Source organism: Lepus europaeus, unplaced genomic scaffold (assembly GCF_033115175.1).
Source record: "Lepus europaeus isolate LE1 unplaced genomic scaffold, mLepTim1.pri SCAFFOLD_49, whole genome shotgun sequence".
In the NCBI taxonomy this organism is placed as follows: Eukaryota; Metazoa; Chordata; class Mammalia; order Lagomorpha; family Leporidae; genus Lepus; species Lepus europaeus.
The window spans coordinates 1,389,991-1,462,079 of record NW_026909365.1 but is presented as its reverse complement, the minus strand read 5'-3'; positions in this window follow the sequence as shown (position 1 = coordinate 1,462,079).

Here is a 72,089-nt window from a genome sequence, read left to right as displayed (position 1 = left end):
AAAGCATTTGTCCTGTGATTTTTTCGGTCCATTACATACGAATTCCACACCAGTTTGTCCGGATATGACTGGATGAAACCAGAAATATCCGGTTTTGTTTTCACTACCTGAATCCGAAATATTGTGAAAGCCTCTGTGTTTGTGTTTTCTGGATATTATCTATGGAGTTTATGGTTTTGAATATTTTTTATCAGGGAACATTTAATTTCGTACCATTGAAACACTAATTGGTTCATCATGGGAACACCAGCTCTACACATTCTTATGTTATATGGAGAAAGCTAGAGGAACTTCGGCAAACATACATGATATTTCTGTTTGTATAGATGACATTTTATGCACTTGACTGACGAAAACACTTTGCTTTTCTCCAAAACCATTTTTACTGTGATTTTCTCAGTCCATTGCATACGAATTCCACACCATTTGTCCGGATATGACTGGATGAAATCAGAAATATCTGGTTGTGTTTCGGTTAACTCAATCCGAAATATTGTCAAAGTCTCTGAGTTTGTGTTTTCTGGATATTATCGATGGACTTTATTCTTTTGAATTTTTTTATCAGGGAAGATTTAATGTTGTCCCGTTGAAACACTAATTACTTCATCATGAGGACACCAACTCTACATATTCGTATTTTCTAGGGAAATGCTAGAGGATCTGCGGCAAACAAACATGATATTTCCGTTTGTATAGATGGCATTTTATGCAGTTGCCTAACGAAAACACTTAGCTTTTCTCCAAAACCATTTTTACTGTGATTTTCTCGGTCCATAGCATACGAATTCCACACCAGTTTGTCCGGATATGACTGGATGAAACCATAAATATCCGATTGTGTTTTGGCTAACTCAATCCAAAATTTTGCTACAGCCCCTGTGTTTGTGTTTCTGGATATTATCGATGGACTTTATTGTTTTGAATATTTGTATCAGAGAACATTTATTTTTTTTAATTTTTTATTTATTTTGAGAGGCAGAGTGGACAGTGAGAGAGAGAGACAGAGAGAAAGGTCTTCCTTTGCCGTTGGTTCACCCTCCAATGGCCGCCACGGTAGGCGCGCTGTGGCCGGCAGCCCGCACCGATCCGATGGCAGATGCCAGGTGCTTCTCATGTTCTCCCATGGGGTGCAGGGCCCAAGGACTTGGGCCATCCTCCACTGCACTCCCTGGCCACAGCAGAGAGCTGGCCTGGAAGAGTGGCAACCGGGACAGGACCGGTGCACCGACCGGGACTAGAACCTGGTGTGCCGGCGCCGCAAGGCGGAGGATTAGCCTAGGGAGCCGCGGCGCCGGCAGAGAATATTTATTTTTCTACCATAGAAACACGAATTGGTTCATCATGTGGACACCAGCTCTACACATTCAAAATTTCTAGGGAGAAAGCTAGAGGAACTGCGGCAAACAAACATGATATTTCTGTTTGTATAGAAGACAGTTTATGCACATGCCTAACGAAAATATTTTGCTTTCCCGCAAAACCATTTTTACTGTGATTATCTCAGTCCATTGCATATGAATTGCACACCAGTTTGTCAGGATATGAATGGATGAAACCAGAAATATCCGGTTGTGTTTTGGCTAATTCAATCCCAGATATTGCTGCAGCCTCTGTGTTTGTGTATTCTGGATATTATCGATGGACTTTTTGTTTTCAATATTTGTATCAGAGAACATTTATTTTTGTACCATAGAAACACAAATTGGTTCATCAGGTGGACACAAGCACTACACATTCGTATTTTCTAGGGAGAAAGCTAGAGGATGTGCGGCAAACAAACATGATATTTCTGTTTGCATAGATGACATTTTACGCACTTGCGTAACGAAAAGACTTTGCTATTCTCCAAAACCATTTTACTGTGATTTTCTAGTCCATTGCATATGAAATCAACACCAGTTTGTCAGGATATGACTAGATGAAACCAGAAATATCCGGTTGTGTTTTGGCTAACATAATCCGAAATATTTTGAAAGCCTCTGTGTTTGTGTTTTCCGGATATTATCAATGGACTTTATTGTTTTGAATGTTTTAATCAGGGAACATTTAATTTTGTACCATTGAAACACTAATTGGTTCATCATGGGGACACCAGCTCTACACATTCATATTTTCTAGGGAGAAAGCTAGAGAAACTGCGGCCAAAAAACATGATACTTCTCTTTGTATATATGACATTTTATGCACTTGCCTAACAAAAAGACTTTGCTTTTCTCCAAAACCATTTTTAGTGTGATTTTCTCGGTCCATTACATACGAATTCCACACCAGTTTGTCCGGATATGACTGGATGAAACCTGAAATATCCAGTTGCGTTTTGGCTAACTCAATCCGAAATATTGTGAAAGCCTCTTGTTTGTGTTTTCTGGATATTATCGATGGATTGTATTGTTTTGAACGTTTTTATCAGGAAACATTTAATTTCCTACCATTGAAACACTAATTGGTTAATCATGGGGACACTAGGTCTACACATTCATATTTTCTAGGGAGAAAGCTAGAGGAACTGTGGCAAACAAAGATGATATTTCTATTTGTGTAGATGATATTTTATGCACTAGCCTAAAGAAAAACTTTGCTTTCTCCAAAACCATTTTTAACTGTGATTTTCTCGGTCCATTGCATAAGAATTCCAAACCAGTTTGTGCGGATATGACTGGATGAAAACAGAAATATCCGGTGGTGTTTTGGCAAACTCAATCCCAGATATTGCTACAGCCTCTGTGTTTGTACTTTCCTGATATTATCCACAGACTTTATTGTTTTGAATGTTTTTTATCGGGGAACGTTTTATTTTGAGCTTGGATACAGTAATTAGTGACACATGGAGACTCCAGCTCTACATATTCGTATTTTCCAGGGAGAAAGCTAGAGGAACTGAGGCAAAGAAACATGATATTTCTGTTTGTATAGATGACATTTTATGCACTTGCCTCAAGAAAAGACTTTGCTTTTCTCCAAAACCATTTTTACTGTGATTTTCTCGGTGCATTGCATACGAATTCCAAACCACTTTGTCCGGGTATAACTGGATGAAACCGGAAATATCCGGTTTTGTTTTAGATGACTCAATCCCAGATATTGCTACAGCCTCTGTGTTTGTGTTTTCCAGATATTCTACATGGACATATTGATTTGAATGTTTTTATCAGGGAACATTTAATTTTGTACCGTTGAAACACTAATTGGTTCCCCATGGGGACACCAGCTCTACACATTCATATTTTCTAAGCAGAAAGCTAGAGGAAATACCGCAAACATGATATTTCTGTTTGTATCGATGATATTTTATATATTTGGCTAATGAAAAGACTTTGCTTTTCTCCAAACCCATTTTTATTGTGATTTTCTCGGTCCATTGCATATGCATTCCACACCAGTTTGTCTGGATATGACTGGATGAAGCTGGAAATATCTGGTTGTGATTTGGCTAACTCAATCCCAGATATTGCTACAGCCTCTGTGTTTGTGTATTCCTGATTATCTACGGACTTCATTTTTTTTTTCAAATTCTTTTCTCAGGAAACATTTAATCTTGTGCTTGGAAACACTAATTTGTTCCACATGGATACACTAGCTCTACACATTCGTTTTTTCTAGGTAGAAACTTAGAGGAAATGCGGCAAACTAACATGATATTCATGTTTGTGTAGATGACATTTTATGCACTTGCCTAATGAAAAGACTTTGCTTTTCTCCAAAACCATTTTTACTATGATTTTCTCGGTCCATTGATACGAATTCCACACCACTTTGTCTGGAAATGACTGGCTGAAAGCAGAAATATCCAGTTGTGTTTTGGCTAACTCAATTCCAGATATTGCTACAGGCTCTGGGTTTGTGTATACCTGATATTATCCACAGCCTTTATTGTTTTGAATGTCTTTTATCGGGGAACATTTTATTTTGAGCTTGGATACAGTAACTGGTTCCACATGGAGACACCAGCTCTACATATTTGTATTTTCTAGGGAGAAAGCTCAAGGAACTGCGGCAAACAAACATGATATTTCAGATTGTCTAGATGACATTTTATTCACTCGCCTAACGCAAAGACTTTGCTTTTCACCAAACCAATTTTTACTGTGATTTTCTCAGTCTATTGCATATGAATTCCACACCATTTGTCCGGATATGACTGGATGAATCCAGAAATATCTGGTTGTGTTTTGGCTAACTCAATCCCAGATATTGCTACAGCCTCTGTGTTTGTGTATTCCTTACATTATCCACGGACTTTATTTTTTTGAATGTTTTTTTCAGGGAACATTTTTTTTTGTGCTTGGAAACACTAATTCGTTCCACATGGAGACACCAGCTCTACAGATTTGTATTTTCCAGGGAGAAAGCTAGAGGAACTGCGGCAAACAAACATGATATTTCTGTTTGTGTCGATGACAATTTATGCACTTGCCAAAGAAAAGACTTTGCTTTTCTCCAAAACCATTTTTACTTTGATTTTCTCAGTCCATTTCATACAAATTCCACACCACTTTGTCCAGATATGACTGGAAGAAACCAGAAATATCCGGTTGTGTTTTGGATAACTCAATCACAGATATTGCTACAGACTCTGTGTTTGTGTATTCCTGATATTATCCACAGACTTTATTATTTTGAATATTTTTATCGGGGAACATATTTTTTTTTGTGCTTGGAAACGCTAATTCGTTCCACATGGAGACACCAGCCCTACACATTCATATTTTCTAGGGAAAAAGCTAGAGTAACTGCGGCAAACAAACATGATATTTCTGTTTGTATAGATGATATTTTATGCACTTGCCTAATGAAAAGACTTAGCTTTTCTCCAAAGCATTTGTCCTGTGATTTTTTCGGTCCATTACATACGAATTCCACACCAGTTTGTCCGGATATGACTGGATGAAACCAGAAATATCCGGTTTTGTTTTCACTACCTGAATCCGAAATATTGTGAAAGCCTCTGTGTTTGTGTTTTCTGGATATTATCTATGGAGTTTATGGTTTTGAATATTTTTTATCAGGGAACATTTAATTTCGTACCATTGAAACACTAATTGGTTCATCATGGGAACACCAGCTCTACACATTCTTATGTTATATGGAGAAAGCTAGAGGAACTTCGGCAAACATACATGATATTTCTGTTTGTATAGATGACATTTTATGCACTTGACTGACGAAAACACTTTGCTTTTCTCCAAAACCATTTTTACTGTGATTTTCTCAGTCCATTGCATACGAATTCCACACCATTTGTCCGGATATGACTGGATGAAATCAGAAATATCTGGTTGTGTTTTGGCTAACTCAATCCGAAGTATTGCTACAGCCTCAGTGTTTGTGTATTCCTGATATTATCAGTGGACTTTATATTTTTCAATAATTTTTTTCAGGGAACATTTAATTTTGTGCTTTCAAACACTAATTGGTTCCACGTGGAGACACCAGCTGTACACATTCGTAAATTCTAGGGAGAAAGCTAGAGGAACTGCGGCAAACAAACATGATATTTCTGTTTGTATCGATGAAATTTTATGCACTTGCCTAACGAAAAGACTTGCTTTTCTCCAAAACTATTTGTGCTGTGATTTTCTCGGCCCATTGCATACGAATTCTAAACCACTTTGTCCGGATATGACTGGATGAAACCAGAAATATCTGGTTGTGTTTTGGCTAACTGAATCCCAGATATTGCTGTAATTTTTTCGGTGCATTGCATTGGATACGAATTCCACACCAGTTTGTCCGGGTATGACTTTATGAAACCGGAAATATCCGGTTTTGTTTTGGCTAATTCAATCCCAAATTTTGCTATACACTCTGTGTGTGTGTTTTCCGGATATTAACCATGGACTTTATTGTTTTGAATGTTTTTTATCAGGGAACATTTAATTCTTTTCTTGGAAAAACTAATTGTTTCCACATGGAGACACCTGCTCTACACATTCCTTATTTCTAGGGAGATAGCTAGAGGAACTGCGGTAAACAAACATGATATTTCTGTTTTTATGGATGATATTTTATCTACTTGCCTAATGAAAAGACTTTGCTTTTCTCCAAAACCCTTTTTACTGTGATTTTCTCCGTCCATTGCATAGGAATTCCAAACCACTTTGTCCGGTTATGACTGGAAGAAACCAGAAATATCCCGTTGTGTTTTAGCTAACTCAATCCGAAATACTGTGAAAGCCTCTGTGTTTGTGTTTTCTGGATATTATCGATGGACTTTATTGTTTTGAATATTTTTATCAGGGAACATTTATTTTTGTACCAAAGAAACAATAATTGGTTCATCATGGGGACACCAGCTCTACACATTCGTATTTTCTATGGAGAAAGCTAGAGGTACTGTGACACACATGATATTTATGTTTGTGCAGATGACATTTTATGCACTTGCTTAACGAAAAGATTTGTCTTTTCTCCAATAACATTTTTACTCTGATTTTCTCGGTCCATTGCATACGAATTCCACACCACTTTGTCCGGATATGACTGGATGAAACCGGAAGTATTCAGTTTTGTTTTGGCTAACTCAATCCCAGATATTGCTACAGCCTCTGTGTTTGTGTATTCCTGATATTATCAATGGACTTTACGTTTTAGAATGAATTCATATTTTCTAGGGAGAAAGCTAGAGGAACTGCGGCAAACTAACATGATATTTCTGTTTGTATGGATGACATTTTATGCACTTGCCTCAAGAAAAGACTTTGATTTTCTCCAAACCCATTTTTACTGTGATTTTCTCGGTCTATTGCATACGAATTCCAAACCACCTTGTCTGGATATGGCTGGATGAAACCAGAAATATCCGGTTGTGTTTTGGCTATCTCAATCCCAGATATTGCTACAGCCTCTTTGTTTGTGTTTTCTGGATATTATCAATGGACTTTAATATTTTGAAAATTTTTATTGGGGAACATTTTATTTTGAGCTTGGATACAGTAATTGGTTCCACATGGAAACACCAGCTCTGCACATTCGTAATTTCTAGGGAGAAAGCTAGAGGAACTGCGGCAAACAAACATGATATTTCTGTTTGTATAGATGACATTTTATGCACTTGCCAAATAAAAAGACATTTCTTTTCTCCAAAACCATTTTTACTGCGATTTTCTCGGTCCATTGCATATGATTTCCAAATCACTTTGTCCGGATATGACTGGATGAAACCAGAAATATCCGGCTCTGCTTTCGCTAACTGAATCCAAAATATTCTGAAAGCCCCTGTGTTTGTGTTTTCTGGATATTATCGATGGACTTTATTGTTTTGAATGTTTTTATCAGGGAACATTTAATTTTGTACCGTTGAAACACTAATTGGTTCATCATGGTTACACCAGCTCTACACATTCGTATTTTTTAGGGAGACAGCTAGAGGAACTGCGGCACACAAACATGATATTTCTGTGTGTAGAGATGACATTTCATGCACTTTCCTAAAGAAAAGACTTTGCTTTTCTCCAAAAACATTTTTACTGTGATTTTCTCGTACCATTGCATACGTATTCCACACCACTTTGTCCGGATGTGACTTGATAAAATTGGAAATATCCGGTTTTGTTTTTGCTAATTCTATCCTAGATATTGCTACAGCCTCTGTGTTTGTGTTTTCTGGATATTATCAATGGACTTTATTGTATTGGATGTTTTTTATCAGGGAACATTTTATTTTGAGCTTGGATACAGTAATTGGTTACACATGGGGACACCAGCTCTACATATTCATATTTTCTAGGGAGAAAGCTAGAGGAACTGCGGCAAACTAACATGATATTTCTGTTTGTATGGATGACATTTTATGCACTTGCCTCAAGAAAAGACTTTGATTTTCTCCAAACCCATTTTTACTGTGATTTTCTCGGTCTATTGCATACGAATTCCAAACCACCTTGTCTGGATATGGCTGGATGAAACCAGAAATAACTGGTTGTGTTTTGGCTATCTCAATCCCAGATATTGCTACAGCCTCTTTGTTTGTGTTTTCTGGATATTATCAATGGACTTTAATATTTTGAAAATTTTTATCGGGGAACATTTTATTTTGAGCTTGGATACAGTAATTGGTTCCACATGGAAACACCAGCTCTGCACATTCGTAATTTCTAGGGAGAAAGCTAGAGGAATTGCGGCAAACAAACATGATATTTCTGTTTGTCTAGATGACATTCTCTGCACTTGCCTAACGAAAAGACTTTGCTTTTCTCCAAAACCATTTTTACTGTGATTTTCTCGGTCCATTGCATACGAATTCCACACCAGTTTGTCCGGATATGACTGGATAAAGCCAGAAATATCCAGTTTTATTTTGGCTAAGTCAATCCCAGATATTGCTATAGACTCTGAGTTTGTTTTTTCTGGATATTATCGATGGGCTTTATTGTTTTGAATGGTTTTTATCGGGGAATATTTTATTTTGAGCTTGGATACAGTAATTGGATCCACCTGGATACACCAGCTCTAAATTTTGTATTTTCTAGGGAGAAAATTTGAGGAACTGCTGCAAACAAACATGATATTTCTGTTTGTATAGATGACATTTTATGCACTTGCCAAATAAAAAGACATTGCTTTTCTCCAAAACCATTTTTACTGCGATTTTCTCGGTCCATTGCATATGATTTCCAAATCACTTTGTCCGGATATGACTGGATGAAACCAGAAATATCCGGCTCTGCTTTCGCTAACTGAATCCAAAATATTCTGAAAGCCCCTGTGTTTGTGTTTTCTGGATATTATCGATGGACTTTATTGTTTTGAATGTTTTTATCAGGGAACATTTAATTTTGTACCGTTGAAACACTAATTGGTTCATCATGGTTACACCAGCTCTACACATTCGTATTTTTTAGGGAGACAGCTAGAGGAACTGCGGCACACAAACATGATATTTCTGTGTGTAGAGATGACATTTTATGCACTTTCCTAAAGAAAAGACTTTGCTTTTCTCCAAAACCATTTTTACTGTGATTTTTTCGGTCCATTGCATTCGAATTCCAAAGTACTTTTACCGGATATGACGGGCTAAACCCAGAAATATCTGGTTTTGTTTTGGCTAACTCAATCCCATATATTGCTACAGCCTCTGTGTTTGTGTTTTCTGGATATTATCAACGGTCTTTATTGTTTTGAATGTTTTTTATCGGGGGACATTTTATTTTTCTCTTGGATACAGTAATTGGTTCATCATGGGGACAGCAGCTCTACATATTCCTATTTTGTAGGGAGAAAGCTAGAGGAACTGTGGCAAAGAAACATGATATTTCTGTTTGTATAGTTGATCTTTAATGCACTTGCCTAAGGAAAAGATTTGCTTTTCTCCAAACCATTTTTACTGAGATTTTCTCGGTCCATTGCATATGAATTCCACACCACTTTTATTGGATATGACTGGAAGAAACCGGAAATATTCGGTTTTGTGTTGGCTAACTCAATCCCAGATATTGCTACAGCCTTTGTGTATGTGTATTCCTGATATAATCCACGGACTTTATTTTTTGAATGTTTTTTATCAGGGAACATTTAATTTTTGGTTGGAATCACTATTTGGTTTCACATAGAGACACCAGCTCTACACATTCGTATTTTCTAGGGAGAAAGCTAGAGGAACCACCGCAAAAAAACATGATATTTCTGTTTGTATCGATGATATTTTATGCACTTGCCTAACGAAAAGACTTTGCTTTTCTCCAAAACCATTTTTACTGTGATTTTCTCGGTCCGTTGCATACGAATTCCAGGCTACTTTGTCCCGATATGACTGGATGAAACCTGAAATATCCATTTTTTTTCTTGCCTACTAAATCCCAGATATTGCTACAGCCTCTGTGTTTGTTTATTCCTGATATTATCGATGGACTTTATTGTTTTGAATGTTTTTATCAGGGAACATTTAATTTGTGCTTGGAAACACTAATTGGTTCCACATGGAGACACCAGCTCTATATTCGAATTTTCCAGGGAGAAAGCTAGAGGAACTGCTGCAAACAAACATGATATTTCTGTTTGTATCAATGATATTTTACGCACTAACCTAACCAAAAGACTTTGCTTTTCTCCAAAACCTTTTTTACTGTGATTTTCTCAGTCCGTTTCATACGAATTCCACAGCAGTTTCTCCGGATATGACTGGATGAAACCGGATATATACGGTTGTGTTTTAGCTAACTCAATGCGAAATATTGTGAAAGCCTCTGGGTTTGTCTTTCTGGCTATTAACGATGGACTTTATGGTTTTGAATGTTGTTATCACGGAACATTTCATTCTGTAACGTTGAAACACTAATTAGTTCATCATGGGATCAGCAGCTGTACACATGCGTATTTTCTAGGGAGAAAGCTAGAGGAATTGCGGCAAACAAACATGATATTTCTGTGTGTATCGATGACATTTTATGCAAATGCCTAACGAAAAGACTTTCCTTTTTCCAAAACCATTTTTACTGTGATTTTCTCGGTCCATTGAATACGAATTCCACACCACATTGTCCGGATATGACTGGATGAAACCGGAAATATCCGCTTGTGTTTTGTCTAACTCAATCTGAAATATTGTGAAAGATTCTGTGTTTGTGTTTCCAAGATATTATCAATGGACTTTATTGTTTTGAAAGTTTTCATCGGGGAACATTTAATTTTGTAACGTTGACACACTAATTGGTTCATCATTGGGACACCAGCTCTACAAATTCGTATTTTCTAGGGAGAAAGCTAGAGGAACTGCGGCAAACAAACATGATATTTTTGTTTGTATCAATGACATTTTATGCACTTGCCTAACGAAAAGACTTTGCTTTTCCCCAAAACCATTTTTACTGTGATTTTCTTGGTCCATTGCATACGAATTCCACACCAGATAGTCCGGATATGACTGGATGAAAATAGAAATATATGATTGTGTTTTGGCTAACTCACCAAAATATTGTGAAAGCCTCTGTGTTTGTTTGTTCTGGATATTATCGATGGTCTTATTGTTTTTAATGTTCTTATAAGGCAACATTTAATTTTGTGCTTGGAATCACTAAATGGTACGGCATGGAGACAGCAGCTCTACACATTCGTACTTTCTAGGGAGAAAGCTGGAGGAACTGCGGCAAACAAACATGATATTTCTGTTTGTCTAGATGACATTTTGTGCACTTGCCTAACGAAAAGACTTTGCTTTTCTCCAAAACCATTTTTACTGTGATTTTCTCGGTCCATTGCATAGGAAGTCCACAACAGTTTGTCCGGATATGACTGGATGAAACCGGAAATATCCGGTTTTGTCTTGGCTAACTCAATCCCAGATAATGCTAAAGCCTCTGTGTATCTGTATTCCTGATATTATCCACGGAGTTTATTGTTTTGAATATTTTTTATCAGGGATTATTAAGTTTTGTGCTTCGAAACACTAATTGGTTCCACATGTAGACACCAGCTCTACATATTCGCATTTTCTACGGAGAAAGGTAGAGGAACTGCGGCAAACAAACAAGATATTTCTGTTTCTATCGATGACATTTTATGCAGTTGCCTAACGAAAAGGCTTTGCTGTTCTCCAAAACCATTTGTACTGTGATTTTCTTGGTCCATTGCATATGAACTCCACACCAGATTGTCCGGATATGACTGGATGAAAATAGAAATATCCGATTGTGTTTTGGCTAACTCAATCCGAAATATTGTGAAAGTCTCTGTGTTTGCTTGTTCTTGATATTATCGATGGTCTTTATTATTTTGAATGTTTTTATCAGGGAACATTTAATTTTGTGCTTGGAACACTAATTGGTTCCACATGGAGACAGCAGCTCTACACATTCGGACTTTCTAGGGAGAAAGCTAGAGGAACTGCGGCAAACAAACATTATATTTCTGTTTGTATAGATGACATTTTATGCACCTGCCTAACGAAAAGACTTTGCTTTACTCCAAAACCATTTTTACTGTGATTTTTTCGGTCCATTGCATTCGAAGTCCACACCAGTTTGTCTGGGTATGACTGGATGAATCCGGAAATATCCGGTTTTGTTTTGGCTAACTCAATCCCAGATATTACTACAGCATCTCAGTTTGTGTTTCTGGATATTATCAATGGACTTTATTGTTTTGAATGTTTTTTATTGGGGAACATTTTATTTTGAGCTTGCATACAGTAATTGGTTCCACATGGAGACACCAGCTGTGCACATTTGTATTTTCTATGGAGAGTGCTAGAGGAACTGTGGCAAACAAACATGATGTTTCTGTTTGTATCAATGACATTTTATGCACTTGCCTAACGAAAAGACTTTGCTTTTCTCCAAAACAATTTTTACAGTGATTTTCTCGGTCCATTGCATATGAATTCCAAATGACTTTCTCCGCATATGACTGGATGAAACCAGAAATATCCGGTTGTGTTTTGGCTAACTCAATGCAAAATATTGTGAAAGTTTCTGGGTTTGTGTTTTCTGGATACAATCGATGGACTTTACTGTTTTGAAATTTTTTATCAGGGAACATTTCATTTTGTACTATAGAAACTCTAATTGGTTCATCCTGGGGACACCAGCTCTACACAGTCGTATTTTCTAGGGAGAAACTAGAGGAACTGCGGCAAACAAACATGATATTTCTGTTTGTATAGATCACATTTTATGCACTTGCCTAACGAAAAGACTTTGATTTTCTCCAAACCATTTTTACTGTGATTTTCTCGGCCCATTGCATATGAATTCCACACCAGTTTCTGCGGATATGACTGGAAGAAACCAAAAATAGCTGGGTTTTTTTTGGCTAACTCAATCCCAGATATTGCTACAGCCTCTGTGTTTGTGCATTCCTGATATTATCCACGGACTTTATTGCTTTGAATTTTTTTACCAGGGAACATTAAGTTTTGTTCTTGGAAACACTAATTGGTTCCACATGGAGACACCAGCTCTACACATTCTTATTTGCTAGGGAGAAAGCTAGAGGAACTTCGACAAACAACCATGATATTTCTGTTTGTATCGATGATATATTATCTACTTGCCTAATGAAAAGACTTTGATTTTCTTCAAAAAAAATTTTTATGCGATTTTCTCGGTCCATTGCATACGAATTCCACACCAGTTTGTCCGGATATGACAGGAGGAAACCAGAAATATCCGGTTGTGTTTTGTCTAACTCAATCCCAGATATTGCTACATACTCTGTGTTTGTGTATTCCTGATCTTTTCCTCAGACTTTATTGTTTTGAATGTTTATTATCAGGGAACGTTTAATTTTGTACCATTGAAACACTAATTGGTTCCACATGGAGACACCAACTCTACACATTAATATTTTCTACGGAGAAAGCAAGAGGAACTACGGCAAACAAACATGATATTTATGTTTGTGTAGATGACACTTTATGCAGTTGCCTAACAAAAAGTCTTTGCTTTTCTCCAAAACCATTTTTCCTGTGATTTTCTCGGTCTATTGCATACGATTTCGACACCATTGTTCATATATGTCTGGATGAAACCAGAAATATCGGGTTTCGGCTTGGCTAACCCAATCACAGATATTGCTACAGCCTCTGTGTTTGTGTATTCCTGATATTATCTACGGACTTTATTGCTTTGAATTTATTTTATCAGGGAACATTTAATTTTGTGCTTGGAAACACTAATTGGTTCCACATTGAGACACCGGCTCTACAGATTCGTATTTTCTAGGGAGAATGCTAGAGGAACAGCGGCAAACAAACATTATATTTCTGTTTGTATAGATGACATTTTATGCACTTACGTAACGAAAAGACTTTGCTTTTCTGCAAATCCATTTTCACTCTGATTATCTCGGTCCATTGCATACGAATTCCACTCCCGTTTTCCGGATATGACTGGATGAAACCAGAAATATCCGGTTTTGTTTAGGCTAAGTCAATGCGAAATATTGCTACAGCCTCTGTGTTTGTGTTTTCCGGATTTTATCCATGGACTTTATTGTTTTGAATGTTTTTATCAGTGAACGTTTATTGTAGTACCGTAGAAACATAATTTGGTTCATCATGGGGACACAAGCTCTACACATTCGTATTTTCTGGGGAGAAAGCTAGAGGAACTGTGGCAAACATGATGTTTACATTTGTGTAGATGACATTTAATGCACTTGCCTAACAAAAAGACTTTGCTTTTCTCCAAAACCATTTTTACTGTGATTTTTCTCGGTACATTGCATATGAATTCCACAACAGTTTGTCCGGATATGACTGGATGAAACCTGAAATATGCGGTTTTGTTTTGGCTAACTCAATCCCAGATATTGCTATAGCCTCTGTGTTTGTGTTTTCCAGATATTCTACATGGACATATTGATTTGAATGTTTTTTATCAGGGAACATTTAATTTTTTATTTGGAAAATCTAATTGGTTCCAAATGCAGTCACCAGCTCTACACATTCGTAGTTTCTAGGGAGATAGCTAGAGGAACTGCTGCAAGCAAACATGATATTTCTGTTTGTATTGATGATAATTTATCAACTAGCCTAATGAAAAGACCTTGCTTTTCTCCAAAAGCATTTTTACTGTGATTTTCGCAGTCCATTGCATACGAATTCCACTCCAGTTTGACTAGATATGACTGGATGAAACCGGAAATACCCGGTTTTGTTTTCTCTAACAAATTCCCAGATATTGCTACAGCCTCTGTGTTTGTGTTTTGTGGATATTATCGATGGAATTATTGTTTTGAATGTTTTTATCAGGGAACATTTCATTTTGTACCGTTGAAACACTAATTGGTTCATATTGGGAACATCAGCACTACACATTCGTATTTTCTAGGATAAAAACTAGAGGAACTGCGGCAAACAAAACTATTATTTCTGTTTGTATCGATGATATTTTATCTACTTGCCTTATGAAAAATCTTTGCTTTTCTCCAAAACCATTTGTACTGTGATTTTCTCGGTCAATTGCATACAAATTCCACACCAGTTTCTCCGGGTAAGACTGGATGAAACCGGAAATATCCGGTTTTGTTTTGGCTAACTCAATCCCAGATATTGCTACAGCCTCTGTGTTTGTGTTTTCTGCATATTATCAATGGACTTTAAAGTTTTGAATATATTTTTTCAGGGAACATTTCATTTTGTACCGTTGAAACACTAATTGGTTCATCATGGGGACACCAGCTCTACACATTCATATTTTCTAGGGAGAAAGCTGGAGGAACTGCGGCAAACAAACATGATATTTCTGTTTGTATCGATGACATTTTATGCACTTGTCTAACGAAAAGACTTTACTTTTCCCCAAAACCATTTTTACGGTGATTTTCTCGGTCCATTGCATACGAATTCCACACCACATTGTCTGGATATGACTGGGTGAAACCAGAAATATCCGGTTGTGTTTTGGCTAACTCAATCTGAAATATTGCTACAGCCTCTGTGTTTGTGTTTTCAGGATATTATCCATGGACTTTATTGTTTTGAATGTTTTTATCAGGGAACGTTTATTTTAGTACCGTTGAAACACTAATTGGTTCATCATGGGGACACCAGCTCTACACATTCGTATTTACTGGGGAGAAAGCTAGGGGAACTGCGGCAAACAAACATGATATTTCTGTTTGTGTTGATGACATTTTATGCACTTGCCTAACGAAAAGACTTTGCTTTTCTCCAAAACCATTTATACTGTGAATTCCTCGATCCATTTCATACGAATTCCACACCACTTTGTCCGGATATGATTGGATGAAACCAGAAATATCTGGTTTTGTTTTGGCTAACTCAATGTGAACATTGCTACAGCCTCTGTGTTTGTATTTTCTGGATATTATCCACGGACTTTAATGTTTTGAATGTTTTTTTTCAGGGAACATTTAATTTTCTGCTTGGAAACACTAATTGGTTCCACATAGAGACACCAGCTCTACACATTCGTATTTTCTAGGGAGAAAGCTAGAGAAACTACGACACACAAACATGATATTTCTGTTTGTATCGATGACATTTTATGCACTTGCCTAACAAAAAGAATTTGCTGTTCTCCAAAACCATTTTTACTGTGATTTTCTTGGTCCATTGCATACGAATTCCACACCACTTTACCGGATATGACGGGATGAAACCGGAAATATCCGTTTTTTTTTTTTGTTGTTGTTAACTCAATCACAGATATTGCTGCAGCCTCTCTGTTTCTGTATTCCTGATATTATCCCTGGACTTTATTGTTTTTAAAGCTTTTTTCAGGGAACATTTAATTTGTACTTGGAATCACTAAGTGGGTCCTAATAGAGACACTAGCTCTACACATTTGTGTTTTCCAGGGAGAAAGCTGGAGGAACAGTGAAAAACACACATGATATTTCTGTTTGTATAGATGACATTTTATGCACTTGCCTAACGAAAAGACTTTGCTTTTATCCAAAACCATTTTTACTGTGATTTTCTCGTTCCATTGCGTACGAATTCCACACCACTTTGTCCGAATATGACTGGATGAAACCAGAAATAACCGGTTTTATTTTGGCTAACTCAATCCCAGGTATTGCTACAGCCTCTGTGTTTGTGTATTCCTGATATTATCCACGGACTTTCTTTTTTTGAATGTTTTTTTTTTCTGGGAACATTTATTTTTGTACTTAGAAACACTAATTGGTTCCACATGGAGACACCAGCTCTACACATTCGTATTTTCTTCAGAGAATGCTAGAGGAACTGCGGCAAACAAACGTAATATTTCTGTTTGTATAGATGACATTTTATGCACTTGCGTAACGAAAAGACTTTGCTTTTCTCCAAAATCATATTCACTGTGATTTTCTTGGTCCATTCCATACGAATGCCACACCACATTGTCCGGATATGACTGGATGAAACCAGAAATATCTGGTTGTGTTTTGGCTAACTCAATCCGAAATCTGTGAAAGCCTCTATGTTTGTTTTTTATGGATATTATGATGGACTTTATTGTTTTTAATGTTTTTAACAGGGAATATTCAATTTTGTACCGTAGAAATACTAATTGGTTCATATTGGGAACACCAACTCTACACATTCGTATTTTCTAGGGAGAAAGCTAGCAGAACTGTGGCAAACAAACATGATATTTCTGTTTGTATAGATGACATTTTATGCAGTTGCCTAACGAAAAGACTTTGCTTTTCTCCAAAACCATTTTTTTCTGATTTTCTCGGTCTCTTGCATACGAATTCTAAACCACTTTGTCCGGATATGACTGGATGAAACCAGAAATATCCAGTTGTGTTTTGGCAAACTCAAACCGAAATATTGTGTTAGCCTCTGTGTTTGTTTTTTCTGGATATTGTCGATGGACTTTATTGTTTTGAATGTTTTTATCAGGGAACATTTAACTTTGTACCGTTGAAACACTAATTGGTTCATCATGGGGACACCAGCTCTACACATTCGTATTTTCTAGAGAGAAAGCTAGAGGAACTGCAGCAAACAAACATGATATTTCTGGTTTCTAGATGAAGTTTTATGCACTTTCCTAACAAAAAGACTTTCCTTGACTCCAAAACAATGTTTAATGTTATTTAATCGGTCCATTGAATATGAATTCCACACCAGCTTTTCTGGATATGACTGGATGAATACGGAAATATCCATTATGTTTTTGCTAACTCAATCCCAGATATTGCTACAGCCTCTGCGTATGTGTATTGCTCATATTAACCACGGACTTTATTTTTTGGAATTTTTTTTTCGGGGAACATTTTTATTGTTTTTGGAAACACTAATTGTTTACACATTGAGACAGAAGCTCTACATATTCGTATTTTCCAGGGAGAAAGCTAGAGAAACTACGACAAACAAACATGATATTTCTGTTTGTATAGATGACATTTTATCTACCTGCCTAATGAAAAGAATTTGCTTTTCTCCAAAACCATTTTTACTGTGATTTTCTCGGTCCATTGCGTACGAATTCCACACCACTTTGTCTGGCTATGACTGGATGAAACCAGAAATATCTGGGTGTGTTTTGGATAACTCAATCCGAAATATTGTGAAAGCATCTGTGTTTGTGTATTCCTGATATTATCCATGGACTTTAATTTTTTGAATGTTTCTTTTTCAGGGAACATTTAATTTTGTACTTGGAAACATTAATTGTTTCCACATGGGGACACCAGCTCTACACATTCGTATTTTCTACGGAGAAAGCTAGAGGAACTGCGGCAAACAAACATGATATTTCTGTTTGTATCGATGATATTTTATCTACTTACCTAATGAAAAGACTTTGCTTTTCTCCAAAACGATTTGTACTGTGATTTTCTCGAACCATTACATGCGAATTCCACACCAGTTTGTCTGGATATGACTGGAAGAAAAGAGAAATATCTGGCTGTGTTTAGGCTAACTCAATCCCAGATTTTGCTACTGCCTCTGTGTTTGTGTATTCCTGATATTATCCACAGACTTTATTTTTTTGAATGTTTTTTATCAGGAAATATTTAAATTTCTACCGTTGAAACACTAAAAGGTTCCACATGGAGACACCAGCTCTACGCATTCGTATTTTCTAGGGAGAAAGCTAGAGGAACTGCGGCAAACAAACATGATATTTCTGTTTGTATAGATGACATTTTATAAACTTGCCTAACGAAAAGGCTTTGCTTTTCTCCAAAACCATTTTTACTGTGATTTTCTCAGTCTATTGCATACGAATTCCACACCAGTTTGTCCGGATATGACTGGATGAAACCAGAAATATCTGGTTGTGTTTTGGCTAACTCAATCCGAAATATTGCAACACCCTCTGAGTTTGTGTTTTCTGGATATTATCGATGGACTTATCTTTTTTTATGTTTGTCAGGGAACATTTAATTTTGTACCATTGAAACACGAATTGCTTCATAATGGGAACACCAGCTCTACATATTCATATTTTCTAGGGAGAAAGCTGGAGGAACTGCGGCAAACAAACATGATATTTCTGTTTCTATAGATGACATTTTATGTACTTGCCTAACGAAAAGACATTTTCTTTTCTCAAACACCATTTTAACTGTGATTTTCTCGGCCCATTGCATATGAATTCCACACCCGTTTGTCCGGATATGACTGGATAAACCAGAACTATCCGGTTTTGTTTGGGCTAACTCAATCCCAAATATTGTGAAAGCATCTGTGTTTGTTTTTCTGGATATTATCAATGGACTTTATTGTTTTGAATGTTTTTTATCGGGGAATAATTTATTTTGAGCTTGGATACAGTTTTGGTTCCACTTATAGACACCAGCTCTACATATTCGAATTTTCTAGGGAGAAAGCTAGAGGAACTACGACAAACAAACATGATATTTCTGTTTGTATAGATGACATTTTATCTACCTGCCTAATGAAAAGAATTTGCTTTTCTCCAAAACCAATTTTACTGTGATTTTCTCGGTCCATTGCGTACAAATTCCACACCACTTTGTCCGGCTATGACTGGATGAAACCAGAAATATCTGGGTGTGTTTTGGATAACTCAATCCGAAATATTGTGAAAGCATCTGTGTTTGTGTATTCCTGATATTATCCATGGACTTTAATTTTTTGAATGTTTCTTTTTCAGGGAACATTTAATTTTGTACTTGGAAACATTAATTGTTTCCACATGGGGACACCAGCTCTACACATTCGTATGTTCTACGGAGAAAGCTAGAGGAGCTGCAGCAAACAAACATGATATTTCTGTTTGTATCGATGATATTTTATCTACTTACCTAATAAAAAGACTTTGCTTTTCTCCAAAACAATTCGTACTGTGATTTTCTCGGTCCATTACATGCGAATTCCACACCAGTTTGTCTGGATATGACTGGATGAAAAGAGAAATATCTGGCTGTGTTTAGGCTAACTCAATCCCAGATTTTGCTACTGCCTCTGTGTTTGTGTATTCCTGATATTATCCACAGACTTTATTTTTTTGAATGTTTTTTATCAGGAAATATTTAAATTTCTACCGTTGAAACACTAAAAGGTTCCACATGGAGACACCAGCTCTACGCATTCGTATTTTCTAGGGAGAAAGCTAGAGGAACTGCGGCAAACAAACATGATATTTCTGTTTGTATAGATGACATTTTATACACTTGCCTAATGAAAAGACTTTGCTTTTCTCCAAAACCTTTTTTACTGTGATTTTCTCAGTCTATTGCATACGAATTCCACACCAGTTTGTCTGGATATGACTGGATGAAACCAGAAATATCTGGTTGTGTTTTGGCTAACTCAATCCGAAATATTGCAACACCCTCTGTGATTGTGTTTTCTGGATATTATCGATGGACTTATTTTTTTTTATGTTTGTAGGGAACATTTAATATTGTACCATTGAAACACGAATTGCTTCATAATGGGAACACCAGCTCTACACATTCATATTTTCTAGGGAGAAAGCTGGAGGAACTGCGGCAAACAAACATGATATTTCTGTTTGGCTAGAGGACATTTTATGTACTTGCCTAACGAAATGACTTTGCTTTTCTCAAACACCATTTTAACTGTGATTTTTCTCGGCCCACTGCAAACGAATTCCACACCCGTTTGTCCGGATATGACTGGATGAAACCAGAAATATCCGGTTTGTTTGGGCTAACTCAATCCCAAATATTGTGAAAGCATCTGTGTTTTTTTTTTTTCTGGATATTATCAATGGACTTTATTGTTTTGAATGTTTTTTATCGGGGAATAATTTATTTTGAGCTTGGATACAGTTTTGGTTCCACTTATAGACACCAGCTCTACACATTCGTATTTTCTAGGGAGAAAGCTAGAGGAACTGCGGCTAACAAACATGATATTTCTGTTTGTATAGATGACATTTTATCTATTTGCCTAGTGAAAAGACTTTTCTTTTCTCCAAAACCATTTTTACTGTGATTTTTTCGGTCCATTGCATACGAATTCCACACCAGTTTGTACGGATATGACTGGATGAAACCAGAAATATCCGGTTGTGTTTGGATAACTCAATCCGAAATATTGTGAATGCCTCTGTGTTTATGATTTCTGGATATTATCGATGGACTTTATTGATTTGAGTATTTTTATCAGGGAACATTTATTTTTGTACCGTAGAAGCACTAATTGGTTCATCATGGGGACACCAGCTCTACACATTCGTATTTTCAGGACGAAAGGTAGAGGAACTGCGGCAAACAAACATGATATTTCTGTTTGTATAGATGACATTTTATGCACTTCCTAATGAAAAGATTTTGCTTTTCTCCAAAATCATTTTTACTGTGATTTTCTCGGTCCATTGCATATGAATTCCACACCAGTTTACCGGATATGACTGGATGAAAGCAGAATTATTCAGTTTTGTTTCGGCTAACTCAATCCTAGATATTGCTACAGACTCTGTGTTTGTGTATTCCTGATATTATCCACAGATTTTATTGTTTTGAATATTTTTAATTAGGGAATATTTAATTTTGTGCTGTGAAACACTAATTGTTTCCACATGAGACACCGTCTCTCCACATTCATATTTCCTAGGGAGAAAGCTCGAGGAACTGTGGCAAACAAAACTCATAATTCTGTTTGTATAGATGACATTTTATGCACTTGCCTAACGAAAAGACTTTGGTTTTCTCCAAAACCATTTTTACTGTGATTCTCTCGTTCCATTGCCTAGGAATCCCACAGTAGTTTGTCGGATATGACTGGATGAATCCGAAAATATCCGATTGTGCTTTGGCTAACTCAATCTGAAATATTGTGAAAGCCTCTGTGTTTTGTTTTCTGGATATTATCGATGGACTTTATTGTTTTGAATGTTTTTATCAGGGAACATTTCATTTTGTACTGTTGAAGCACTAATGGTTCATCATGGGGACACCAGCTCTACACATTCGTATTTTCTAGGGAGAAAGCTAGAGGAACTGCGGCAAACAAACATGATATTTCTGTTTGTATAGATGACATTTTATGCACTTGTCTAATGAAAAGACTTTGCTTTTCTCCAAAACCATTTGTACTGTGATTTTCTCAGTCCATTGCATAGGAATCCCACACCAGTTTGTCTGGATTTGACTAGATGAAACCATAAATATCCTTTTTTTTGTTGTTAACAAAATCAAAGATATTGCTACAGCCTCTGTGTTTGAGATTTCTGGATATTATCAATGGACTTTATTGTTTTAAATGTTATTTTATCGAAAACATTTTATTTTGAGCTTGGATAGAGTAATTGGTTCCACATGGAGACACCAGCTCTACACATTCGTATTTTCTAAGGAGAAAGCTAGAGGAACTGCAGCAAACAAACATGATATTTCTGTTTCTACAGATGACATTTTATGCACTTTCCTAACAAAAATACTGTTTTTCTTCCAAACCATTTGTACTGTGATTTTCTCGGTTCATTGCATACGAATTCCACACCAGTTTGTCCAGATGTGACTGGATGAATCCGGAAATATCAGGTTTTTTTTTACTAACTCAATCCCAGATATTGCTACAGCCTCTGAATTTGTTTATTCCTGATATTATCCACAGACTTTATTGTTTTGAGTGTTTATTATCAGGAAACATTTAATTTTGTTCTGTGATACACTAATTGTTTCTACATGGAGACACCAGCTCTACACATTTGTATTTTCTAGGGAAAAAGCTAGAGGAACTGCCGCAAAGAAACATGATATTTCTTTATGTATAGATGACATTTTATGCACTTGCCTAACGAAAAGACAGGTTTTCTCCCAAAGCATTTTTTATGTGATTTCCTCGGTGCATTTCATATGAATTCCACACCAGTTTGTGTGGATATGACTTGATGAAACCGGAAACACCCGGTTCTGTTTTGGCTAACTCAATCTGAAATATTGCTACATCCTCTGTGTATGTGTATTCCTGATATTATCCACGGACTTTATTTTTTTGAATATTTTTATAAGGGAATATTTAATTTTGTGGTTGAAAATACTAGGTGGTTCCACATGGAGACACCAGTTCCACACATTCGTATTTTCTAGGGAGAATGCTAGAGGAACTGCGAAAAACATACATGATATTTCTGTTTGTCTAGATGACATTTTATGAACTTGCCTAACGAAAAGACTTTGCTTTTCTCCAAAACCATTTTTACTGTGATTTTCTCGGTCCATTGCAAACGAATTCCACACCAGTTTATCCGGATATGACTGGATGAAACTGGAAATATCCGGTTGTGTTTTGGCTAACTCAACCCGAAATATTCCACAGCCTCTGTTTGTGTATTCCTGACATTATCCACGGACTTTATTTTTTTGAATTTTTTATCAGGGAACATTTAATTTTCTGCTTGGAGAAAGTAATTGGTTCGTCAGGGGACACCAGCTCTACAAATTCGTATTTTCTAGGGAGAATGCTAGAGGAACTGCGGCAAAAAAACATGATATTTCTGTTTGTATTGATGACATTTTATGCACTTTCCTAACGAAAAAACTGCTTTTCTCCAAAACCATTATTACTGTGATTTACTCGTTCCACTGCGTACGAATTCTACACCAATTTGTCCGGATATGACTGGATGAAACCAGAAATACCCGGTTTTGTTTTGGCTAACTCAATCCCAGATATTGCTAATGCCTCTGTGTTTGTGTATTCCTGATATTATCCACGGACTTTATTTTTTGAAAATTTTTTTTCGGGGAACTTTTTTTTTTATGCTCAGAAACACTAATTCGTTCCACATGGAGACACCAGCTCCACACATTCATATTTTCCAGGGAGAAAGCTAGAGGAACTGTGGCAAACAAACATGATATTTCTGTATGTATCGATGACATTTGATGCACTTGCCTAACGAAAAGACTTTACTTTTCTCCAAAACCATTTTTACTGTGATTTTCTTCGTCCATTGCTTACGAATTCCACACCAGTTTGTCCGGATATGACTGGATGAAACCAGAAATATCCGGTTTTGTTTTGGCTAACCCAATCCCAGGTATTGCTACAGCCTCTGTGTTAGTTTATTCCTGATATTATCCACGGACTTTATTGTTTTGAATATTTTTATCAGGGAACATTAAATTTTGTACTGTTGAAACACTAATTGGATCATAATGGGAACACCTGCTCTACACATTTGTATTTTCTAAGGAGAAAGCTAGAGGAACTGCGGCAAACAAACATGATATTTCTGTTTGTATAGATGACATTTTATGCACTTGTCTAACGAAAAGACTTTGCTTTTCTCCAAAACCATTTTTACTGTGATTTTCTCGGTCCATTGCATACGAATTCCACAGCAGTTTTTCCGGATATGACTGCATGAAACAGGAAATATTCGGTTTTGTTTTGGCTAACTCAATCCCAGGTATTGCGACAGCCTCTGTGTTTGTGTATTCCTGATGTTATCCACGGATTTATTGTTTTGAATGTTTTTTATCAGGGAACATTTAATTTTGTGCTTGGAATCTCTAGTTGGTTCCACATGGAGACAGCAGCTCTACGTATTTGTATTTTCTAGGGAGAAAGCTAGAGGAACTCCACCAAACAAACATGATATTTCTGTTTGTATCGATGATATTTTATCTACTTGCGTAATGAAAAGACTTTGCTTTTCTCCAAAACCATTTTTACTGTGATTTTCTCGGTCCATTGCATACGAATTCCACACCAGTTTGTCCGGATATGACTGGATGAAACCAGAAATATATGGTTGTGTTTTGGCTAACTGAATCCGAAATATTGCTACAGCCTCTGTGTTTGTGTATTAATGATATTATCCATGGACGTTATATTTTTCAATGTTTTTTTTCAGGGAACATTTAATTTTGTGTTTTGAAACACTAATTGGTTCCACATGGAGACACCAGCTCTACACATTCGTATTTTCTAGGGAGAAAGCTGGATGAACTGTGGCAAACAAACATGATATTTCTGTTTGTATACATGTAATTTTATGCACTTGCCTATCGAAAAGAATTTGCTTTTCTCCATAACCATTTTTACTGTGATTTTCTCGGTCCAATGCAAACGAATTCCATACCACTTTGTCCAGATATCACTGGATGAAACCAGAAATATCCGGTTGTGTTTTGGCTAACGCAATCCGAAACACTGTGTAAGCCTCTGTGTTTGTGTTTTCTGGATATTATGATGGACTTTATTGTTTGGAATGTTTTTAGCAGGTAACATTTAATTTTGTACCGTAGAAACACTAATTGGTTCATATTGGGGACACCAGCTCTGCACATTCGTATATTCTAGGGAGAAATCTAGAGGAACTGAGGCAAACAAACATGATATTTCTGTTTGTATCGATGACATTTTATGCGCTTGCCTTATGAAAAGACTTTGCTTTTCTCCAAAGCCATTTGTACTGTGATTTTCTCGAACCATTGCATATGAATTCCACAGAACTTTGTCCGGATATGACTGGATGAAAATGGAAATATCCGGTTGTATTTTGGCTAACTCAATCCCAGATATTGTTACCGCCACTGTGTTTGTGTTTTCTGGATATTATCAATGGACTTTATTGTATTGAATGTTTTTTATCGGAGAACATTTTATTTTTAGCTCAGATACAGTAATAGGTTCCACATGGTTACACCAGCCCTACATATTCAATTTTCTAGGTAGAAAGCTAGAGGAAATGAGGCAAACAAACATGATATTTCTGTTTGTATAGATTACATTTTATGCGTTTGCCTAACGAAAAGATCTTGCTTTTCTCCAAAACCATTGTTACTCTGATTTCCTCAGTCCATTTCATACGAATTCCACACCAGTTTGTCCGGATATGACTGGATGAAACCAGAAATATCCGGTTGTGTTTTGGCTAACTCATTCCAAAATATTGTGAAAGCATCTGTGTTTTTGTTTTCTGGATATTATCCACGGACTTTTTTGTTGTGAATGTTTTATCAGGGAACATTTAATTTTGTACCCTTGAAACACTAATTGGTTCATCATGGAGACACCAGCTCTACACATTCGTATTTTCTAGGGAGAAAGCTAGAGGAATTGCGGCAAACAAACATGATATTTATGTTTGTAGATGACGTTTTATGCACTTGCTGAACGAAAAGACTTTGCTTTTCTCCAAAACCATTTTACTGTGATTTTTCTCGGTCCATTGCATATGAATTCCAAACAACTTTTTCCGGATATGACTGGATGAAACTTGAAATATCCGGTTGTTTTTTGGCTGACTCAATCCAAAATATTGCTACAGCCTCTGTGTTTGTGTATTCCTGATATTATACAATGGCGTTATTTTTTTCAATATTTCTTTTCAGGGAACATTTAATTTTGTGTTTGGAAACACTAATTGCTTCCACATGGAGACACCAGCTCTACACATTCGTAATTTCTAGGGAGATAGCTAGAGCAACTGCGGCAAACAAACATGATATTTCTGTTTCTCTAGATGACATTTTATGCAGTTGTCTAACGAAAAGACATTGCTTTTCTCCAAAACCCTTTGTACTGTGATTTTCTCAGTCCATTGCATACGAATTCCACAGGAGTTTGTCAAGATATAACTGGATGAAACAAGAAATATCCGGTTTTTTTTTGCTAACTCAATCCCAGATATTGCTACAGCCTCTGTGTTTGTGTTTTGTGGATATTATAAACGGAATTTATTGTTTTGAATGTTTTTTATCGTGGAATATTTTATTTTGAGCTTGGATACAGTCACTGGTTCCACATGGAGACACCAGCTCTACACATTCGTATTTTCTAGGGAGAAAGCTAGAGGAACAGTGGCAAACAAACATGATATTTCTGTTTGTTTAGATGACATTTTACGCACTTGCCTAACGAAAGGACTTTGCTTTTCTCCAAAATAATTTTATTGTGATTTTCTCGGTCCATTGCATAGGAATTCCACACCACTTTGTCCGGATATGACTGGATGAAGCCAGAAAAATGTTGTTGTGTTTTGGCTAACTCAATCCGAAATATTGCTACAGCCTCTGTGTTTTTTGTATTCCTGATATTATCCACGGACTTTATTTTTTTCAATGTTTTTTTTTTTCAGGGAACATTTAATTTTGTGCTTGGAAATAGTAATTGGTTCCACATGGAGACACAAGCTCTACACATTCCTTTTTTACGGAGAAAGCTAGAGGAGCTGCAGCAAACAAACATGATATTTCTGTTTGTCTACATGACATTTTATGCACTTGCCTAACGAAAATACTTTGCTTTTCTCCAAAACCATTTTTACTGGGATTTTCTCAGTCCATTGCATAGGAATTCCACAGGAGTTTGTCCATTTATGACTAGATAAAACCGGAAATATCTGTTTTTTTTTTTTTTTTTTGCTAACTCAATCCCAGATATTGCTACAGGCTCTGTATTTGTTTTTTCTGGATATTATAAATGCATTTTATTGTTTTGAAGGTTTTTTATTAGGGAACATTTTATTTTGAGCTTGGATACAGTAATTGGTTCCACATGGAGACGCCAGCTCTACATATTCTTATTTTCTAGTGTGAAAGGTAGAGGAAATTACAAACAAACATGATATTTCTGTTTGTATAGATGACATTTTATGCACTTGCCTAACGAAAAGACTTTGCTTTTCTCCAAAACCATTTTTACTGTGATTTTCTCGGTACATTGCATAGGAATTCCACAAAAGTTTGTCCAGATATAACTGGATGAAACCAGAAATATCCAGTTTTGTTTTGGTTAACTCAATCTCAGTTATTGCTAAAGCCTTTGTGTTTGTTTTTTCTGGATATTATCAATGGACTTTATTGTTTTGAATGTTTTTTTTCGGGGAACATTATATTTTGAGCTTGATACAGTAATTAGTTCCACATAGAAACAGCAGCTCTACATATTCCTATTTCCTAGTGAGAAAGGTAGAGGGACTGCGGCAAACAAACATGATATTTCTGTGTGTCTGGATGACATTTTATGCCCTTGCCTCACGAAAAGACTCTGCTTTTCTCCGAAACAATTTTTACTGTGATTTTCTTGGTCCATTGCATACAAATTCCATACAACTTTGTCCGGATATGACTGGATTAAACCAGAAACATCTGGTTGAGTTTTCACAAACTGAGTCAGAAATATTGCTACAGCCTCTGTGTTTATGTATTCCTGATATTATCCACGGACTTTATTTTTTTCAATGTTTTTTTTTTTCAGGGAACATTTAATTTTTTGCTCGGAAACACTAATTGGTTCCACATGGAGACACCAGCTCTACATATTTTTATTTTCTAGGGAGAAAGCTAGAGGAACTGTGGCGTACAAACATGATATTTCTGTTTCTATCGATGATATTTTATGCACTTGCTTAACGAAAACACTTTGTTTTTCTCCAAAACAATTTTTACTGTGATTTTCTCGATCCATTGCATACAAATTCCACACCACTTTGTCAGGATATGACTGGATGAAACCAGAAATTTCCGGTTGTGTTTTGGCTAACTCAATCCGAAATATTGTGAAAGCTTCTGTTTTTTTTTTTTTTTTTTTTTCTGGATAATATCGAGGTACTCATTGTTTTGAATGTTTTTAACAGGGAACATTTATTTTGTACCATAGAGACACTAATTGGTTCATCATTGGAACACCAGCTCTTCATATTCGTATTTTCTAGGGAGAAAGCTAGAGGAACTGCGGCAAACAAACATGATATTTCTGTTTGTATAGATGACATTTTATGCACTTGCTTAATGAAAAGACTTTGCTTTTCTGCAAAACCATTTTTACTGTGATTTTCTCGGTCCATTGCATACGAATTCCACAGCAGTTTCTCCGGATATGACTGCATGAAACCGGAAATATCCGGTTTTGTTTTGGCTATCTCAATCATAGATATTCCTACATCCTCTGTGTTTGTGTATTCCTGATATTATCCACAGACTTTATTGTTTTGAATGTTATATATCAGTGAATATTTAATTTTGTGCTACGAAACACTAATTGCTTCCACATGGAGACACCAGCTCTACACATTTGAATTTTCTACAGAAAAGCTAGTGGAACTGCGGCAAACAAACATGCTATTTCTTCCTGTGTAGATGACTTTTTAGGCACTTGCCTAACGAAAAGAATTTGCATTTCTCCAAATCCATTTTTATTGTTAATTTCTCGTTCCATTGCATATGAATTCCACACCAGTTTTTTCAGGTATGACTGGATAAAACCAGAAATATCCGGTTTTGTTTTGGCTAACTCAATCCGAAATATTGCTATAGCCTCTGTGTTTGTGTATTCCTGATATTATCCACAGACTTTATTTTTTTCAATGTTTTTTTTAATGGGAACATTTATTTTTTTTGCTTGGAAACACTAATTGGTTCCACATGGAGACACCAGCTCTGCACATTCGTATTTTCTAGGGAGAAAACTAGAGGAACTGCGGCAAACAAACATGGTAATTTTGTTTGTATAGATGACATTTTATGCACTTGTCTAATGAAAAGACTTTGCTTTTCTCCAAAACAATTTTTACTGTGATTTTCTCATACCATTGCATACGAATTGCACACCACTTTGTCCGGATATGACTGGATGAAACCAGAAATTTCCTGTTGTGTTTTCGCTAACTCAATCCGAAATATTTCTAAAGCCTCTGTGTTGGTGTTTTCTGGATATTATTAATGGAATTATTGTTTTCAATGTTTTTATAAGGGAACATTTCATTTCGTACTGTATAAACACTTATTAGTTCATAATGGGAACAGCAGCGCTACACATTCGTATTTTTTAGGGAGAAAGCTAGAGGAACTGCGGCAAACAAACATGATAATTCTGTTTGTATAGATGACATTTTATCCACTTGCCTAACATAAAGACTTTGCATTTCTCCAAATCCATTTTTATTGTTAATTTCTCGTTCCATTGCATATGAATTCCACACCAGTTTTTTCGGGTATGACTGGATGAAACCGGAAATATCCGGCTTTGTTTTGGCTATCTCAATCCCAGATATTGCTACAGCCTCTGTGATTGTTTTTTCTGGATATTATCAATGGACTTTATTGTTTTGAAGGTTTTTATCGGGTAAATATTATTTTGAGCTTGTATACATTACTTGGTTCCACATGGAGACACCAGCTCCACATATTCGTATTTTCTAGGAAGAAAGCTACAGGAACCGCGACAAACAAACATGATATTTCTCTTTGTTTAGGTGACATTTTATGCACTTGCCTAACGAAAATACTTTGTTTTTCTGCAAAACCATTTTGACTGTGATTTTCTCGGTCCATTGCATACGAATTACAAACCCTTTGTCTGGATATTACTGAATGAAACCAGAAATATCCGGTTGTGTTTTGGCTAATTCAATCCCAGATATTGCTGTAGCCTCAGTGTTTGTTTTCTGGATATTATCCATGGACTTTATTGTTTTGAAAGTTTTTCTTAGTGAACATTTAATTTTGTGCATTGAAACACTAATTAGTTCCACATGGAGAAACCAGCTCTACACATTCGTAATTTCTAGGGATATAGCTACAGGAACTGCTGCAAACAAACATGATATTTCTGTTTGTATAGATGACATTTTATGCACTTGCCTCAAGAAAAGACTTTGCTTTTCTCCAAAACCATTTTTACTGTGATTTTTTCGGTCCATTGCATATGAATTCCAAACCACTTTGTCTGGATATGACTGGATGAAACCAAAAATATCTGGTTGTGTTTTAGCTAACTCAATCCGAAATATTGCTACAGCCTCTGTGTTTGTGTTGTCTGGATATTACCGACGGGCTTTATTGTTTTCAATATTTTTATCAGGGAACATTTAATTTTGTATCGTAGAAACACTAATTGGTTCATCATGGGGACACAAGCTCTACACATTCATATTTTCTGGGGAGAAAGCTAGAGGAACTGTGGCAAACATGATATTTATGTTTGCTTAGATGACATTTAATGCACTTGCCTAATGAAAAGACTTTGCTTTTCTCCAAAACCATTTTTACTGTGATTTTCTCGGTATATTGCATATGAATTCCACACCAGTTTGTCCGGATATGACTGGATGATACCAGAAATATCCGGTTTTGTTTTGGCTAACTCAATCTCAGATATTGCTACAGCCTCTGTGTTTGTGTTTCCTGGATATTATTCATGGACTTTATTTTTTTGAATATTTTTATCAGGGAAAATTTAATTATTTGCTTGAAAACACTAATTGCTTCCACATGGAGACACCAGCTCTAAACATTCATATTTTCTAGGGAGAAAGCTAGAGGAACTCTGGCAAGCAAACATGATATTTCTGTTTGTCTAGATGACATTTTATGCACTTGCCTAACTTAAAGACTTTGCTTTTCCCCAAAACCATTTTTACTGTGATTTTCTCAGTCCATTGCATTCGAATTCCACACCAGTTTGTCCGGGTATGATTGGATTAAACCGGAAATATCCGGTTTTGGTTTGCCTAACTCAATCCCCGATATTGCTACAGCCTCTGTGTTACTGTTTTCTGGATATAATCAACGGACGTTATTGTTTTGAATGTTTTTTATCTGGGAACATTTTATTTTGAGCTTGGATACAATAATTGGTTCCACATGGAGACACCAGCTCTACACATTCGTATTTTCTAGGGAGAAAGCTAGAGGAACTGCGGCAAACAATGATGATATTTCTGTTTGTATAGATGACGTTTTATGCACTTGCCTAAAGAAAAGACTTTGCTGTTCTCCGAAACCATTTTTACTGTGATTTTCTCAGTGCATAGAATACGAACTCCACACCAGTTTGTCCGGATATGACTGGATGAAACCAGAAATATACAGTTTTGTTTTGGCTAACTCAATCCCAGATATTGCTACAGCCTCTGTGTTTGTGTTTTCTGGATATTATCAATGGACTTTATTGTTTTCAATGTTTTTTATCCGGGAACATTTAATTATGTGCTTGGAATCACTAATTGGTTCCACATGGAGACACAAGCTCTAGACATTCGTATTTTCTACATAGAAAGCTAGAGGATATGTGGCAAACAAACATGATATTTCTGTTGTCTAGATGACATTTTATGCACTTGCCTAACGAAAAGTCTTTGCTTTTCTCCAAAACCATTTTTACTCTGATTTTCTCGGTCCATTGCATACGAGTTCCAAACAATTTTCTCCGGATATGACTGGATGAAACCTGAAACATCCATTTGTGTTTTGGCTAACTCAATCCGAAATATTGCTACAGCCCCTGTGTTTGTGTTTTCTGGATATTATCGATGGACTTTATTGTTTTGAGTATTTTTATAAGGGAACATTTATTTTTGTACCGTAGAAACACAAGTTGGTTCATCATGGGGACTCCAGCTCTACACATTAGTATTTTCAAGAAGAAAGCTAGAGGAACTGCGGCAAACAAACATGATATTTATGTTTGTGTAGATGACATTTTATGTACTTGCCTAACAAAAAGACTTTGCTTTTCTCCAAAACCATTTTTACTGTCATTTTCTCGGTCCATTGCATACGAATTCCACACCAGTTTGTCCGGGTATGACAGGATGAAACCAGAAATATCCGGGTTTTTTTTTGGCTAACTCAATCCCAGATATTGCTACAGCCTCTGTGTTTGTGTATTCCTGATATTATCCACGGACTTAATTGCTTTGAATGTTTTTTATCAGGGAACATTTAATTTTGGGCTTGGAATCACTACTGGGTTCCACATGAGACACCAGCTCTACACATTCGTATTTTCTAGGGAGAAAGCTAGAGAAACTGTGACAAACAAACATGATATTTCTGTTTGTATCGAAGATATTTTATGCACTTGCCTTACGAAAAGACTTTGCTTTTCTCCAAAAGCATTTTTACTGTGAATTTCTCGATCCATTGCATACGAATTCCACAAGAGTTTGTCCTGATATGACTGGATGAAACCAGAAATATCTGGTAATGTTTTACTAACACAATCCCAGATATTGTGAAAGTCACTGTGTTTGTGTTTTCTGGATATTATCAACGCACGTTATTGTATTGAATGTTTTTATCAGTGAACATTTCATTTTGTACCCTTGAAACATTAATTGGTTCATCATGGTGACACCAGCTCTTCACATTCGTATTTTCTAGGGATTAAGCTAGAGGAACTGCGGCAAACAAACATGATATTTCTGTTTGTATCGATGACATTTTAGGCACTTGCCTAATGAAAAGATTTTGCTTTTCTCCAAAACCATTTTTACTTTGATTTTCTCTGTCCATTGCATACGAATTCCACACCAGTTTACCGGATGTGACTGGATGAAACCGGAAATATCCGGTTTTGTTTTGCCTAATTCAATCCCAGATATTGCTACAGCCTCTGTGTTTCTGTATTCCTGATATAATCCACAGACTTTATTGTTTTGAATGTTTTTTATAAGGAAACATTTAATTTGTGCTTGGAATCACTAAGTGGTTCCAAATTGCGACACCAGCTCTACAGATTCGTATTTTCTAGGGAGAAAGCTAGAGGAACTGCGGCAAACAAACATGATATTTCTGTTTGTATCGATGACATTTTGTGCACTTTCCTAAAGCGAAAACTTTGCTTTTCTCCAAAACCATTTTTACTGTGATTTTCTCAGTCCATTGCATATGAATTCCACCCCAGTTTGTCCGGATATGACTGGATGAAACCGAAAATATTCGGTGTTGTTTTTGGCTAACTCAATCCCAGATATGGCTACAGCCTCTGTGTTTGTGTATTCCTGATATTATCCACAGACTTTATTTTTTTGAATGTTTTTTTATCAGGGAACATTTAATTTTATAGCGTTGAAACACTAATTGTTTCCACATGGAGACACCAGCTCTACACATTCGTATTTTCTAGGGAGAAAGCTATAGGAACTGCGGCAAAAAAACATGACATTCATGTTTGTATCCATGACATTTTATACACTTGCCTAATGAAAAGACTTTGCTGTTCTCCAAAACCATTTTTACTGTGATTTTCTCGGTCCATTGCATACAAATTCCACACCAGTTTGTCCGTATATGACTCGATGAAACCAGAAATATCCGGTTCTGTTTTGGCTAACTCAATCCCAATATTGTGAAAGCCTCTGTGTTTGTGTTTTCCGTATAGTATCGATGGACTTTATTGTTTTGAATATTTTTTATTAGGGAACATTTAATTTTTGCTTGGAAACACTAATTGTTTCCACATGGAGACACCAGGTCTACATATTCGTATTTGCTAGGGAGAAATCTAGAGGAACTGCGGCAAACGAACATGATATTTCTGTTTGTATAGATGAGATTTTATGCACTTGCCTAACATAAAGACTTTGCTTTTCTCCAAAAACATTTTTACTCGGATTTTCTCAGTCCATTGCATACGAATTCCACACCAGTTTGTCCGGGTATGATTGGATTAAACCGGAAATATCCGGTTTTGGTTTGGTTAACTCAAACCCAGATATTGCTACAGCCTCTGTGTTTGTGTTTTATGGATATTATCAACAGACGTTATTGATTTGAATTTTTTTTATCGGGGAACATTTTATTTTGAGTTGGATACAATAATTGGTTCCACATGGAGACAGCAGCTCTACACATTCGTATTTTCTGGGGAGAAAGCTAGAGGAACTGCGGCAAACAAACATGATATTTCTGTTTGTATAGATGACGTTTTATGCACTTGCCTAAAGAAAAGACTTTGCTGTTCTCCAAAACCATTTTTACTGTGATTTTCTCAGTCCATTGCATACGAATTGCACACCAGTTTGTCTGCTAATGACTGGATGAAATCATAAATATACGGTTTTGTTTTGGCTAACTCAATCCCAGATATTGCTACAGCCTCTGTGTTTGTGTTTTCTGGATATTATCAATGGACTTTATTGTTTTCAATGTTTTTTATCGGGGAACATTTCATTATGTGCTTGGGATCACTAATTGGTTCTACATGGAGACATCAGCTGTAGACATTCGTATTTTCTACGTAGAAAACTAGAGGAAATGCGGCAAACAAACATGATATTTCTGTTTGTATCGATGACGTTTTATGCACTTGCATATCAAAAAGACTTTGCTTTTCTCCAAAACCATTTTTACTCTGATTTTCTCGGTCCATTGCATACGAATTCCACACAATTTTCTCCGGATATGACTGGATGAAACTGGAAATATCCGGTTGTTTTTTGGCTAACTCAATCCGAAATATTGCTACAGCCTCTGTGTTTGTGTTTTCTGGATATTATCGATGGACTTTATTGTTTTGAGTATTTTTATAAGGGAACATTTATTTTTGTACCGTAGAAACACTAGTTGGTTCATCATGGGGACTCCAGCTCTACACATTCGTATTTTCTAGGGAGAATGCTAGAGGAACTGCGGCAAACAAACATGATATTTCTGTTTGTTTCGATGATATTTTTTCTACTTGCCTTATGAAAAGACTTTGCTTTTCTCCAAAACCATTTGTACTGTGATTTTCTCGGTCCATTGCATACGAATTCCACACCAGTTTGTCCGGATATGACTGCATGAAACCGGAAATATCCGGTTTTGTTTCGCATAACTCAATCCCAGATATTGCTAAGCCTCTGTGTTTGTGTTTTCTGGATATTTTCAACGGACATTATTGTTTTGAATGTTTTTTATCAGGTAAATTTAATTTTGTGCTGGGAAACACTGGTTGACTCCACCTGGAGATAACAGCTCTACATATTCGTATGTTCAAGGAAGAAAGCTAAAGGACTGCGCCAAAAAACATGATATTTCGGTTTGAATAGATGACATTTTATACGCTTGCCTAAGGAAAAGACTTTGCTTTTCTCCAAAACTATTTGTACTGTGATTTTCTCGGTCCATTGCATACGAATTCCACACCACTTTCTCCGGATAAGATTGGATGAACCAGAAATATCCGGTTGTGTTTTGGCTAACTAAATCCCAAATATTGCTACAGCTTCTGTGTTTGTGTTTTCTGGATATTATCAACGGACTTTATTGTTTCTAATGTTTTTTATCAGGGAACATTTAATTTTGTGCTGGGGAACACTACTTGACTCCACATGGAGACACCAGTTCTACACATTCGTATTTTCTAGGGAGAAAGTTAGAGGAACTGCGCAAAAAATACATGGTATTTCGGTTTCAATAGATGACATTTTATACACTTGCCTAACGAAAAGACTTTGCTTTTCTCCAAAACCATTATTACTGTGATTTTCTTGGTTCATTTCATACGAATTCCACACCACTTTGTCTGGATAAGACTGGATGAAACCAAAAATATCCGGTTGTGTTTTGCCTAACTCAATCTGAAATATTGTGAAAGACTCTGTGTTTGTGTTTTCAGTATATTATCGATGGACCTAATTGTTTTGAATATTTTTATCAGGGAACATTTAATTTTGTACCTTAGAAACACTAGTTACTCCACATGGAGACACGAGCTCTGTATTTTCGTATTTTCAAGGAAAAAATCTAAATGAACTGCTGCAAAGAAACATAATATTTCTTTTTGTGTAGATGACATTTTATGCACTTCCCTAAAGAAAAGACTTTGTTGGTTTTCCACGCGGTGGGTTCCCTGTAAGTCCTCTGTGTTTCCTCCACAAGATCCGGAAGCGATTCCTCTGCAGTTTTTTTCTTGAGTTTTTTCCTGATGCTACAGTAATTCCGCTTTTATGAAAGTTTATTTTCCCAAACTAAGGCACACGTCCTCACTATCCGCCATCTTGGCTCCGCCAAGATCAAAGCAATATATGAAAAACCCACGGCCAACATCCTATTGAATGGGGAAAAGTTGGAAGCATTTCCACTGAAATCTGGTACCAGACAGGGATGCCCTCTCTCACCACTGCTATTCAATATAGTTCTGGAAGTTTTGGCCAGAGCTATTAGGCAAGAAAAAGAAATTAAAGGGATACAAATCGGGAAGGAAGAACTCAAACTATCCCTCTTTGCAGATGATATGATTCTTTATTTAGGGGACCCAAAGAACTCTACTAAGAGACTGCTGGAACTCATCGAAGAGTTTGGCAAAGTAGCAGGATATAAAATCAATCCACAAAAATCAACAGCCTTTGTATACACAGGCAATGCCACGGCTGAGGAAGAACTTCTAAAATCAATCCCATTCACAATAGCTACAAAAACAATCAAATACCTTGGAATAAACTTAACCAAAGACGTTAAAGATCTCTACGATGAAAACTACAAAACCTTAAAGAAAGAAATAGAAAAGGATACCAAAAAATGGAGAAATCTTCCATGCTCATGGATTGGAAGAATCAATATCATCAAAATGTCTATCCTCCCAAAAGCAATTTATACATTCAATGCAATACCCATCAAGATCCCGAAGACCTTCTTCTCAGATATAGAAAAAATGATGCTGAAATTCATATGGAGACACAGAAGACCTCGAATAGCCAAAGCAATCCTGTACAACAAAAACAAAGCTGGAGGAATCACAATACCTGATTTTAGGACATACTACAGGGCAGTTGTTATCAAAACAGCATGGTACTGGTACAGAAACAGATGGATAGACCAATGGAACAGAATAGAAACACCAGAAATCAATCCAAACACCTACAGCCAACTTATATTTGACCAAAGATCCAAATCTAATCCCTGGAATAAGGACAGTCTATTCAATAAATGGTGCTGGGAAAATTGGATTTCCACATGCAGAAGCTTGAAGCAAGACCCATACCTATCACCTTACACAAAAATTCACTCAACATGGATTAAAGACTTAAATCTATGACCCGAAACCATCAAATTATTAGAGAGCATTGGAGAAACCCTGCAAGATATAGGCACAGGCAAAGACTTCCTGGAAAATACTCCAACAGCAAAGGCAGTCAAAACCAAAATTAACATTTGGGATTGCATCAAATTGAGAAGTTTCTGTACTTCAAAAGAAACAGTCAGGAAAGTGAAGAGGCAACCAACAGAATGGGAAAAAATATTCGCAAACTATACTACAGATAAAGGATTGATAACCAGAATCTACAAAGAAATCAAGAAAATCCACAACAACAAAACAAACAACCCACTTAAGAAATGGGCCAAGGACCTCAATAGACATTTTTCGAAAGAGGAAACCCAAATGGCCAACAGACACATGAAAAAATGTTCAAGATCACTAGCAATCAGAGAAATGCAAATCAAAACCACAATGAGGTTCCATCTCACCCCGGTGAGAATAGCTCACATTCAGAAATCTACCAACAACAGATGCTGGAGAGGATGTGGGGAAAAAGGGACACTAACCCACTGTTGGTGGGAATGCAAACTGGTTAAGCCACTATGGAAGTCTGTCTGGAGATTCCTCAGAAACCTGAACATAACCCTACCATACAACCCAGCCATCCCACTCCTTGGAATTTACCCAAAGGAATTTAATTTGACAAATAAAAAAGCCATCTGCACATTAATGTTTATTGCAGCTCAATTCACAATAGCTAAGACCTGGAACCAACCCAAATGCCCATCAACAGTAGACTGGATAAAGAAATTATGGGACATGTACTCCATAGAATACTATACAGCAGTAAGAAACAACGAAACCCAGTCATTTGCAACAAGATGGAGCAATCTGGAAAACATCATGCTGAGTGAATTAAGCCAGTCCCAAAGAGAAAAATATCATTTGTTTTCCCTGATCGATGACAACTGAGCGCCAAAGAGGAAACCTGTTAAGTGAAATGGACACTATAAGCAACAATGAACTGATCAGCTCCTGTCCTGACTTTAGATGTACAATGTAATACTTTATCCTTTTTAGTATTTGTTGTTGTTGTTGTTGTTCTAGTACTATTGGTTGAACTCAGTAATTAACACACAATTATTCTTAGGTGTTTAAATTTTAACTGAAAAGTGATCCCTGTTAAATCTAAGAATGGAAAAAGAGAGGGAGGAGATGAACAATTTGGAACATGCTCAATCGGACTGGCCGCAAATGGTGGAGTTAGAAATGTGCAGGGGATTCCAACACAATTCCATCAAGATGGCATGTACCAATGCCATCGCACTAGTCCAAGTGATCAATTTCAGCTCACAATTGATAGCTCTGATAGCTCTAAGAGTCAAAGAGATCACACAAACAAGACAAGTATCTGCTAATACTAACTGATAGAATCAAAAAGGGAGAGAAAGATCCAACATGGGAAGTGGGATACACAGCAGACTCATAGGATGGCAGATGTCCTAAACAACACTCCGGCCTCAGAATCAGCCCTCAAGGCATTCAGATCTGGCTGAAGAGCCCATGAGAGTATAGCAGGCATGGAAAGCCAAGATATCATGGGAAAAAAAAAAAAGACCTAAATGAATGATCTCTGTGAGTGAGATCCCAGTGGAAAGAACGGGGCCATCAAAGAAGGAGATACCCTTCTCCGAAGGGAGGAGAGAACCTCCACTTTGACTATGACCCTATCTGAATAAGACCAAAGTCAGCGAACTCTAAAGGCTTCCATAGCCCTGGCAACTCATGACTAGAGCCTAGGGAGATTACTGACGCCATGAACAGGAGTGTCAAATTGTTAAGTCAGCAACAGGAGTCACTGTGTACTTACACCCCATGCGGGATCTGTCCCTAATGTGTCGTCTAAAGCCAAGTGATGCTATGACTGGTACTGAAACAGTATTTTTATACTTTGCGTTTCTGTGTGGGCGCAGACTGATGAGGTCTTTGCTAATTATATACTGAAGTGATCTTCTGTATATAAAGAGAATTGGAAATGAAAAAAAAAAAAAACAACCTGGTGTTAAAATGGAAATGGCATAGAAAATTAATTATTTTGAAAAAAAAAATTATGTAGGATCTCTGTCTTTAATGTGCTGTACATTGCTATTTAATGCTATAATTAGTAATCCAATGGTAGTTTTTTCACTCGATGTTGCTATATGGGCAAAATGTTGAAACCTTTACCTAATATATACTAAATTGATCTTCTGTATACAAAGAGAATTGAAAATGAATCTTTACATGAATGGAAGGGGAAAGGGAGCGGGAGGGGGGAGGGTTGCGGGCGGGAGGGAAGTTATGGGAGGGGGGAAGCCATTGTAACCCACAAGCTATACTTTGGAAATTTATATTCATTAAATAAAAGTTTAATAAAAAAAAAAAGAAAAGAAAAAAAAAAAAGAAAAGACTTTGGTTTCCTCCATATCCATTTTTATTGTCATTTTCTCAGTCCATTGCATATGAATTCCACACCCCTTTTTCCAGATATGATTGGATGAAACCAGAAATATCCGGTTGTGTTTTGGCTAACTCAATCCCAGGAAATGCTACTGCCTCTGTGTTTGTGATTTCCGGATATTAACCACGGACTTTATTATTTTGAATGTTTTTTTATTACAGAACATTTAATTTTGTGCTGGGAAACATTAGTTGACTCCAAGTGGAGACAACAGCTCTACACATTCGTATTTCCTACGGAGAAAGCTAGAGGAACTGCAGCAAACAAAAATGATATTTCTGTTGGTATCGATGACATTTTATGCACTTGCCTAACGAAAAGACTATGCTTTTCTCCAAAACCATTTTTACTGTTATTTTCTCGGTCCATTGCATACGAATTCCACACCACTTTGTCCGGATATGACTGGATGAAACCAGAAATATCCGGTTGTGTTTTGGCTAACTCAACCCGAAATATTGTGAAAGAGTCTGTGTTTGTGTTTTCAGGATTATCGATGTACTTTATTGTTTTGAATGTTTTTATCAGGGAACATTTAATTTTGTACCGTAGAAACACTAGGTACTCCACATGGAGACAGAAGATCTACACATTCGTATTTTCTAGGGAGAAAGCTAGAGGAACTGCGGCAAACAAACTTGATATTTCTGTGTGTATAGATGACATTTTGTGCATTTGCCTAATGAAAAGACTTTGCTTTTCTCCAAAACCATTTTTACAGTGATTGTCTCAATCCATTTTATATGAATTCAATATCACTTTGTCTGATATGCCTGAATGAAACCAGAAATATCCAGTTGTGTTTTGGCTAACTCAATTCCAGATATTGCTACAGCTTCTGTGTTTGTGTTTTCTGGATATTTTCGATGACTTTATTTTTTTGTATGTTTTTATCAGGGAACATTTATTTTTGTACCATACAAACACAAATTGGTTCCACATGGAGACACCAGCTCTGCAAATTCATATTTTCTAGGGAGAAGCTAGAGGAACTGCGGCAAACAAACATGACATTTCTCTTTGAATAGATGAAATTTTATACATTTTCCTAACGAAAAGACTTTGCTTTTTTTCAAAACCATTTATACTGTGATTGTCTCATTCCAATATATACGAATTCCACACCACTTTGTCTGGCTCTGCCTGGATGAAACCAGAATTATCCAGTTGTGTTTTGGCTAACTCAATCCCAGATATTGCTACAGGCTCTGTGATAATGTTTCTGGATATTATCGACAGGCTTTATTGTTTTGAATGATTTTTATCAGAGAACATTTAATTTTTACCGTTGAAAGACTAATTTTTTCCACATGGAGACACCAGCTCTACACATTCGTATTTTCTAGGGAGAAACTAGAGGAACTGCTGCAAACAAACATGATATTTCTGTTTGTATAGATGACATTTAAAGCACTTGCCTAACGAAAAGACTTTGCTTTTCTCCAAAACCATTTTTACTATGATGTTCTCGGTCCATTGCATACGAATTCCACACCACTTTGTCCGGATATGCCTGGATGAAACCGGAAATATCTGGTTGTGTTTTGGCTAACTATATCCAAAATACTGTGAAAGCCTCTGTGTTTGTGTTTTCTGGATGTTATCGATGGACTTTATTGTTTTGAGTGTTTTTATCAGGGAACATTTCATTTTGTACTGTATAAATACTAATTGGTTCCACATGGAGACACCAGCTCTGCACATTCGTATTTTCTAGGGAGAAAGCTAGAGGAACTGCGGCAAACAAACATGATATTTCTGTTTGAATAGATGACATTTTATACACTTGGCTAATGAAAAGATTTGCTTTTCTCCAAAGCAATTTTTACTGTGATTTTCTCGGTCAATTGCATACGAATTCCCCAACACTTTGACTGGATATGACTGGATGAAACCACAAATATCCTCTGTGTTATGGCTAACTCAATCCCAGATCTTGCTACAGGCTCTGCTTTGTGTTTTTTGATATTATCAATGGACTTTATGGTTTTGAATGAATTTAAGCAGGAAGTATTTTCTTTGGTGCTGGGAAGCACTAATTAGTTCCACATGGAGACACAAACTCAACACATTCGTGCTGTCTAGGCAGAAAACTACAGCAATTGCTGTAAAGAAACATGATATTTGTGTTGGTGTAGATGACATTGTATGCACTTGCCTTAGAAAATACTTTGCTATTCTCCAAAACCAGTTTGACTGTGATTATCTGAGTCCATTGCATACCAGTTCCATAGCACTTTGTCCGGATATGCCTGGATGAAACCAGAAATATCCTCTTGTGTTATGGCTAACTCAATCCCAGATTTTGCTACAACCTTTGTGTTTGTGTTTTCTGGATATTATCAATGGACTTTACGTTTTAGAATGAATTTCAATAGAGGAAACTTTGTTTTGTGCTGGAAATGCTAATTGGTTTCATATGCAGGCCAAACATGTTCACATTTGTGTTTTCTACGCAGAAAGCTAGAGCTATCATTGCAAAAAAAGAGGATATTTATATTCGTAAACATGACTTTTTAGGGAATTGGCCAAGAAAAAGAGTTTGCTTTTCTCCAAAACCAGTTTGCGGGTGATTTTCTGAGTCCATTGCATACCAGTTCCACAACACTTTGTCTGGAAATGACTGGATGAAACCAGAAATATCATCTTGTGTTATGGCTAACTCAATCCCAGATCTTGCTACAGGCTCTGCTTTGTTTTTTTTTTAATCTTTTTTTTAATTTTTTTTTAATTTTTTTTTATTTTGCTTTTATTTTATTTTTTTTTATTTTTATTTTTATTTTTTTTTATTTTTATTTTATTTTATTTTTTTATTTGCTTTTCTCCAAATCATTTTTACTGTGATTTTCTCGGTCCATTGCATCCGAGTTCCACACCAGTTTGTACGGCTATGACTAGATGAAACCAGAAATATCCAGTTGTGTTTTGGCTTACTCAATCAGAAATATTGTAAAAGCCTCTGTGTTTGTGTTTTCTGGATATTATCCACCAGTTTGTCTGAATATGACTGGATGAAACCGGAGATATCCGGTTTTGTTTTGGCTAACTCAATCCCAGATATTGCTACAGCCTCTGTGTTTGTGTTTTCTGGATATTATCAATTGACTTTATTGTTTTGAATGTTTTTTATCAGGGAACATTTCATTTCGTACCGTAGAAACACTAATTGGTGCATCCTGGGGACACCAGCTCTACACATTCGTATTTCTAGGGAGAAAGCTCGAGGAACTGCGGCAAACAAACATGATAACTCTGTTTGTATAGATGACATTTTAAACACTTGCCTAATGAAAAGACTTTGCTTTTCTCCAAAATCATTTTTATTGTGATTTTTTAAGCAACATTGCATACGAATTCCACACCACATTGTCTGGATATGACTGGATAAAACCGGAAATATCCGGTTGTGTTTTCGCTAACTCAGTCCGAAATATTGCTACAAACCCTGTGTTTGTGTATTCCTTATATTATCCACGGACTTTATTGTTTTGAATGTTTTTTATCAGGGAACATTAAATTTTGTGCTGCGAAAAACTAATTGGTTCCACATGGAGACAGCAGCTCTATATATTCATGATTTCTAGGGAGATAGCTAGAGGAAATGCAGTAAACAAACATGATATTTCTGTTTATATCAATGATATTTTATATCTACTTGCCTAATGCAAATACTTTGCTGTTTTCCAAAACATTTTTTACTGTGATTTTCATGGTCCATTGCATACGAATTAGGCAGGAGTTTGTCCGGATATGACTGGATGAAATCAGACATATCCGGTTGTGTTTACACTAACTCAATCCCAGATATTGCTACAGCCTATGTGTTCGTGTTTTCCGAAAATTATCGATGGACTTTATTATTTTGAATATTTTTATCAGGGAATATTTAATTTTATACCGTAGAAACACTAATTGGTTCATCATGGGAACACCAGCTCTACACATTTGTATTTTCTAGGGACAAATCTAGAGGAACTGCGGCAAACAAACATGATATTTCTGGGTGTATAGATGACATTTTATGCACTTGCCTAACGAAAAGACTTTGCTTTTCTCCAAAATCATTTTTACTGTGGTTTTCTCGGTCCATTGCATAGGAATTCCACACCACTTTGTCCGGATATGACTGGATGAAACCAGAAATATCCGATTTTGTTTTGGCTAACTAAATCCGAAATATTGCTACAGCCTCTGTGTTTGTGTTTTCCGGATATTATCAACAGACTTTATTGTTTTTATCAGGGAACATTTATTTTAGTACCGTAGAAACATTAATTGGTTTATCATGGGGACACCAGCTCTACACATTCGTATTTTCCGGGGAGAATGCTAGAGGAACTATGGCAAATATGATGTTTATGTTTGTGAAGATGACATTTAATGCACTTGCCTAACGAAAACACTTTGCTTTTCTCCAAAATCATTTTTACTGTGATTTTGTCCGTCCATTGCATACGAATTCCACACCAGTTTGTCCGGATATAACTGGATGAAACCGGAAATATCTGGTTTTGTGTTGGCTAACTCAATCCCAGATATTGCTACAGCCTCTGTGTTTGTGTATTCCTGATATTACCCACGGACTTTATTATTTGAATGTTTTTTTTCAGGGAACATTTAATTTTGTGCTTGGAAACACTAATTGGTTCCATATGGAGACACCAGCACTACACATTCGTATTTTCTAGGGAGAAAGCTAGAGGAACTGCAGCAAACAAACATGATATTTCTGTTTGTATCGATGATATTTTTCTACTTGCCTAATGAAAAGACTTTGCTTTTATCCAAAACCATTTGTACTGTGATTTTATCGGTCCATTGCATACGAATTCCACACCACTCTGTGTTTGTGTTTTCTGTATATTATCGAGGGACTTTATTATTTTGAATGTTTTTAACAGGGAACATATAATTTTGTGTTGGGAAACACTAATTGGTTCCACATGGAGACACCAGCTCTACACATTGATATTTTCTAGGGAGGAAGCTAGAGGAAGTGCGGCAAACAAACTTGACATTTCTGTTTGTATAGATGACATATTATGCCCTTGCCGAAGGAAAAGACTTTGCTTTTCTCCAAAACCATTTTTACTGTGATTTTCTTGGTCCATTGCATACGAATTCCACACCACTTTGTCCGGATATGACTGGATGAAACCAGAAATATCCGGTTGTGTTTTGGCTAACTCAATCCCAGTTATTGCTACAGGTTCTGTGTTAAAGTTTTCCAGATATTATCGATGGACTTTATTGTTTTGAATGTTTTTATCAGGGAAAATTTAATTTTGTACCATAGAAACACTAGTTGACTCCAAATGGAGACAACAGCTCTACACATTCGTATTTTCTAGGGGAAAACTAGTGGATCTGCGGCAAACAAACATGATATTTCTGTTTGTATACATGACATTTTATGCACTGCCCCAAGGAATAGACTTTGCTTTTCTCCAAACCATTTTTACTCTGATTTTATCAGTCCATTGCATATGAATTCCATGCCACTTTGTCCGGGTATGAGTGGATGAAACCAGAAATATCCAGTTGTGTTTTAGTAACTCAATCCGAAATAATGTGAAAGCCTCTGTGTTTTTTGTTTTCTGGATATTATTGATGGACTTTCTTATTTTGAATGTTGTTTATCAGAGAACATGTAATTTTGTGCTGGGAAACACTTGTTGATTCCACATTGAGACACCAGCTCTACACATTCTTATTTTCTAGTGAGAAAGCTAGAGGAAATGCAGCAACAAACATGATATTACTGTTTGTAAGATGACATTTTATGCACTTGTCTAAAGAAAAGAATTTGCTTTTCTCCAAAACCGTTTTTACTGTGATTTTTCGGTCCATTGTATATGAATTCCACACCATTTTGTCCAGATATGACAGGATTAATCTAGAAATATCCGGTTGAGTTTTGGCTAACTCAATCCCAGATATCGAAACAGCATCTGTGTTTGTGTTTTCTGGATATTATTAATGGACTTTATTGTTTTGAATGTTTTTATAAGGGAACGCTTAATTTTGTACCATAGAAACACTAATTGGTTCCACATGGAGACACCAGCTCTACACATTCATATATTCTAGGGAGAAAGCTAGAGGAACTGTGGCAAACACACATGATATTTCTGTTTGTATAGATGACATTTTAAGCACTTGCCTAACGAAAACTCTTTGCTTTACTCCAAAACGATTTTTACTGTGATTTTCTCGGTCCATTGCATATGAATTCCACACAATTTTGTCCGGATATGCCTGGATGAAACCAGAAATATCCGGTTGTGTTTTTGGCTAACACAATCCCAGATATTGCTACAGGCTCTGTGATAATATTTTCCAGATATGCTCGACAGACTTTATTGTTTTGAATGTTTTTATCAGGGAACATTTAATTTTATACCATAGAAACACTAATTGGTTCCACATGGAGACACCAGCTCTGCAAATTCGTATTTTCCAGGGAGAAATCTAGAGGAACTATGGCAAACAAACATGATATTTCTGTTTGAATAGATGACATTTTATACACTTGCCTAACGAAAAGACTTTGCTTTTCTCCAAAACCATTTTTACTCTGATTTTATTGGTATATCGCATGCGAATTGCACACGACTTTCTCCAGATATGACTGAATTAAACCAAAATATCCGGTTGTGTTTCGGCTAACTGAATCGGAAATATTGTGAAAGCGTCTGTGTTTGTTTTTCTGGATATTATCGACGGAATTTATTGTTTTGAATATTTTTTACAAGGGAACATTTAATTTTCTGCTCGGAAACTCTAATTGGTTCCACATGGAGTCACCAGCACTACACATTCGTCTTTTCTAGGGAGAAAGCTAGAGCAACTGCCGCAAACAATCATGATATATCTGTTTGCATAGATGATATTTTATGCACTTGCCTAAGAAAAGACTTTGCTTTTCTGAAAAACAATTTTTACTGTGATTTTCTCGATCCATTGTATATGAATTCAATACCACTTTGTCCGGATATGCATGGATGAAACCAGAAATATCCGGTTGTGTTTTGTCTAACTCAATCCCAGATATTGTGGCAGTCTCTGTGTTTCTGTTTTCTGGATATTATCGATGGTCTTTATAGTTTTGAATGTTTTTTATCAGTGAACATTTAATTTTTTGCTTGAAACACTAATTGGTTCCACATGGAGATACAAGCTCTACACATTTGTGATTTCTAGGGAGAAAGCTAGAGGAACTGTCCAAAGAAACATGATATTTCTGTTTGTATAGATCACATTTTCTGCACTTGCCTAATGAAAAGACTTTGCTTTTCTCCAAAACCGTATTTACTATGATTTTTCGGTCTATTGCTTATGAATTCTAAACCAATTTGTCTGGATATGACTGGATGAACCCAGAAATATCCGGTTGTGTTTAGGCTAACTAAATCCCAGATATTGCGACACCCTCTGTGTTTTTGTTTTCTGGATATTATTAATGGACTTTATTGTTTTGATTGTTTTTATCAGGAAACATTTATTTTTCCCTCATAGAAACACTAATTGGTACGACATGCAGACACCAGCTCTACAAAATTCATATTTTCTAGGAAGAAAGCTAGAGGAACTGCAGCAAACAAACATGATATTTGTCTTTGTATAGATGACATTCTATGCACTTGCCTAAAGAAAAGAATTTACTTTTCTCCAAAACCATTTTAATGTGATTTTGTTGGTCCATTGCATATGAATTCCTCACCGCATTGTCCGGATATGCCTGGATGAAACCAGAAATATCCGGTTGTGTTTTGGCTAACTCAATCCAAGATATTGCTACAGCACTGTGATAATATTTTCTGGATATTATTGACAGGCTTTATTGTTTTGAATGTTTTTATCAGGGAACATTTCATTTTTTCCATAGAAACACTAATTGGTTCAATATGGGAACACCAGCTCTACACATTCGTATTTTCTAGGGAGAAAGCTAGAGGAACTTGGCAAACAAACATGATATTTCTGTTTGTCTAGATGACATTTTATGCACTTGCTTAACGAAATGACTTTGCTTTTCTCCAAAACCATTTTTACTGTGATTTTCTCGGTCCATTGCCTACGAATTCCATACCAGTTTGTCAGGATATGACTGGATGAAAACAGAAATATCCGGTTGTGTTTTGGCTAACTCAATCCCAGATATTGCTACAGCCTCTGTGGTTGTGTTTTCCGGATATTATCAACGGACTTTTTGTTTTGAATGTTTATTATCATGGAACATTTAATATTATACCGTAGAATCACTACTTGACTCCACTTGGTTCACCAGCTCTACACATTCGTATTTTCTAGGGAGAAAGCTAGATGAACTGCAGCAAACAATCATGATATTTCTGTTTGTATAGATGACATTTTATGCTCTGGCGAAGGAAAATATTTTGCTTTTCTCTAAAAACATTTTTCCTGTGATTTACTCGGTCCATTGCATACGAATTTCACACCACGTTGTCCGGATAAGATTGTATGAAACCAGAAATATCCGGTTGTGTTTTGGATAACACTATCCGAAATATTTGAAAGCCTCTGTTTGTGTTTTCTGGATATTATCGATGGACTTTATTGTTTTGAATGCTTTTATCAGGTTCCATTTAATTGTGTACCATAGAAACACTAATTGGTTCCACATGGAGACACCAGCTCTACACATTCGTATTTCTAGGTACAAAGCTAGAGGAACTGCGGCAAACATGATATTTCTGTTTGTATAGATGACATTTTATGCACTTGCCTAACAAAAAGGCTTTGCTTTTCTCCAAAACCATTTTACAGTGATTTTCTCGGTCCATTGCATGCGAATTCCACACCACATTGTGTGGATATGACTGGATGAAACCAGAAATATCCGGTTGTGTTTTGGCTAACTCAATCCCAGATATTGCTACAGCCTCTGTGGTTGTTTTTTCCGGATATCATGAACGGACTTTATTGTTTTGAATGTTTTTTAACAGGAAACATTTAATTTTCTGCTGGGAAACTCTAATTGGTTCCACATGGAGACACCAGCTCTACACATTTGTATTTTCTAGGGAGAATGCTAGAGGAACTGCTGCAAACAAACATGACATTTCTTTTTTTATAGATTTCATTTTATGCAGTTACCTAATGAAAAGATTTTGCTTTTCTCCAAAACCATTTTTACTGTGACTTTCTCACTCCGGTCCATTGTATATGAATTCCACACCACTTTGTCCGGATATGCCTGAATGAAACCAGAAATATCCGGTTGTGTTTTTGATAACTCAATCCCAGATATGGCCACGGCTTCTGTGTTTGTGTTTTCTGGATATTAACGATGGACTTTATTGTTTTTATGTTTTTGTCAGGGAACATTTAACTTTTTGCTTGGAAACACTAGCTGATTCTACATGGAGACACCAGCTCTGCACTTTTGTATTTTCAGGGATGGAAGCTAGAGGAACTGCGGCAAACAAACATGACATTTCTGTTTGAATAGATGACATTTTAAGCACTTATTTAATGAAAAGACATTACTTTTCTCCAAAACCATTTTTACTGTGATTTTCTCGGTCCATTGCATACGAATTCCACACCAGTTTGTCCTGGTATGACTTATGAAACCAGAAATATCCGGTTTTATTTTGGCTAACTCAATCCCAGATATCGCTACAGCCTTTGTGTTTGTGTTTTCTGGATATTATCGATGGACTTTATTGTTTTGAATGTTTTTGTCAGGGAACATTTTATTTTGAGCTTGGAAACACTAATTGGTTCCACATGGAGACACCAGCTCTACACATTTGTATTTTCTAGGGAGAAATCCAGAGGAATTCCGGCAAACAAACATGGTATTTCTGTTTGTACAGATGGCATTTTATGCAGTTGGCTAACGAAAAGACTTTGCTTTTCTCCAAAACCATTTTTACTCTGATTTTCTCCGTCCATTGAATATGAATTCCACACCAGTTTGTCCGGATATGACTGGATGAAACCAGAAATATCCGGTTGTGTTTTGGCTAACTCAATCGTAGATATTGCGACAGCCTCTGTGTTTCTGTTTTCTGGAGGTTATCCATAGACTTTATTGTTTTGAATGTTTTTTTATCAGGGAACAATTAATTTTGTGCTTGGAAAAACAAAATGGTTTCAAATGCAGACACCACCTCTACACATTCCTATTTTCTAGGGAGAAAGCTAGAAGAACTGCGGCAAACAAACATGATATTTCTGTTTGTATAGATGATATTTTATGCACTTGCCTAACGAAAAGACTTTGCTTTTCTCCAAAACCATTTGTATTTTTATTTTCTTGCTCCATTGCATATGAATGCTACACCCCTTTGCCCGGATAAGACTGGTTGAAATCAGAACTATCTGGATATGTTTTGGCTAACTCCATCCCACATATAGCTACAGCCTCTTTCTTTGTGTATTCCGGATATTATGAACGGAATTTATGGTGCTGAATGTATTTTATAAGGGAACATTTATTTTTGTGCTTGGAAACACTAATTGGTTCCATGTGCAGACACCAGATCTACACACTCATATTTTCTATGGAGAAAGCTAGAGGATATGCGGCAAAGAAACATGATATTTCTGTTTGTATACATGACAATTTATGCACTTGCCTAAGGAAAAGACTTTCCTTTTCTCCAAAACCATTTTACTGTGATTTTCTCAGTCCTTGCATACGAATGCCACACAACTTTGTCCGGATGTGACTGGATGAAACCAGAAAGATTCCTTTATGTTTTGGCTAACCCCATCCCAGATATTGAGACAGCCTCTGTGTTTGTGTTTTCTGGATATTATCGATGGACTTTATTGTTTTGAATGTTTTTTTGGGGGAATATTTAATTTAGTGCTGGGAAACACAATTTGGTTCCACATGGAGACACCAGCTCTACCCATTCGTATTTTTTAGGGATAAACCTAGAGCAACTGCTGCAAACAAACATGGTATTTCTGTTTGTATAGATGGCTTTTTATGCACTTGCCTAAGGAAAAGACTTTGCTATTCTCCAAAACCATTTTTCCTGTGATTGTCTATGTCCATTTTATATGAATGTCACACCACTTTGTCCGGATATGACTGGATGAAACCAGAAATATCCGGTTGTGTTTTCCTAACTCAATTTGAGATATTGCGAAAGTCTCTGTGTGTGTGTTTTCGGGGTATTATCGATGGAATTTATTGTTTGGAATGTTTTTAATCAGGGAACATTTAATTTTCTGCTGGTAAACAATAGTTGGTTCCACATGGAGACACCAGCTCTATACATTCGTATTTTCTAGGGAGAAAGCTAGGGGATCTGCGGCAAACAAACATGATATTTCTGATTGTATAGTTGATACTTTATGCACTTGCCTAAAGAAAGGACTTTGCTTTTCTCCAAAAATGTTTGTGCTGTGATTTTTTTCGGTCCATTTCATACGAATGCCACACCACTTTGCTTGGATATGACTGGATGAAACCAGAAATATCCGGTTGTGTTTTGGCTAACTCAATCTGAAATATTGTGAAAGCCTCTGATCTTGTCATTTCTGGATATTATAGAGGGACTTTATTGTTTTGATTGTTTTTTATCAGGGAACATTTAACTTTGTGCTGGGAAACACTAATTGGTTCAACATGGAGACACAAACTCTACACATTTGTATATTCTAGTTAGAAAGCTAGAGAAATTGCGGCAAACAAACATGGTATTTCTGTTTGTATAAATGACATTTTATGCACTTGCCTAATGAAAAGACTTTGCTTTTCTCCAAAACCAATTTTCCTGTGATTATCTCGGTCCATTGCATACAAATTCCACATGACATTGTGGGGATATGAGTGGATGGAACCAGAAATATCCGGTTGTGTTTTGGCTAACTCAATCCCAGATATTGTGAAAGTATTTCAGTTTGTGTTTTCTGGATATCATCGATGGCCTTTATTGTTTTGAATGTTTTTTATCAGTGAACATTATTTTTATGCTGGGAAACACTAATTGTTTCCACATGGAGACTCCAGCTGTAAACATTCGTGTTTTCTAGGGAAAATCTAGAGGAACTGGGTCAAATAAACATGATATTTCTGTTTGTGTACATGGCATTTGATGCACTTGACTAACGAAATGAGTTTGCTTTTTTCCAAAACCATTGTTACTATGATTTTCTTGGTCCATTTCATACGAATTCCAAACCATTTTGTTTGGATATATATGGATGAAACCAGAAATATCCGGTTGTGTTTTGGCTAACTCAATCCCAGATTTTGCTATAGACTCTGTGTTTGTGATTTCTGGATATTATCGATGGACGTTATTTTTTTGAATGTTTTTATCAGGGGTCATTTAATTTTGTGCTGGGAAACACTAATTGTCTCCAAATGGAGAAACCTGCTCTACACATTCGTATTTTCTAGTGAGAAAGCTAGAGGAACTGATGCAAACATACATGATATTTCTGTTTGTTTAGATGTCATTTTATGCACTTGCCTAATGAAAAGATATTGCTTTTCTCCAAAACCATTTTTACTGTTATTTTCTCGATCCATTGCATACAAATTCCAGACCACTTGCAGAGATATAAGTGGATGAGACCAGAAATATCTGGCTGTGTTTTGGTTAACTGAATAGCAAATATTTTGTAAGCATCTGAGTTTGTGTTTTCTGGATATTATCGACGGACTATATTGTTTTGAAAGTTTTTTATCAGGGAACATTCAATTTTGTGGTTGGAAACACTAATTGTTTCCACATGGAGACACCAGCTCCGCACATTCGTATTTTCTAGGGAGAAAGCTAGAGGAACTGCGGCAAACAAAGATGATATTTCTGTTTGTGTAGATGACATTTTATGCACTTGCCTAACAAAAAGACTTTGCTTTTCTCCAAAACCATTTTTACTGTGATTGTCTTTGTGTCCATTGTATACAAATTCCACACCACTTTGTCCGGATATGACTGGATGAAACCAGAAATACCCAGTTGTGTTTTGGCTAACTCAATCCCACATTTTGCGAGAGCCACTGGGATGGGGTTTTCTGGATTTTTTCGAAGGACTTTATTTTATTGAATGTTTATTATCAAGGAACATTTAATTTTCTGCTTGGAAACACTATTTGGTTCCACATGGAGACACCAGCTCTACACATTCGTATTTTGTAGGGGCAAAGCAGGAGGAACTGCGGCAAACAACATGATATTTCTGTTTGTATAGGTGACATTTTATGCATTTGCCTAACGGAAATACATTGCTTTTCTTCAAAAACATTTTTACTGTGATGTTCCCGGTTGATTGCATAAAAATTCCACATCACTTTGTCAGGATATGACTGGATGAAACCAGAAATATCCGATTGTGTTTTGGCTAAAAAAATCCCACATGTTGCGACAGCTTCTGTGTTTGTATTTTCTGGATATTATCGACGGACTTTATTGTTTTAAAAGTTTTTTATAAGGGAACATTTAATTTTGTGCTTGGAAACACTAATTGGTTCCACATGGAGACACCAGCTCTACACACTCGTATTGTCTAGGGAGAAAGTTAGAGGAACTACAGCAAGCAAACCTGATATTTCTGTTTGGATAGGTGACATTTTATGCACGTGCATAACGAAAAACTTTGCTTTTCTTCAAACCCATTTTTACTGTGATGTTCCCAGTCCATTGCATATGAATTCCACACAACTTTGTCAGGATATGATAGGATGAAACCAGAAATATCCGGTTGTGTTTTGGCTAACTGAATCCCACATATTGCGACAGCCTGTGTGTTTGTGTTTTCTGGATATTATCAAGGAACTTTATTATTTTAAGTGTTTTTTATAAGGGGACATTTAATTTTGTGCTTGGAAACATTAATTGGTTCCACATGGAGACACTGACTCTACACATTCGTATATTCTAGTTAGAAATCAAGAGGAACTGCGGCAAACAAACATGATATTTCTGTTGGTATAGGTGACATTTTATGCACTTGCCTAACAGAAACACTTTGCTTTTCTCCAATACCATTTTTACTGTGATTGTCTGTGTCCATTGCATACGAATTCCACACCACTATGTCCATATATGACTGGATGAAACCAGAAATATCCAGTTGTGTTTTGCATTTTGCGACAGCCTCTGTGTTTGTATTTTCTGGATATTATCCACGGACACTATTGATTTAAATGTTTTTTATCAGGGAACATTTAATTTTGTGCTTGGAAACACTAATTGGTTCCACATGGATACACCAGCTCTATATATTCGTATTTTCTAGGGAGAAAGCTAGATGAACTGCGGCAAACAAACATGATATTTCTGTTTGTATAGGTGACATTTTATGCACTTGCTAAATGGAAACACTTTGCTTTTCTCCACTACCATTTTTACTGTGATTGTCTGTGTCAATTGCATACGAGTTCCACCCCACTTTGTCAGGATACGACTATGAAACCAGAAATATCAGCCTGTGTTTTGGCTAACTCAATCCCACATGTTGCGACAGCCTCTGTGTTTGTGTTTTCCAGATATTATCGATGGACTTTATTGTTTTGAATGTTTTTATCAGGGAAAATTTAATTTTGTGCTGGGAAACACTAATTGGTTCTTCATGGAAACACCAGCTCTACACATTTGTATTTTCTACGGAGAAAGCTAGATGAACTGAGGCAAACAAACATGATATTTCTGTTTGTATAGATGACATTTTATGCACTTGTCAAACGAAAAAACTTTGCTTTTCTCCAAAACCATGTTAACTGTGATTTTCTCGGTCCATTGCATAGGAATTCCACACCAGTTTGTCCGGATACGACGGGATGAAACCGGAAATAACCGGTTTTGTTTTGGCTAACTCAATCCCAGATATTGCTACAGCCTCTGTGTTTGTGTATTCCTGATATCATCCACGGACTTTATTGTTTTGAATGTTTTCTATCAGGGAACATTTAATTTTGTGCTTGGAAACACTAATTGGTTCCACATGGAGACACCAGCTCTACACATTCGTATTTTCTAAGGAGAAAGCTAGAGGAACTGCGGCAAACAAACAGGATATTTCTGTTTGTATTGATGACATTTTATGCACTTGCCTAACGAAATGACTTTGCTTTTCTCCAAAACGATTTTTTACTGTGATTTTCTCGGTCCATTTCATATGAATTCCACACGACTTTCTCCGGATATGCTGACTGAAATCAGAAATATCCGGGTGTGTTTTGGCTTACTAAATCTGAAATATTGCTAACAACCTCTGTGTTTGTGTTTTCTGGATATTATCAATGGACTTTATTGTTTTGAATGTTTTTAGCAGGGAACATTTAATTTTGTACCGTAGAAACACTAATAGGTTCATCATGGGGACACCAGCTCTACATATTCGTATTTTCTTGGGAGAAAGCTAGAAGAACTGTGGCAAACATACATGATATTTATGTTTGTGTAGATGACATTTCATGCACTTGCCTAATGAAACGACTTTGCTTTTCTCCAAAACCATGTTTACTTTGATTTTCTCGGTCCATTGCATAGGAATTACACAACAGTTTGTCCGGATATGACTGCATGAAACCGGAAATATCCGGTTTTGTGTTGGCTAACTCAATCCCAGATATTGCGACAGCCTCTGTGGTTGTGTATTTTTGGTATTATCCACGGACTTTACTTTTTTCAAAGTTTTTTGTCAGGGAACATTTAATTTTGTGCTTGGAAACACTAATTGGTTCCACATGGAGACACCATCTCGACACATTCGTATTTTCTAGGGAGAAAGCTAGAGGAACTGCGGCAAAGAAGCATGATATTTCTGTTTGTCTAGATGACATTTTATGCACTTGCCTAACGAAAATATGTTGCTTTTCTCCAAAACCATTTTTATTGTGATTTTCTCGTTCCATTGCAAACGAATTCCACACGACTTTGTCCGTATATGATTGGATGAAATCAGAAATATCCGGTTGTGTTTTCGCTAACTCAAACCGAGATATTGCTACAGCATTTATGTTTGTGTTTTCTGGATATTATCAATGGAGTTTATTGTTTGGAATGTTTTTATCAAGGAACATTTAATTTTGTACCATAGAAACACTAACTGGTTCATCATGGGGACACCAGCTCTACACATTCGTATTTTCTTGGGAGAAAGCTAGAGGAACTGCGGCAAAGAAACATGATATTTCTGTTTGAATAGATGACATTTTATACACTTGCCCAACGAAAAGACTTTGCTTTTCTCCAAAACCATTTTTACTGTGATTTTCTCAGTCCATGGCATAGGATTTCCACAACAGTTTGTCTGGATATGACTGGATGAAACCGGAAATATCCAGTTTTGTTATGGCTAACTCAATCCAAGATATTGCGACAGCCTCTATGTTTGTGTATTCCTGATATTATCCACAGACTTTATTTTTTTCAAAGTTTTTTGTCAGGGAACATTTAATTTTGTGCTTGGAAACACTAATTAGTTCCACATGCAGACACCAGCTCTACACATTCGTATTTTCTAGGGACAAAGCTAGAGGAACTGCTGCAAACATACATGATATTTCTGTTTGCCTAGATGACATTTTATGCACTTGCCTAACGAAACGACTTTGCTTTTCTCCAAAATCATTTTTACTGTGTTTTTCTCGGGCCATTGCATACGAATTCCACACCAGTTTGTCCGGATATGACTGGATGAAATCGGAAATATCCGGTTTTGTTTTGGCTAACTCAATCCCAGATATTGCTACAGCCTCTGTGTTTGTGTATTCCTGATATCATCCACGGACTTTATTGTTTTGAATTTTTTTTATCAGGGAACATTTAATTTTGTGCTTGGAAACACTAATTGGTTCCACATGGAGACACCAGCTCTACACATTCGTATTTTCTAGGGAGAAAGCTAGAGGAACTGCAGCAAAAAAACATGATATTTCTCATTGAAAAGATGACATTTTATGCACTTGCCTAACGAAAAGACTTTGCTTTTCTCCAAAACCATTTTTACTGTGATTTTCTCCGTCCATTGCATATGAATTCCACACCACTTTGTCGGGTTATGACTGGATGAAACCAGAAATATCTGGTTGTGTTTTGGCTATCTCAATCCGAAATATTGCTACAGCCTCTGTGTTTGTGTATTCCTGATATCATCCATGGACTTTATTGTTTTGAATGTTTTTATCAGGGAACTTTTAATTTTGTGCTTGGAAACACTATTTGGTTCCACATGGAGACACCAGCTCTAATCATTCGTATTTTCTAGGGAGAAAGCTAGAAGAATTGCGACAAACAAACATTATATTTCTGTTTGTATTGATGACATTTTATGCACTTTCCTAATGAAAAGACTTTGCTTTTCTTCAAAACCATTTTCACAGTGATTTTCTCGGTCCATTGCATACGAATTCCACACAAGTTTGTGCGGATATGACTGGATGAAACCAGAAATATCCGGTTGTGTTTTGGTTAACTCAATGCCAGATATTGTTACTGCCTCTGTGTTTGTGTATTCCTGATATTACCAACGGACTTTATTGTTTTGAGTGTTTTTATTAGGGAATATTTAATTTAGTGCTTGGCAACCCTAATTGGTTCCAAATGGAGACACCAGATCTACACATTCGTATTTTCTACAGAGAAAGCTAGAGGAACTGTGGCAAACAAACATGATATTTCTGTTTGTACACATGACATTTTATGCAATTTCCTAACGAATAGACATTGCTTTCCTCCAAAACCATATTTACGGTGATGTTCCTGGTCCATTGCATAGGAATTCCACACCACTTTGACCAGATATGACTGGATGAAACCAGAAATATCCTGTTGTGTTTTGGCTAATTCAATCCCAGATATTGTTACAGCTTCTGTGTTTGTGTATTCCTGATATTATCCACGGACTTTATTGTTTTGAATGTTTTTTCTCAGGGAACATTTAATTTTGTGGTTGGAAACTCTAATTGGTTCCACATGGAGACACCAGCTCTACACATTTGTATTTTCTACGGAGAAAGCTAGATGAACTGAGGCAAACAAACATGATATTTCTGTTTGTATAGATGACATTTATGCACTTGTCAAATGAAAAGACTTTGCTTTTCTCCAAAAACATGTTAACTGTGATTTTCTCGGTCCATTGCATAGGAATTCCACACCAGTTTGTCCGGATACGACGGGATGAAACCGGAAATAACCGGTTTTGTTTTGGCTAACTCAATCCCAGATATTGCGACAGCCTCTGTGTTTGTGTTTTCTGGATATTATCGATGGACTTTATGGTTTTGAATGTTTTCATCAGGGAATATTTAATTTTTACTGTAGAAACACTAATTGGTTCATCATGGGGACACCAGCTCTACACATTCGTATTTTCTAGGGAGAAAGCTAGAGGAACTGTGTCAAAAAAACATGATATTTCTTTTTGTCTAGATGACATTTTATGCACTTGCCTAACGAAAAGACTTTCCTATTCTCCAAAACCATTTTTATGTGATTTTCTTGGTCCATTGCATACCAATTCCACAACACTTTGTCCGGATATGACTGGATGAAACCGGACACATCCAGTTTTGATTTGGCTAACTCAATCCCAGATATTGCTACAGCTTCTGTGTTTGTGTATTCCTGATATTATCCACGGACTTTATTGTGTTGAATGTTTTTTTATCAGGTAACATTTTATTTTGTGCTGCGAAAAACTAATTGGTTCCACATGGAGACACCAGCTCTACATATTCGTATTTTCTAGGGAGAAAGCTAGAGGAACTGCAGCAAACAAACATGATATTTCTGTTTGTACAGATGACATTTTGTCTACTTGCCTAATGAAAAGACTTTGCTTTTCTCCAAAAGCTTTTACTGTGGTTTTCTCGGTTCATTGCATACGAATTCCACACCAATTTGTCCAGATATGACTGGATGACCGGAAATATCCAGTTTTGTTTTGGCTGACTCAATCCCAGATATTGCTACAGCCTCTTTGTTTAGGTTTTCTGGGTATTATCGACGGACTTTATTGTTTTGAAAGTTTTTTATCGGGGAACATTTTATTTTGAGCTTGGATACAATAATTAGTTCAACATGGAGACACCAGCTCTGCACATTCGTATTTTCTATGGAGAAAGCTAGAGGAACTGCGGCAAACAAACATGATATTTCTGTTTTTATAGATGACATTTAATGCACTTACCCAAAGAAAAGACTTTGCTTTTCTCCAAAACCATTTTGAGTGTGATTACCTCGGTCCATTGCATACGAATTCCACACTAGTTTGTCCGGATATGACTGGATGAAACCGGAAATATCCGGTTTTGTTTTCGCTAACTCAATCCCAGATATTGCTACAGCCTCTTTGTTTGTGTATTCCTGATATTATCCACGGACTTCATTGTTTTGAACGTTTTTTTCTCAAGGAACTTTTCATTTTGTGCTTGGAAACTCTAATTGGTTCCACAAGGAGACAACAGCTCTAAAATTTGTATTTTCTTGGGAGAAAGCTAGAGGAACTGAGGCAAACATACATGATATTTCTGTTTGTATAGATGACATTTTATGCACTTGCCTAACGAAATCACTTTGCTTTTCTCCAGAACAATTTTTACTGTGATTTTCTCGGTCCATTGCATACGAATTCCACATCACTTAGTACGGATATGACTGGATGAAACCGGAAATCTCCGGTTTTTTTTTGGCTAACTCAATCCCAGATATTGTTCCCGTCTCTGTATTTCTGTATTCCTGATATTATCAACGGACTTTATTGTTTTGAATGTTTTTTATCAAGGAACATTTCATTTTGTGCTTGGAAACTCTAATTGGTTCCACAAGGAGACACCAGCTCTACATATTTGTATTTTCTAGGGAGAAAGCTAGAGGAACTGTGGCAAACAAACATGATATTTCTGTTTGTCTAGATGACATTTTATATACTCGCCTAAGGAAAAGACTTTGCTTTTCTCCAAAACCATTTTTACTGTGATTTTCTTGGTCCATTGCATACGAATTCCACACCACTTTGTCCAGATATGACTGGATGAAACCGGAAATCCCCGGTTTTGTTTTGGCTAACTCAATCCCAGATATTGTTACCACCTCTGTGTTTCTGTATTCCTGATATTATCAATTGACATTATTGTTTTGAATGTTTTTTATCGGGGAACATTTTATTTTGTGCTTGGAAACACTAATTGGTTCCTCATGGAGACACCAGCTCTACACATTTGTATTTTATAAGGAAAAAGCTAGAGGAACTGCAGGAAACAAACAAGATATTTCTGTTTGTATCAATGACATTTTATGCACTTGCCTAACGAAAAGACTTTGCTTTTCTCCAAAACCATTTTTACTGTGATTTTCTTGGTCCATTGCATACGAATTCCATACCACTTTGTCCGGATTGAATGGATGAAAACGGAAATCTTCGGTTTTTTTTGTTTTTTTTTTTTGGCTAACTCAACTCCAGATATGGCTACAGCCTCTGTGTTTGTGTATTCCTGATATTATCCACAGACTTTATTGTTTTGAATGTTTTTTTTTCAGGGAACATTTAATTTTGTGCTTGGAAACACTAATTCTTTCCACATGGAGACACCAGATCTACACATTCGAATTTTCTATGGAAAAGCTCGAGGAACTGCGGTAAACAAACATGATATTTCTCTTTGTATCGATGACATTTTATGCACTTGCCTAATGAAAAGACTTTGCTTTTCTCCAAAATCATTTTTACTGTGATTTTCTCGGTCCATTGCATACGAATTCCACATCACTTTGTCTGGATATAACTTGATGAAACCAGAAATATCTGGCTGTGTTTTTGCTAACTCAATCCGAAATATTGATACAGCCTCTGTTTTTGTGTTTTCCTGATATTATCCACAGACTTTATTATTTTCAATGTTTCTTTTCAGGGAACATTTAATTTTTAACTTTGAAACACTAATTGGTTCATCATGGTGACACCAGCTCTACACATTCGTATTTTCTACGGAAAACCTAGAGGAACTGTGGCAAACAAACATGATATTTCTCTTTGTAACGATGACATTTTCTGCAGTTGCCTAACGAAAAGACTTTGCTTTTCTCCAAAACCATATTTACTGTGATTTTCTCGGTCCATTGCATACAAATTCCACACCACGTTTTCCAGATATGACTGGATTAAACCAGAAATATCCGGTTGTGTTTTGGCTAACTCAATCGGAAATATTGCTACTGCCTCTGTGTTTCTGTTTTCTGGATATTATCCACGGACTATTTTGTTTTGAATGTTTTTATCAGGGAACATTTCATTTTGTACCGTTGAAACACTAATTGGTTCCATGTGGAGACACCAGCTCAGCATATTCATATTTTATAGGGAGATAGCTAGAGGAACTGCGGCAAACAAACATGATATTTCTGTTTGTCTAAATGACATTTTATGCACTTGCCTAACGAAAAGACTTTGCTTTTCTCCAAAACCATTTGTACTGTTATTTTCTCGGTCCATTGAGTACGAATACCCCACCACTCTGTCCAGGTATTACTGGATGAAACCGGAAATATCCTGTTTTTTTTGCTATCTCAATCCCAGATATTGCTATAGCCTCTGTGTTTGTGTTTTCTGGGTATTATCCATGGACTTTATTGTTTTGAATGTTTTAATCAGGGAACATTTTATTTTGATCTTGGAAACACTAATTGGTTCATTACGGGGACACCACCTCTACACATTCGTATTTTCTACGGAAAAGCTAGAGGAACTGCGGCAAACAAATATGATATTTCTCTTTGTATCGATGATATTTTATGCACTTGCCTAACGAAAAGACTTTGCTTTTCTCCAAAATTATTTGTACTCTGATTTTCTCAGTCCATTGCATACGAATTCCATACCATTTTGTCCAGATGTGAATGGATGAAACCAAAAATATCCGCTTTTTTTTTTTGGCTAACTCAAACCGAAATATTGTGAAAACCTCTGTGTTTGTGTTTTCTGGATATTGTCGATGGAGTTTATTGTTTTGAATGTTTTTCTTAGGGAACATTTCATTTTGTACCGTTGAAACACTAATTGGTTCATCATGGTGACACCAGCTCTACACATTCATATTTTCTAGGGAGAAAGCTAGAGGAAATGCGGCAAACAAACATGATATTTCTGTTTGTATAGATGATATTTTATGCACTTGCCTAACGAAAAGACTTTGCTTTTCTCCAAAACCATTTGTACTCTGATTTTCTCAGTCCATTGCTTACGAATTCCACACCTTTTGTGCGGATATGACTGGATGAAACCAGAAATATTCGGTTTTGTTTTGGCTAACTGAATCCGAAATATTATGAAAGCCTCTGTGTTTGTGTTTTCTGGATATTATAGAGGGACTTATTGTTTTCAATGTTTTCATCAGGGAACATTTAATTTTTTACCGCAGAAACACTAATTTGTTCATCATGGGAACACCAGCTCTACATATTTGTATTTTCTAGGGAGTAAGCTAGAGGAACTGCAGCAAAAAAACATGATATTTCTGTATGTATAGATGCCACTTTATGCACTTTCCTAATGAAAAGACTTTGCTTTTCTCCAAAAACATTTTTACTGTGATTTTCTCGGTCCATTGCATATGAATTCCACACCTGTTTTTCCGGATATGACTGGATGAAACCAGAAATACCCGGTTTTGTTTTTGCTAATTCTATCCTAGATATTGCTACAGCCTCTGTGTTTGTGTTTTCTGGATATTATCAACGGATTTTATTGTTTTGAATGTTTTTTATCGGGGAACATTTTATTTTCAGCTTGGATACAGTAATTGGTTCCACATGGAGACACCAGCTCTACACAATCTTATTTTCTAGGCAGAATGCTAGAGGAACTGTGGCAAACAAACATGATATTTCTGTTTGTCTAGATGACATTTTATGCACTTGCCTAACGTAAAGACTTTGCTTTTCTCCAAAACCATATTTACTGTGATTTTCTTGGTCCATTGCATAGGAATTCCAAACCAATTTGTCCGGATATGACTGGATGAAACCAGAAATATCCGGTTGTGTTTTGGCTAACTCAATCCCAAATATTATGAAACCCTCTGTGTTTTTTTTTCCAGATATTATCAACGGACTTTATTGTTTTGAATGTTTTTTTATCGGGGAACACTTTATTTTGAGCTTGGATACAGTAATTGGTTCCACATGGAGACACAAGCTCTATACATTCGTATTTTCTATGGAGAAAGCTAGAGGAACTTCGGCAAACAAACATGATATTTCTGTTTGTCTGATGACATTTTATGCACTTGCCTATCGAAAAGATTTTGCTTTTCTCCAAAACTGTTTTTACTAGGATTTTCTCGGTCCATTGCATACGAACTCCACACCAGTTTGTCCGAATATCACTGGATGAAACCAGAAATATCCGGTTGTGTTTTGGCGAAATCAATCCGAAATATTGTGAAAGCCTCTGTGTTTGTTTTTTCTGGATATTATCGATGGTCTTTATTGTTTTCAATGTTTTTATCAGCCAACATTTCATTTTGTACCGTTGAAACACTAATGGCTTCATCATGGGAACTCCAGCTCTACGCATTCGTATTTTCTAGGGAGAAAGCTAGAGGAACTGCGGCAAACAAACATGATATTTCTGTTTGTATAGATGACATTTTATGCACTTGTCTAATGTAAAGACTTTGCTTTTCTCCAAAACCATCTTTACTGTGATTTTCTCGTTCCATTGCATATGAATTCCATACCACTTTGTCCCGACATGATTGGATGAATCCAGATATATCCGATTTTGTTTTGGCTAACTCAATCCCAGATATTGTTACCTCCTCTGTGTTTGTGTATTCCTGATATTATCCACAGACTTGATTGTTTTGAATGGATTTATCGGGGAATATTTAGTTTTGTACCATAGAAACACTAATTCGTTCCACATGGAGACACCAGCTCTACATATTCGTATTTTCTGCAGAGAAAGCTAGAGGAACTGCGGCACTGAAACATCATATTTCTTTTTGTATAGATGACATTTTATGCACTTGCCTAACGAAAAGACATTGCTTTTCTCCAAAACCATTTGTACTGTGATTTTCTCGGTCCATTGCATACGATTTCCTCACCACTTTGCCCGGATATGACTGGATGAAACCAGAAATATCCGATTGTGTTTTGGCTAACTCAATCCCAGATATTGCTACAGCCTCTGTGTTTGTGTTTTCTGGATATTATCCATGGAATTTATTGTTTTGAATGTTTTTATAAGGGAACATATAATTTTGTGCTTGGAAACACTAATTCGTTCCACATGGAGACACCAGCTCCACACATTCGTATTTTCTTGGGAGAAAGATAGAGGAACTGCGGCACTGAAACATGATATTTCTGTTTGTATAGATGACATATTATGCACTTCCCTAACGAAAAGACTATGCTTTTCTCCAAAACCATTTTTACTGTGATTTTCTCGGTCCATTGCATACGATTTCCTCACCAGTTTGTCCGGATATGACTGGATGAAACCAGAAATATCCGGTTGTGTTTTGGCTAACTCAATACAAAATATTATGAAAGCCTGTGTGTTTCTGTTTTCTGGATATTATCGAGGTACTTATTGTTTTGAAGGTTTTTATCATGGAACATTTAATTTTGTACCGTGGAAAAACTATTTGCTTCATAATGGGAACACCAGCTCTACATATTCGTATTTTCCAGGGAGAAAGCTAGAGGAACTGCAGCAAACAAACATGATATTAATTTATGTATTGTTGACATTTTTTGCACTTTCCTAATGAAAAAACTTTGCTTTTCTCCAAAACCATTTTTTCTCTGAATTTCAAGGTCCATGGCATTCGAATTCCACACCACTTTGTCCGGATATGACTGGATGAAACCGGAAATATCCGGTTTTGATTTGGCTAACTCAATCCGAGATATTTTACAGCCTCTGTGGTTTTTTCAGGATATTATCCACAGACTTTATTGTTTTGAATGTTTTTTATTGGGGAACATTTTATTTTGAGCTTGTATACAGTAATTGGTTCCACATGGAGACACCAGTTCTACACATTCGTATTTTCTACGGAGAAACCTAGAGGAACTGTGGCACACAAACATGATATTTCTGTTTGTATAGATGACATTTTATTCTCTTGCCTTACGAAAAGACTTTGTTTTTTTCCAAAACCATTTTTACTGTAATTTCCTCGTTCCATTGATTACGAATTCCACACCACTTTCTCCGGATATGACTGGATTAAACCAGAAATATCCAGTTGTGTTTTGGCTAACTCGGTCCCAGCTATTGTTACCGCCTCTGTGTTTGTGTATTCCTGATATTATCCACAGACTTTATTGTTTTGAATGATTTTTTTTCAGGGAACATTTAATTTTGTGCTTGGAAACACTAATTGTTTCCACATGGAGACACCAGCTCTACACATTCGTATTTTCTTGGGAGAAAGCTAGAGGAATTGCGGCAAACAAACATGATATTTCTGTTTGTATAGATGACATTTTATGCACTTGGCTAACGAAAAGATTTTGCTTGTCTCCAAAACCATTTTTACTTTGATTTTCTTGGTCCATTGCATACGAATTCCACACCAGTTTGTCCGGAAATGTCTGGATCTTTACGTAAATATCCGGTTGTGTTTTGGCTAACTCAATCCCAGATATTGCTACAGCCTCTGTTTTGTGTATTCCTGACATTATCCACGGAGTTTATTTTTTTGAATTTTTTTTTTTCGGGGAACATTTTTTATTGTGCTTCGAAACACTAATTCGTTCCACATGGAGACACCTGCATTACACATTCGAATTTTCCAGGGAGAAAGCTAGAGGAAGTGCGGCAAACAAACATGATATTTCTGTTTGTATCGAAGATATTTTATCTACTTGCCTAACGAAAAGATTTGCTTTTCTCCAAAACCATTTTTACCGTGATTTTCTTGGTCCATTGCATACGAATTCCACACCAGTTTGTCCGGATATGACTGGATGAAACCAGAAATATATGTTGTGTTTTGGCTAACCCAATCACAGATATTGCTACAGCCTCTGTGTTTGTATATTCCTGATATTATCCATGGACTTCATATTTTTCAATTTTTTTTTCATGGAACATTTAATTTTGTGCTTGGAAACACTAATTGGTTCTGCATGGAGACACTAGCTGTACATATTTGTATTTTCAAGGGAGAAATCTAGAGGAACTGCGGCAAACAAACATGATATTTCTGTTTGTATAGATGACATTTTATGCACTTGCCTAACGGAAACACTTTGCTTTTCTCCAAACCAATTTTTACTATGATTTTCTCGGTCCATTGCATACGAATTCCACACCATTTGTCCGGATATGACTGGATGAAACCAGAAATATCCGGTTGTGTTTTGGCTAACTCAATCTGAAATACTGTGAAAGCCTCTGTGTTTGTGTTTTCTGGATATTATGATATCTTTATAGTTTTGAATGTTTTTAGCAGGGAACATTGAATTTTGTACCGTAGAAACACTATTTGGTTCATCATGGGTAAATGAGCTCTACACATTCATATTTTCTAGGGAGAAAGCTAGAGGAACTGCGACAAACAAACATGATATTTCTTTTTGTATAGATGACATTTTATACACTTGCCTAACGAAAACGCTTTGCTTTTCTCCAAACCCATTTTTACTGTGATTTTCTCAGTCCATTGCATACGATTTCCACACCATTTGTCCGGATATGACTGGATGAAACCAGAAATATCCGGTTGTGTTTTGGCTAACTCAATCCCAAATATTGCTACAGCCTCCGTGTTTGTGTTTTCTGGATATTATCAAAGGACTTATTGTTTTGAATGTTTTTTTCAGGGAACATTAAATTTTGTACCATTGAAACACTAATTGATTCATCAGGGGAACACCAACTCTACACATTCGTATTTTCTAGGGAGAAAGCTAGAGGAATTGCGGCAAACAAACATGATATTTCTGTTTGTCTAGATGACATTTTATGTACTTGCCTAATGAAAAGACTTTGCTTTTCCCCAAAACCATTGTTACTGTGATTTTCTCGGTACATTGCATACGAATTCCACACCACTTTGTCCGGATATGACTGGATGAAACCAGAAATATCCGGTTGTGTTTTGGCTAACTCAATCCCAAATATTGCTACAGCCTCCGTGTTTGTGTTTTCTGGATATTATCAAAGGACTTATTGTTTTGAATGTTTTTTTCAGGGAACATTAAATTTTGTACCATTGAAACACTAATTGATTCATCAGGGGAACACCAACTCTACACATTCGTATTTTCTAGGGAGAAAGCTAGAGGAATTGCGGCAAACAAACATGATATTTCTGTTTGTCTAGATGACATTTTATGTACTTGCCTAATGAAAAGACTTTGCTTTTCCCCAAAACCATTGTTACTGTGATTTTCTCGGTACATTGCATACGAATTCCACACCACTTTGTCCGGATATGACTGGATGAAACCGGAAATATCCGGTTTTGTTTTGGTTAACTCAATCCCAATATTGCTACAGCCTCTGTGTTTGTGCATTCCTGATATTATCCACAGCCTTTATTGTTTTGAATGTGTTTTATCAGGGAACATTTAATTTCGTACCGTTGAAACACTAATTGGTTCCACATGGACACACCAGCTCTACACTTTCTTATGTTCTATGGAGAAAGCTAGAGGAACTGCGGCAAACAAACATGATATTTCTGTTTGTAGCAATGACATTTTATGCACTTGCCTAACGAAATGACTTTGCTTTCCTCCAAAACCATTTTTACTGTGATTTCTCGGTCCATTGCATATGCATTCCACACCATTTGTCTGGATATGACTGGATGAAACCAGAAATATCTGGTTTTGTTTTGGCTAACTCAAGCTGAAGTATTGGTACAGCCCCTGTGTTTGTGTATTCCTGAGGTTATCCACGGACTTTATTGTTTTGAATGTTTTTTTTCAGGGAATATTTGATTTTGTACCATAGAAACATTAATTGGTTCATCATGGGGACACCAGCTCTACGCTTTCGTATTTTCTAGGGAGAAACTAGTGGAACTGCGGCTAACAAACATGATATTTCTGTTTGTCTAGATGACATTTTATGCACTTGCCTAAGCAAAAGACTTTGCTTTTCTCCAACACCATTTGTATTGTGATTTTCTCGGTCCATTGCATATGAATTCCACACCAGTTTCTCCGGATATGACTGGAGAAAACCGGAAATAACCGGTTTTGTTTTGCCTAACTCAATCCCAGATATTGCTACAGCCTCTGTGTTTGTGTATTTGTGATATTGCCCACGGACTTTATTCTTTTGAAATTTTTTTACCAGGGAACATTTAATTTTGTGCTTTTAATCACTAATTGTTTCCACAAGGAGACACCAGCTCTACACATTCGTATTTTCTAGGGAGAAAGCTAGAGGAACTGCGACAAACAAACATGATATTTCTGTTTGTATAGATGACTTTTTATGCACTAGCCTAATGAAAAGACATTGCTTTTCTCCAAAACCATTTGCATTGTGATTTTCTCGGGCAATTGCGTACGAATTCCACACCACTTTGTCCGGACATGACTGGATGAAACCAGAAATATCAGGTTGTGTTTTGGCTAACTCAATCCGAAATATTGTGAAAGCCTCTGTGTTTGTGTATTCTGGATGTTATCGATGGACTTTATGGTTTTGAATTTTTTATTAGGGAACATTTCATTTTTTACCGTTGAAACACTAATTGGTTCATCATGGGGACACCAGCTCTACAGATTTGTATTTCTAGGGAGAAAGCTAGAGGAACAGCGGCAAACAAACATGATATTTCTGTTTGTATAGATGACATTTTATACACTTGCCTAACGAAAATGCTTTGCTTTTCTCCAAACCCATTTTTACTGTGATTTTCTCAGTACATTGCATACAATTTCCACACCATTTGTCCGGATATGACTGGATGAAACCAGAAATATCCGGTTGTGTTTTGCCTAACTCAATCCCAAGTATTGCTACAGCCTCCGTGTTTGTGTTTTCTGGATATTATCAAAGGACTTATTGTTTTGAATGTTTTTTTCAGGGAGCATTTAATTTTGTACCGTTGAAACACTAATTGATTCATCAGGGGAACACCAACTCTACACATTCGTATTTTCTAGGGAGAAAGCTAGAGGAATTGCGGCAAACAAACATGATATTTCTGTTTCTATAGATGACATTTTATGTACTTGCCCAATGAAAAGACTGCTTTTCCCCAAAACCATTTTTACTGTGATTTTCTCGGTACATTGCATACGAATTCCACACCACTTTGTCCGGATATGACTGGATGAAACCGGAAATATCCGGTTTTGTTTTGGTTAACTCAATCCCAGATATTGCTACAGCCTCTGTGTTTGTGCATTCCTGATATTATCCACAGCCTTTATTGTTTTGAATGTGTTTTATCAGGGAACATTTAATTTCGTACCGTTGAGACACTAATTGGTTCCACGTGGAGACACCAGCTCTACACTTTCTTATGTTCTATGGAGAAAGCTAGAGGAACTGCGGCAAACAAACATGATATTTCTGTTTGTAGCAATGACATTTTATGCACTTGCCTAACGAAATGACTTTGCTTTCCTCCAAAACCATTTTTATTGTGATTTCTCGGTCCATTGCATACGAATTCCACACCATTTGTCTGGATATGACTGGATGAAACCAGAAATATCTGGTTTTGTTTTGGCTAACTCAAGCTGAAGTATTGGTACAGCCCCTGTGTTTGTGTATTCCTGATGTTATCCATGGACTTTATTGTTTTGAATGTTTTTTTTCAGGGAATATTTGATTTTGTACCGTAGAAATGCTAATTGGTTCATCATGGGGACACCAGCTCTACGCTTTCGTATTTTCTAGGGAGAAAGCTAGTGGAACTGCGGCTAACAAACATGATATTTCTGTTTGTCTAGATGACATTTTATGCACTTGCCTAACGAAAACACTTCGCTTTTCTCCACAACCATTATTACTCTGCTTTTCTTGCTCCATTGCATACGAATTCTAAACCACTTTGTCCGGATATGGCGGGATTAAACCAGAAATATCCGGTTGTGTTTTGGCTAACTCAATCTGAAATACAGTGAAAGCTTCTGTGTCTGTGTTTTCTGGATATTATCGATGGACTTTATTGTTTTGAATGTTTTTATCAGGGAACATATAATTTTGTACCGTTGAAACACTAATTGGTTCATCATGGGGACACCAGCTCTACACATTTGTATTTTCTAGGGAGAAAGCTAGAGGAACTGCAGCAAACAAACATGATATTATTGTTTGTATCGATGACATTTATGCACTTGCCTAACGAAAAGATTTTGCGTGTCTCCAAAACCATTTTTACTGTGATTTTCTCGGTCCATTGCATACGAATTCCAGACCAGTTTGTCCAGATATGACTGGATGATTACGGAAATATCCGGGTTTTTTTTGCCTAACTCAATCCCAGATATTGCTACATCATCTGTTTTGTGTATTCCTGATATTATCCACGGATTTTAATTTTTTGAATTTTTTTTTCGGGGAACATTTTTTTTGTGTGCTTGGAAACACTAATTCGTTCCACATGGAAACACCAGCACTACACATTCGTATTTTCCAGGGAGAAAGCTAGAGGAACTGCGGCAAACAAACATGATATTTCTGTTTGTATCGAAGATATTTTATCTACCTGCCTAACGAAAAGACTTTGCTTTTCTCCAAAACCATTTTTACTGTGATTTTCTCAGTCCATTGCATACGAATTCCACACCACTTTGTCCGGATATGACTGGATGTTACCAGAAATATATGGTTGTGTTTTGGCTAACTCAATCCCAGATATTGCTACAGCCTCTGTGTTTGTGTTTTCTGGATATTATCAATGGACTTTATTGTTTTGAATTTTTTTTTATCGGGGAACATTTTATTTTGAGTTGGATACAGTAATTGGTTCCACATATAGACACCCGTCCTACATATTCGTAGTTTCTAGGTAGAAAGCAGGAGGAACTGCGGCAAACAATCATGATATTTCTGATTGTATAGATGACATTTTATGCACTTGCCTAACGAAAAGACTTTGCTTTTCTCCAAAACCATTTGTACTCTGATTTTCTCAGCTCATTGCATACAATTCCACACGAATTTGTCCAGATATGACTGGATGAAACCAGAAATATCCGGTTGTGTTTTGGCTATCTCAATCCAAAATATTGTGAAAGCCTCTGTGTTTGTGTTTTCTGGATATTATCGATGGACTTTATGGTTTTGAATATTTTTATCTGGGAACATTTCATTTTGTACCGTTGAAACACTAATTGGTCCATCAAGGGGAAACCAGCTCTAAACATTCGTATTTCTAGGGACAAAGCTAGAGGAACTGCGGAAAACAAACATGATATTTCTGTTTGCATAGATCTCATTTTATGCACTTGCCTAACGAAAAGACATTGCTTTTCTCCAAAACCATTTTTACTGTGATTTCTCGGTTCATTGCACCCGAATTCCACAACAGTTTGTCCGGATATGACTGGATGACACCTGAAATATCCGTGTTTTTTTTTTTTTTTTGATTAAACTAATCCCAGATATTGCTACAGCCTCTGTGTTTGAGTTTTCTGGATATTATCGATGCACTTTATTGTTTTGAAAGTTTTTTTTTTTTATCAGGGAGCATTTAATTTTGAGCTTGGATACAGTAATTGGTTCCACATGAAGACACCAGCCCTACGTATTCGTATTTTCTAGATAGAAAGCTAGAGGAACTGCGGAAAACAAACATAATATTTCTGTTTGTATAGTTGACATTTTATGCACTTGCCTAATGAAAAGACTTTGCTTTTCTCCAAAACCATTTTTATTGTGATTTTCTCGATCCATTGCGTACGAATTCCACACCATTTTGTCCGGATATGACTGCATGAAACCGGAAATATCCGGCTTTGTTTTGGCTAACTCAATCCCAGGTATTGCTACAGCTTCTGTGTTTGTGTTTTCTGGATATTATCGATGGACTTTATTGTTTTGAATGTTTTTATCAGGGAACATTTTATTTTGAGCTTGGAAACACTAATTGGTTCATCACGGGGACACCAG